Here is a 66,587-nt window from a genome sequence, read left to right on the forward strand (position 1 = left end):
TGTCTCACATGGAATTTGAGACCATTAACATAGTAACCCGAATAGACCATTATTTGGCGTAGGGGTCCAGATGCAAGATTCAATATTCTATCATCTTGTACATTAGATATTCTTCGGTCTTTCACCTATCAAAATAGTAATACGAAAAATTATGACCAAATTTTTATAAATAAATAATTATGAAAATTTCTCTAACTCACATATATTTGAAACCATAATGCAAATTCGGTCTCTAACTTTTCAGCAACCTCACTTGCAGTTATTGATGGATTTTGAAGATGTAATTGTTGCTCATACAAACTTTGAAAAAAGATAATTATAAGAAAATTAGGATATCAAGCAATTAACTACAACGAAATAAAAGCTTGATTAGAGAAGTTAACTTACTTTATGTAGGGTTTGACCTCATCACAGTTTAAGAGTATGTATGTTCTTGCAGCATGGTATTCTTGTTGAGTTAACCATCTAGAAACAGATGCACCCATTGGTTTACCAGAAAATTTGAAAATAGAAAGCATCGATGGATCTATATTCTGAGTATCATCGGAATTTCTAGGACATTTGCGGTGTCTGGTTTTAACATTATCAGCAAAATAATAAGAGCAGAACGAAGATGCTTCCTCCACCAGATAAGCATTACATATTGACCCTTCAACTCTTGCTTTATTACGAACATTATTTTTTAATTTTCTTAAAAAACCTTTCAAATGGGTACATCCATCTGTACTGCACAGGACCAGCTATTCGTGCCTCATATGGTAAATGTACCGGTAGATGTTCCATTGAATCAAAAAAACTTGGTGGAAATATACGCTCCAACTTACAAAGTATGAGAGGAATGTCAGTCTCTAGCTGAATCATATCAACCGTCATAATACACCTCGCTGTCAAATCTCTGAAAAAAAGACTCAACTCTGTAAGTGCTTGCCAAACATTATTGGGAAGTAAATCATGAAAAGCTATTGGAATAAGTCTTTGCATGAACACATGACAGTCATGACTCTTCATTCCAAACATCTTTAATTTGTTCATGTCAACGCATCGAGCCATATTCGAAGCATATCCATCTGGAAATTTAATTTCTTTTAACCAACTACATAAAGCTTGTTTACCATCTTTGTCCAATGTATAACAAGCTTTTGGAAACTTATTGGTTGTTTCATTCTGATGCAATTCTGGTCTGTTGACTAGTTCTTTTAATTCTTCACGTGATTTTGCAGTGTCCTTAGTTCTTCCAGGTACATTCATCACAGTGTTGAAGATATTATCAAAGAAATTTTTCTCGACATGCATCACATCTATATTGTGTCGAATGAGTAGATACTTCCAATAAGGCAACTCCCAGAATATGCTCCTTTTCTTCCAACCACACTTGCTCATCCTCACAAGATACTTATTTATCTCATCAGAATTAGGCTAAGATACTGGGAGGAATCCATAACTATCTATTTGTTCAATGATTTCTTCACCTGAAGCATGGACTGCTGGGGGAGGTTTTCTGACTACAACATTCTTTAGAAAATTTTTCTTATTTCGCCTAAAAGGGTGATCCAGTGGTAGAAATTTACGATGATTATCAAACCAAGATATCTTCCCACTGCAAGGTAATGAAAATGCATCGGACTCTGTCATGCAATGTGGGCATGCTAATTTACCAGCCGTGCTCCATCCCGACAACATTGAGTATGCTGGAAAATCACTGATCGTCCATAATAAGGCCGCATGCAATGTAAAATTAGTTTTACTTGCAATATCATAAGTAACCGAGCCTACATTCCATAATTCATTAAGCTCGGCAATTAGAGGTTGCAAGAAAACATCTATCTTATCTTTTGGATTGGCTGGACCAGGAATAAGCACGGTAAGAAACATAAATTCATCTTTCATGCACATCCATGGTGGTAAATTGTACGGTGTTAATATAACTGGCCAAGATGAATATTGTTGTCCCGACTGACCAAATGGTTGAAATCCATCTGCAGAAAGTCCCAATCTCACATTTCGTGGTTCCATTGCAAAGGAGGGAAACACATTATCAAGATGTTTCCATGCAGGAGAATCGCAAGGATGACACATTATACCTTCTTCATGCTCATGCTCATGATGCCACACCATGTGGTTAGCTGTAGCAGCAGATGCATACAAGCGTTGAAGTCTAGCAGTTAACGGAAAATAATACATTACTTTCCAAGCAATATTTTTCTTCTTCTTCCCCGGTATGCGATTACGATGCTTAAAACGAGGGTGAGTACAGATTTTACATTCATTCAAATCACCGTCTTCATTCCAAAATATCATGCAGTTGTTTATACAATAATCAATTTTCTCTAAGCAAACCTAAACCTCTAATCAATTTCTTTGTTTCATAGAAGCTATCAGTCATTATGTTATCAGTAGGAGCAACTCGACATCAATTGACAAATGTCATCGTAACATCTTTCTGAGAAATGATGTTACCTTTATATTCAATAACCTTCAGAAGTGATAGTTGTGAATGACCGAAGGAATGCCTTCCCACACTTCTCTTTCACTAGCCTTTAACATTTCATATAGTTGCTGATATTCAGGGGTTGGTATTTCATCTATATTCGAATAATCAACTGCATTCATTGCATCTTGAACCATTGATTGCATTGAAATATCAATATTATTTGATGCTTCAGGAGCTGTAACAGTAGTCCCAGAATACGAACCACCAGATGACCCAATTGGTTCATATATATAAGGCTCTCCGTGGCAATACCAATTGTAGTAATTTGGCACAAATCCATTTCTACATATGTGCATTTTTACGGTATCCTCATCACGAAATGCTCTATTTTGACATTTTTTATGATTACATGGACACCGTAACTCAGAACCATTCATACATTCTGGATGACTTTTAGCAAAAATCACAAACTGTTCAACTTCAGCAATAAAATCATCTCTGATAAAACCATTGTCTAATCGATTGTACATCCAAGCTTTGTTCATATACATTGGTATAACCTAAAGAGAATATAAATTGAAACATTATTAAACTTGTTGTATCACTTGAAATAAGTTTAAATAAAGAATTATGTGCACAATTTCATCTCACAATCATCATATCATATTACCATAAATCACCTCTACACTAGAACAATTAAATGAAACTATTATAAACATGTTGTTCCTTATAGCATTATCAAATGAAATAATCATACATATATGAGAAGCATCGATCAAACTACATTTTATGCAAGTACAATAGCGAAATTGATCAAAATATGTCACAACACTTAAATTTTCTAGGGTTTACATTGTGCTCAGCTACGAACAGTAACAAAGCACCGCTACAATTGCGAGCAGGTTGCAGGCCGCGAGTAGCGAGCCGTGAGCAGGCCGCTGCCCGCTGGCCGGCGGCCGCGAGCAGGCCGCTGCCCGCGAGTAGTGTTAGGACCAAAAGTAGCTAGAGGAGGGGGGGGTGAATAGCTCGTCGCGTGCTCGTCGCTTGGCGTTGCTTGTTTCTTCAAGGATATGCAGCGGAAAATACAGAAACAAATACAACCACGCTAACACTAGGATTTTACTTGGTATCCACCTCCAAAGGAGGTGACTAATCCAAGGATCCACACCACGCACGCACCCTCCACTATGAATAACACTCCTTTATGGTAACTACCAAAGGCGGAGAAGCCCTACAACACTCTCAATACAAGAAGAAGAAAGGGAAATACAAGTTAAGCAAAAGCTTACAAGATGTGCAGTAAAAACCCTAACCCTAACTTCTTCCTCTTGCAATGGATCCGCCTCTTGACTTGGAAAGCCTCCAAGAACCTTCAAGAACTGGCGATCACGTGCTTGTAGAGAGCTGTGGAGAAGCTGGTGAAGAGCTGGAATGAATCGGTTGAGAGATGCTCGCAGCCATCGCACGCCTGCAGCTATAAACGACGCCAACGGTCGGATCCCGATCGATTCAAATGTTCCGAATCGATCGGGGAGGCTTTGGATCGATCCACGGATCGATCCAGAGCGCCTCTGTGCTCTGGAAACGCGCCTGGATCGATCCACGGATCGATCCAGCGCTTATCGCGCGAAGCAGCATCGTCCCGATCGATCGGCTGATCGATCAGGACCTCTGGATCGATCCACGGATCGATCCAGAAGCTCTCTGTTCGCTGGGAAGAATCTGGATCGATCCACTGATCGATCCAGAGCCTGGATCGATCCACGGATCGATCCAGCACTTGGTTTTTGCCCAAAACCAAGTCCCAAAACTCCCTAACCAACATCCGGTCAACCTTGACCTATTGGTACATCATGCCTAGCATCTAGTCACTCCCTTGACCTGCCAGGACTCCCCACCAAGTGTCCGGTCAATTCCTTTGACCCACTTGGACTTTTACTCGTCGTGCCAAGTATCCGGTCACTCCCTTGACCTACTTGGACTTCCCAACACCAGATGTCCGATCATCCTTGATCCATCTGGATTTCCTTCCTTGCCAAGTATCCAGCCAATCCTTTGACCTACTTGGACTTCCACCAGATGTCTGGTCAACCTTGACCCATCTGGATTTCCTTCCTTGCCAAGTATCCAGTCAATCCTTTGACCTACTCGGACTTCCCAACACCAGATGTCCGATCATCCTTGATCCATCTGGATTTCCTTTGTCTGGCTTCACTCACCAGGACTTTCACCTACCTAGCTTCACTCACTAGGACTTTCACCTGGCTTCACTCACCAGGATTTCCTTCTGCCTAGCTTCACTCACTAGGACTTTCACCTGGCTTCACTCACCAGGATTTTCACCTGCCTAACATGCCAGTTAGGACTTCCCAGTCAAGTATCCGGTCAACCTTGACCTACTTGACTCTTCTTCGATCAATATCTTATTGTCAAACATCTAAACCCAAACCAAGACTCAGCTTGGTTAACCAGGTCAACCTTGACCTGAGGGATGTTGCACCAACAATCTCCCCCTTTTTGATGTTTGACAATACTACAATCACACTTACAATACCACATGTAAGTTAGGCTAATCCCATAGCCTCATTCTTCATGCCACTAGGTAATGAAAGCATAAGTTAAGCTCTTCATTCTCCCCCTAAGAGGGCAAACTCCCTCTAGGTAATGAAAGCCTAACTTACTCCCTTTCACAAGCCCTTTCATTCTCCCCCTATTGTCACACATCAACCCCTTACTAATAAAACACATCAACCCATCTTTGGACACACATCAACCGATGCTCCAATTTTGGGCACACTTCAACAAATCCATTGTTGAAAAACTCTCCCCCTGAAGAGTTGCTCATCGTTGTTCACAACATCACTTATTGTGATCAACACGATACTGAAGGTCCCATACCCTTCATTATCCTTACCCTACATTCTCCCCCAATGTAGGTAAATGTCCATTCTTGAGCATTATCCTTTGAAAACACTTGAACAATGAGGATATCCACTCCCCATTAAAGTTCAATCGCTCAACCTTGAGCATTTTCAAACAGAAGGTTAACCACCTTCCAAGGTTCATAAAAAAATTTTCATGTCTTTAAAGAGTCCCTCCCTAAAGACATGGTGGTAACTTCTGTCATTGCACCAACAATGACTTGGAATCCTAAACCTTTAGGAAACCCAGATTTAGAAGTTTTGAGGTTCAAATGTTCAAAATTTGAAACAAACCTCAACCTAAACTTCAATGAAGTCTTCCTTAACCATTCCATCCTTGTTTTCAACACGAAAACACCCTTTTATGTATACAAATGTATTTTAAGGGTTTGGAATGGTTACCTAGACTAAAATAGGTTCAAAGTGTTGAAATCAGCTTTCCAACCAAACTCAGAATTGGATCGATTGAGTTGGGTTCCAATCGATTGAACCTTTCGGAATCGATCCACCGATCGATTCAGACTACTGGATCGATCGATCGATCGATCCGAGCTACTACTCGCGAGATTTGCCTTCCGAATCGATCCATGGATCGATTCAGCACTCCAATCGATCCATGGATCGATCGAGACTCGATAGTTGCTGAAATTCCATTTCATTCAACTCAGAAACCCCTAGAAAATTCTACAAAAATCCAAAAATAATGAAATTTCGTGTAGACATTGTTTAGGGCATATATTATCAAGGAAAAATAGTTTTTTATGAAAATACATCATATTTTCAAAGATTGACACAAACTTGAAAACTTGCAAAAACTTTAGTGTTTTCTTCAAGTTTGTGTCTAACTATTCAATGGTGATTACTATCAAAAGATAGCCTTCACCAAGGTTTTCCAAAATCATTTTGAAAACTTTTTCAAACCAATATCCCACCATATTCCTTGGGCTTAATGCACATGACTTGTACATTAGCTTTCCCAATGATGGGAAAACACATATCTATGTGTTTTGATGAAACTAAAACTCAAAAGAATGCACTAAATCAACATATTGAGTTTTGTTCATCATCCTAACATCTCACTTGTATCTAATGTGCACTAAAACACATACAAGTCATCTTATAGGTCTTTGTGAGATGTAGAGATTGGTTTTGCCCTAATCTAGGGATCATGCATACTCTCTAGGCATTTTGGAGATATTAGACACCCACCTAGGATGTCACTTGTTAATAAGTGTTGTTAAATGCCTTTTGTCCTTGATTACAAGGAATTAAACTTAATGCATGATAATGTTATGGCATACATCAAAAGGAAATAATTTTCAAAAGAAAATATCCTATAACTACATGATGTATGAATGTCATGACATGGTATTTTTGGTATTTTTCATAATAAGTCATGAATGCAAAAGTAGATATGATGTCATGGCATATGATGGGCAAACAATCATGGCAAGATTTAGCATAAATAAAATATACCTAGATTAACTACCTAAGTATCCTTAAAACCTTAGCTAAACTTACAACTTAAACCTAGATTGCCCTTAAGTGCGTCAAGAAAACGCCAAAACCTAAATTGGCATTTCTAATTTCCTTGATTAATTTATGCCAATTGAAATTGAGCATATTCCTCAAATGTTGGCATATTTCATTTTTCCACAAGAGTAGCACTTTAAAGTTAAGGCCCGGATTGCCTTAAATTTCCTAAGAACATACCAAAATCCCAACTTGGTAGCTCTTATGAATTTCCCAATATGTGCCTTTTAAGATTAAAATCAACTTTTCACCACTAGGCACATTTTACTCTTTCAAGGAGTAAATAATAGTTCCATTTCATTTTCAAAGGTTAACAAAAACCTTGAAAATGCTCCTTGAGTGTCAATTTCCTCAAAGTTGGGTTAACTACCCTTCTAATTGGAGTTGACACTCTCTAACCCATTTATGGGGTAGAGAAGATGCTCCTAGGAACCCAACACCTATTGGTGCTCCTTGGATGCTCTAGGTATTCACTAGGGATAACTTCCCTAGATACCTTCCTAGTGACCTTGTTTGGCTTCTTAGAAGCCTTGGTCACATTTTCTAGGTCAACCCTAGGGATAGCCTCCCTTGTGACCTTGTTAGTGACTTTCTTAGACTTCTTAGAAGTCTTAGTCACTTTGGTTGCAGAAATACCCTTAGGGATGACTTCCCTAGTATTCTTGACTTGACCACTAAACCTAGGGTTTGTTCCATAACTATATGGAATCCTATGATAACTAGGCACATCCTTCTTAGCCTTTGGTTTGTATCCCAAACCTCTATGGCTATTTGATGGCTTTGACTTTCCTAGCCCTAGGTTTTGCTCATTTTACCCTTTTAGGATATTTTCCATCCTTTTTAGGGTCTTTTCCATTTTATCAAGTCTTGATCTCAAGACTTGATTTTCTATCATTAAATCCTTAGAATTTGGTTTTTCATTAAGTCCATGAGCATTTTTGTTTCTAGGCTTATAGCTACAATCCTTAGAGTTCTTGCCTAGACTTTTACCTACATTCCTAGCCTTAGGTGTAGTAGTTTTGGCATGTAGGGCCACATGCTTTTCCTTAAAGCCCTCATGCTTCCTATTCTTATGGTAAATCGCATTAAAATGATAAAAATTAGAACTATCATGCTTTTTACCATAATGTAAAGGAGTAGGCTCAATAAATGTTACCTTCTTCTTTACCTTGGAGGCTCCCCCTTGACTAATGCCTCCTTGAGCCTTGACCATCTTCTTCCCCTTGAGGCATTGACTCCGGTAATGCCCCTTTTGATTGCAAGAGAAGCATATAATATGCTCCTTGCTCTTCTTTGTGTTGGGGATGGTCTCCTTGGGCTTCACCTTGCCCTTTTGTGCCACTTGACCCTTCTTCTTGGCTAATTTAGGGCACTTGCTCTTGTAGTGCCCATGTTCCCTACATTCAAAGCATATAATATGATTTTTATTATTAATTGAAATATTTATACCTTTGCTTGTAGGGGTGGCATCTTTTTCTTTGGATCCGGAGGTAGAAGCTTCCTCTTGATCGGACCTTGATTCTCCTCCATTTGATTTTTCTTGACTTGTGGAGGTAGAAGCTTCTTCCTCCTCTTCTTCTCTTGACCCGGATGTAGAAACTTCTCCTTCTTCTTGATCCGGTGTCACCAAGGATTGCTCCCCCTCAATCCTAGAGGTGGAGGCTTCATCATCTTGAATATGAAACAAGGAGTATGCTCCCTCCTTGTTCCCTTCGTTGCATTCCCTTGAGGATGAAGCTTCTTGGATTTCCTCTTCTTCGGAGGTTGAGCATCTCTCAACCTCGAAATCCTCCTCTTGGTCTTGCTCCAAAGAGTCACCCTCTCTGGATTCTGCTTGCTCTTGTACAGTGGAGGGGATCTCTTCATGAAGCTTGGCCAATTTGCTCCATAAGTCCTTTGCATCTTCAAATTCTCCAATTTTGCAAAGGATGGTTCTTGGCAATAAATTGACCAAAAGCTTGGTCACTTTTTCATTGGCCTCGCACCTTTGGATTTTCTCCGAGCTCCATTTGCTTTTCTTGAGAAGCTTGCCCTTGGAGTTTGTTGGAGCTTCGAAGCCTTCCATTAGAGCAAACCATTGCTCTATCTCCATCATAAGAAAGTTTTCGATTCTTGATTTCCAAGAATCAAAACTCGTGGAAGTGTATGGTGGAGCCACCCTTGTGTCAAATCCAAGTCCATCTTGGAATTGCATCTTGAAGTTGAGCTTGATAAAATCTTGAACTTGAAGAATTTGCTCCAACTTCTTCACCCTCTAGCTTTTCTTGATATGCTTGACCCTTCCGGCGATGATTCCGGTGAAGAGCGGCCTCGCTCTGATACCACTTGTTAGGACCAAAAGTAGCTAGAGGGGGGGGGGGGGGGGAATAGCTCGTCGCGTGCTCGTCGCTTGGCGTTGCTTGTTTCTTCAAGGATATGCAGCGGAAAATACAGAAACAAATACAACCACGCTAACACTAGGATTTTACTTGGTATCCACCTCCAAAGGAGGTGACTAATCCAAGGATCCACACCACGCACGCACCCTCCACTATGAATAACACTCCTTTATGGTAACTACCAAAGGCGGAGAAGCCCTACAACACTCTCAATACAAGAAGAAGAAAGGGAAATACAAGTTAAGCAAAAGCTTACAAGATGTGCAGTAAAAACCCTAACCCTAACTTCTTCCTCTTGCAATGGATCCGCCTCTTGACTTGGAAAGCCTCCAAGAACCTTCAAGAACTGGCGATCACATGCTTGTAGAGAGCTGTGGAGAAGCTGGTGAAGAGCTGGAATGAATCGGTTGAGAGATGCTCGCAGCCATCGCACGCCTGCAGCTATAAACGACGCCAACGGTCGGATCCCGATCGATTCAAATGTTCCGAATCGATCGGGGAGGCTTTGGATCGATCCACGGATCGATCCAGAGCGCCTCTGTGCTCTGGAAACGCGCCTGGATCGATCCACGGATCGATCCAGCGCTTATCGCGCGAAGCAGCATCGTCCCGATCGATCGGCTGATCGATCAGGACCTCTGGATCGATCCACGGATCGATCCAGAAGCTCTCTGTTCGCTGGGAAGAATCTGGATCGATCCACTGATCGATCCAGAGCCTGGATCGATCCACGGATCGATCCAGCACTTGGTTTTTGCCCAAAACCAAGTCCCAAAACTCCCTAACCAACATCCGGTCAACCTTGACCTATTGGTACATCATGCCTAGCATCTAGTCACTCCCTTGACCTGCCAGGACTCCCCACCAAGTGTCCGGTCAATTCCTTTGACTCACTTGGACTTTTACTCGTCGTGCCAAGTATCCGGTCACTCCCTTGACCTACTTGGACTTCCCAACACCAGATGTCCGATCATCCTTGATCCATCTGGATTTCCTTCCTTGCCAAGTATCCAGCCAATCCTTTGACCTACTTGGACTTCCACCAGATGTCTGGTCAACCTTGACCCATCTGGATTTCCTTCCTTGCCAAGTATCCAGTCAATCCTTTGACCTACTCGGACTTCCCAACACCAGATGTCCGATCATCCTTGATCCATCTGGATTTCCTTTGTCTGGCTTCACTCACCAGGACTTTCACCTGCCTAGCTTCACTCACTAGGACTTTCACCTGGCTTCACTCACTAGGATTTCCTTCTGCCTAGCTTCACTCACTAGGACTTTCACCTGGCTTCACTCACCAGGATTTTCACCTGCCTAACATGCCAGTTAGGACTTCCCAGTCAAGTATCCGGTCAACCTTGACCTACTTGACTCTTCTTCGATCAATATCTTATTGTCAAACATCTAAACCCAAACCAAGACTCAGCTTGGTTAACCAGGTCAACCTTGACCTGAGGGATGTTGCACCAACAAGTAGCCCACTGGCCGCCGGCCTAGAGCACCCCATTGGCCGCCGGCCTAGAGCACCACAGGAACCCCCAAGCAGGCCGGCGGCCGCGAGCAGCCCGCCGGCCGCAGGGCCCCTGCCGGCCTCGAGCAGGCCGCCGGTCGCAAGCAATCTGCCGGCCGTGAACAGGCCGCCGGCAGCGATCAGCGAGCAGGGCGCGGCTGCCGGCGTGTGAAAACGCAAACGAGAGAGGAGAATAGAAGATCATACCTGAGAGATTGCCGGAACGGTGTGCACGGGAGGAAAGGGCGCCGTCGAGATCGCTCGAAGAGCCGCCGGAAAATCGCCGCCGCCGCTGAGGGAAAGATCGCGCGAAGAGGAAAGGGACTTCTGTGCCCTAAATCGAGATTTACCGACGGAAATATACTTCCGTCGGTAATCACCGATGGAATGATTATTTCCGTCGGTGATTTCGGCTAAGTTAGCGGGCGAAGTTTAGCGAACGCAGAGGAAACGGGTATGGGGAAATTTACCGACGGAATCATATATCCGTCGGTATAATATAACCCTAAACCCGTTAATTACCGACGGAATATTATTCCGTCGGTATTATTTACACCCGAACCCGCCTATTTACCGACGGAATAATAAGTCCGTCGGAAATAACCAAAATTCTAACGGCGATTTTATGCTACTCGCCGACGGAATTGTGACTCTGTCGGTAAACACCGACGGAATTAAGAATTCCGTCGGTGTTTACCGATGGAATTAAGAATTCCGTCGGTGTTTACCGACGGAATTATTAATTCCGTCGGCGTTTACCGACGGAATTCTTAATTCCGTCGGTGTTTACCGACGGACCCAAACCCGTCGGTACATACCGACAGAATTATATTCTGTCGGTATATGCCGACGGAGTTAAGATTCCGTCGGTAGTCCCGTCGTTAAACTCATGTATTTTTGTAGTGGTTTTCGAGTTCGGTGATTAGTTCTTTTACCTTTGCGTGTAGATCAGCTACCTTCTCACCTTTTTCCAGACGGATATTTATCAATTTGTTCCGAAGTATATCTCTCATTGCAAGTTTGGCTTCGGATGTGCCTTCGTGGAGTTCCAAGAATTTTTCCCAGAGTTCTTTGGCCGACGTGTAGCTTCCGATGCGGTTGACTTCTTGAGGCGGCAGCACGCTTAGCAAGTGTTATTCCGCCCAGTTATTTGCTACGGAATTATTTTGTTCTTTCTTCATCCAAAGACTTTCTTCTTTTTCCTCTCCATTTTGATTCGTAGGAGCTACAAAATCATATTTTATTATTAAATAAATTTCAAAATCTATTTTCAGAAATACCTCCATACGACGTTTCCAGTGTGGGAAGTCTCCCTCGAATTTTGGTGGAGCAATGCTTGGTCCGACCATTGGTTGCTTTGCTTCAGTTGACGGTTAATCCTTTTGAAGCGTCCTCGCTCTGATATCACTTGTTGATCCCTTTGGAGGCTGGTAAGAGGGGAGGGGTGAATTGCCCTGAAAAAAAAAATTAACCCTTTCTCGACTTATAACTAAATTAAGAATACTTGTAATCAAAAAATAAAGAGACTAATTTAACAGGAAATAGACACAAAGGAGTTACTTGATTTGCAATCAGAAGATTGCTAATCTAAGGAGAATGAAGCGCACTATCTAAAGATCTCCTTCGGGCGGAGTAGCCTCTTACAGCGTTAACAACACACAAAGAAAAGTAGAACAAACAGAAATGGATTACAAGTTGTTGTACAGCTTCTTGGACCAAGACTATATTTATAACCTTGGTCGGGGCACCTGGAAGGGTTCTAGGCGCCTGGGAGGGGATAAAACTTTATCCCTTTACGCATAGATCGTGTTTGACCGCGATCTAAATAAAACCCAGGTCCGAGTGCCCGGAAGGGTTCTAGGCGCCCCAGACTGGTCCGGGCACCCAGACCAAGAAAGTCAATAGTGTTGACTTTTTCAGTCCGGACCCTCTACTCCGGTTCAGCTCGCCTCGATCTGGGTCTTCCTCTTCGGCTCCACTTGCTTGGGTAATCTCGGCCATCCGGAAAAAGGGCTCACTCGAACCCAAGTTCCGGCCTTCTCCTCGAGCAGCCTTCCTCCCCGGTTTCTCATCCCTCGAGCGTCGCGTACGTTCTTCTCGTCCACCGGTGTACTCTTTTGTGGCACCTTGCCCCTCGGACATACTGAGTCTGTCAGCTCTCTCCCCATGCTGTCATTCTCGCTAACCGCGTCTTCCGCTCGACTTCTTGTGGTCCTAAGCTCCTGCACATTTAGACACAAAGATTAAAACAAACATGACATCACTTAACTTGTTTGATCACATCAAAATACTTTGGGGGTTCCAACAACAAGAACATCTAATTCCAATTGGGATCGCCAAATTGTTACTAGCAACCCTAGGTTTTGGATTTGAGAGCCAATAGTATCTTTTTCCTAGGACCCTGCAAGTGCAAGTGCAAGTGCAAGTACAGGAATAAGTTGAAGCACAAAGAAAGTTGTGATAGCACAATTTGCATGCGACTTTCTCAAAATCTTAAATCTAAACTTTTTTTTTTAAAAAAAAAAAGACTTGGAGGTAGTTAGTTGTTATTGTTCAACATGTGTTTTGATTATGAGAAAATCTGTAATTAATTATTCATGTCGCAGAAATTAAGAATGCTTCTATGTGGAAAAAACATGGGAACTGAATGATATGGCATATAAGGGTGGGGTCCGATAAAACTAGGTAGTCAGAAGTTAAGGGGACATGACAGTCAGAAGTCAAGAGGGCGTGGCAGTCAGAAGTTAAGAGGACGTGCCAGTCGAAAATCAAGAGGATGTGACAGTCAAAAGCCAAGGGGACATGACATTTCAGAAAATTAGGTAGGACCAGCGGAGGACATCAAGGACAGGGCACCCGATAGGGTTTTTCACAGACCAGGATTCCAGAGCTGCAATATCTAGGGCGGAAGTGCAAGGGCAATCGAGCTACTGCCTGACTCACTCCAACTGGTCGGGTTTTCTCTCAATTCAGCGTACATATCCCGGCTTGGTCCTCCCCGTAGGCCAATTCTTTCTAGTCCAAGCTTCCTTAATCACACCCAGGAGGGACAAAGGGCACTACACAACAACATAGACAGGAATCGTAACAGCTTGGTAGAGAGAATAACTATCGTATGCCAAGGAATATTCCAATGGTCGACAAACATCCGCAAGTGGAACTTTCTTTCCTTCCACAAAAATGTGTCACGCGTCTTCCCTTACTAGACTGGTCCTGACACTCGACATTCCCTGACATCAGTCAGGTTTCAAAGGTACTCACTGTCATATAAAAAGGGAGGTCCTCTCCCTTGTGCAGGTACGCTCTCTTACCTATTTGTACTTGTCTTCTATTTTTTTCTTTTTCGTACATTATTTTTTTGGGGAAAAAGTACCTGACTTGAGTATCGGAGGGCCTGCTCCGGGGACTTTTTCCTTAGTTTTTTGCCTCTAACGTTTCGTGTGCTCATCTGCGTGTGCGCAGAGCTCAAGTACCTCCAGTTAGGTCATCCTCGTCAGCTATTGTCACATGAGGGTCCGTGTTGGTAGGTGCATACAAGAAAAGTGTCCCAGTCACCCCTCCGTCAACTCCAGCGACAGCTCGTCCGACCTTCATCTAACTCAGATTCTGGATAGGATCAATTTGGCGTTGTCTGTGGAAACTTTCTTCACCTGTTCCGGAGCGTGAAGATGAAGGACATTGGAAGAATCAACGTTATCATGACGGTAGGGGAATATGAATTGTTCAAGGAAGCCAAGAGACGAGCAACTTCTGACAAATGAACCACCGCTTCATGACCGCACAAAATGCCTGAAGTTTCTAAGGATCGGATGACATTTCCGATAGAGGGTCTAAAAGAAAGCAACCTAAGGAGTTTCCCCTGGCCTTTTATAGAGAGCCCGACCTGAATTATTATCGTCGGGGCCCGGATTGCTATAACAAGAAAGAGCAACCGCATGCTTCCATAGCGAAAAGCTCCCCGCCCAAGGATTCCAAAAAAGGAAAGGCCATAGTCCAAAGGGAGGAGCCCCGAGTGGAGCTCGAGGAGCCAGTGCCCTTTTCGCTAAGGGTACTCGAGGAGAAATTGCCGAAGGGGTACAAGCCCCCAGCTATCGGAGAATATGACGGTAGCAAGGATCCGGAGGATCGCCTCCGGAAGTTTTGAAACGCGACGTTGTTGCACTAGTACAACGATGCCATCAAGTGTTGAGTGTTCTTGAACACTCTGTCTGGCTCGACACAAAATGGTTCGATGGATTGCCAAATAGATCCATCACTTGCTTCCAGGACTTCAAGACTGCTTTCCTGCGTCACTTCGCTAGCAACCGAAAGTATCAAAAGACAGACCACTGTCTTTTCGCCCTCAAGCAAGGGTCTACAGAGCCCTTGAGGAGCTATATCAAAGGCTATAACCAGGTGGCACAGGACGTTCCGTCCGCTACCTCAGAGATATTGATGAGCACCTTCTCCCATGGATTGGTAGAAGGGGAGTTCTTCCGAGATCTCATCCAAGACCCGGTGAAAAATTTTGATGAGATGCTAGTAAAGGCTGCCAATTATATTAATGTGTAAGAGGCTCAGGTGGTTTGAAGGAAAGCAGACAAGGCGTCTGCTTCTATTAATAAATCGAAGAAGAGGCCACCCCAACGACCAGCTCAACCTCTTCCCCGCGCCCGGGAGGCCCAACCACCTTTCCCGCCCGGTCAGGATGCCCGTCCAGCCCAATGTGTAGTAGCTGTCCAGGCGCCTAGGCCTGGTCAGTGGGGGCCCGTGTTGCTGCACTTACCATCAGTCCCACACCCATGCCACCAACGACTGCTTCCAATTCGCTCGTGACTCCCAGTGCGCAGCTGAGCTGGGCCTACCTACACCTGAGCTTGCTCCTCAACTCCAAAGGTTGGTAGATGACCAATGGGTCATAGCAGGTTAGGCAGGTGGACCTCGACCGGACCATGTCGGGTAGGGTATTCAGCAACCTGGTCGAGGCCAAAAACTAGGAGAAGCCCGGAAGGAGGAGAACAGGGGCAATGCTGGCATCTGAGAGATTGATATGATCTCCGGAGGGCCCACCGATGAAGATTCAGCTAGGGCCCGGAAATCTCATGAGCGTCATCTGAAGGTACACGCCATAGGATGCAGCCAGGAACAGGTTGTTGGGCCCATCATCAATTTCGGGCCGCAAGATTTGGAGGGGCTGGAGCTTCCCCACGATGATGCTTTAATAATTAAGGTCGTTATAGCTAACAGTCGCGTGGCCAGGATTTTCGTGGATACCAGGAGCTCTGTCAACGTGTTGTTAAAGACTCATTCGAAGGCATGCAGATCGACACTAATTAACTGCAGCCTAAGGCCACTTCATTGTATAGCTTCACCAGCAATGAAGTGAGGCCTATGGGTCAAATCAAGTTGGTCATATCTCTAAGAAGCGAACCCCTGGTAAGGATGCGGAGGAGCACTTAGATAGTGGTGGATTCTCCATCCTCATACAACGTCATCTTGGGTAGATCGGCGCTACACGAGTTCAAGGCGACAGTCTCCACTTCCCACCAGAATATTAAGTTTCCTGTGGGAGACCAAGTCGGGGAAGTCAGAGGTGAGCAATTGGTCTCCCGCAGGTGTTACATAGATATAGTGAGGGTGGAGGCCCACAAAGCGCAGAGAATCTAGGATGACGGTGTCCACGCTATTCAAGAAGAACCACTCCCCACAACAGAGGAGCTCATCCCTTGGGAAGAGGTTCAGGTATATCTCGAGCGTCCGGAGAGTATCACCTGCATATCTAGTGACCTACCTGTTGAGATCAAAACAGACCTAGTTCAATGCCTAACTCGTAATAGTGACGTCTTCGCTTGGTCCCCTGAAGAGCTACTTGGGGGACCAAGCGAAGTTCCATCAGCCATTTTTTTTAAACATATCAAATTTTTAATTTTTTGAATAGTGACGTTCCATCAGCCAGTTTCATCCAAAAGTAGCTGAAGGACCTAGAGAACTCAAAATAATTTCAAACGAAGACCTATGTACTCATCTAATACTCCTGAATATATTTATGCCTCAAACAACAATGTGATAAACTATATTGAAAGCGGTAATTTTTTGAACTCATCACGACAATCATACTCACTTGTTAAGATATTAATATTAACAAGTTGTTTGATAAAATCTCATCAATAATTCATTAGAGCATCTGCAATGGGAGGTTTATAACATGCAATTTATGCTATAACCCCCCCACTACATAGGTGGGGTTTATATTTTTTTTTATAAATCTGTACCAAAATCTTGGGACCGGGTTTACAAAAAAAAAATAATGGAGAGAGTATTTTAAAAGAAATGAGGTTTTTAAAAGAGAGAGGTTTTTAACTTATGAGAAGTTTTTAAAAGGAATAAGGTTTTTAACTTATGATGTGACAATAATGTGGCGGAGTATAAACCTCTTCAAGAGGTTTACGACTGCAAATGCCCTTACTAATATATATTAAGATAATAATATTTTCAAATACAAGTACAATATCATTTTATAACATACCAAATATCAATTTACAATATACAAACTATAATATTTCAACAATAATAATAATCTAATGAAAAACAACTATCATATTGTAAAGGATCAAATTACAACTATCTATCATAAAATTACAATAACAAAACCAATAGTTTTATTTAGTTTTAATAATAATACAATAGAATATCACAATAATTTAGATAAAACAATAGTTAGTAGTATATAATAAAATAATTATGTAGACAACAACAATAAATATTGTAAATGTTTCTCTTTAAGATTCATAGCAAACCAATCAAGCTTGCGATCATATTGGCTAGGAAGAGTAAAGTTCTCTATATCATCCAACAAAAAAAATTAAGTTCTCCAGTCTTTTTAAGTATCCCAGATGATTCCTTGTAGTAAGAAAGCTAACTCAAGTGGTCCTCCTTGGTATGCCTCTTGATTTAGATCTTTTCATTATCCTTAGTCTTTTGTCAGAAAAGAAAATTATTCTTCAAATAACAATTAAAGAGATTTCTGTTAATTCAGACGAAAAAGGAATAGAGCAAGCTTAATGCTATTTTAATTATAAGAAAAAATAATCTTTCAGTATTATTGTTTAAATCTAGTACAAGATTATAATGTTTCATAACATAATTTATTCCACAATCAAATCATTCTCCGCATTAATTTCAAAAGATAGAAGATTTGATGAACAACAACAATAAAATATAAGGATAAAAAAAAGCTAAAGTTGAACAATTGACATATTGTTAATCAGACTTTTGCATAAGTTAAGAAAATCAGTACAGGCCAAGTAACTAGTTACCAAAATATCAAATCAAAGTAATAATAAAAAGTCCAGCAAACCAATCATTATATGAAAAAAGTTAAGCCAACTTAAAACTATACTCTTAGAGTAAATAAGTTAGGAGGATATTTATAATTTACAGTCAACCTTAAGAGAATCATAAAATAAATAATGGAAGTTATCTTCCCTACGAAATCTTTGTAAATTCTAAATTGGTTTTATTAAAGCTATAGGTCATAATATATTATTGTAGTTCAAATAAGTAAAAATTACTGTAAGTACCCCGGATTAGTTTTGATGTGGTCAACCGGGTTAAATTAGGTCCTACGATTTTGATTCCTTGTGTCCGAGTGTGCAAGAACTTAGGAACACAAGAAGTCGAACCGAAGATGTAGCTAGCGAGAATAATAGCATAGGAAGCGAGTTGACGGACTCGGTACATCTCAGGGATGAGGTATATAGAAGAGTACACCAGCGGATGAGAAGGAAGCGCGTGACGCATCTGAGGGATGAGAAGCTGGGGAGGAAGCCTGCTTAAGGAGAAGGTCGGAGTTGAGTTCAGTGAACTCAACTCCGGATGATTAGAGCATCATCCAAGCGATTGGAGATGTTCATTCTCGGATGAACAGTGATGGAAGTGCTTCTAAGTGGATTGGAGGCACCCTCGCGCCTCAAGAAAGAGGTGCCTAGCTGTCAGAGTGAAGGCGCCTCCAAGGAGAATGGAGGCGCCCTCATGCCTCAAGAAGGAGGTGGCCTGCTGGAAGGAGGCGCCCTCACGCATCTATTGGAGGCACTCTTGGAGCTTCGATAGAGGTTCCTCCAATTAATAGTAGCTATTGTGTGACTGTTGTTTCGTGGATAAAATATTATCCACACGGGAGGCACCTTGGATGTCTTTGGAGGCGCCTCAGTTTAATGATAACTTTTTCCAGGAGATTATAAAAAGCCCCCTGGAGGTAGAAATTTAATAACAATAATGGTACTAATCTTCCTAGCTATTTTTGAACTCTTAAAGTGTGTAAGAGGATTCTTCGCCTTCAATGAAGAAGATCTTTAGTGAGTTTTCAACTGTCTTAGATTAATAACCACCTAGATTGTAACTAAGTAAATTCTTTAGTATTCTTACTTTTAGTTATTATTTTTATGTTAATTATTTGTGTGCTTAATTAATATTGTATCCTTGTTTAGTTAAAATAGTAAGAGATTTTTCTAACTTATTTTTAGAGCTATTCATCCCCCCTTTAGCCAGCCTAATACGGACCTACAATTACAAATCAAGATAATTTCATATGTAATAATACAAAACAAGAGAAAAATAAGCTAGTTGAAGATGTGAGTTGCAATAGCTAAAAATAGTCTTTAATCAATCTCAAGTAATCAGAATTGTGATACCAAATAATACCCTTCTTGTATTTTTTTTCAATGAACAACAATTGGAAGGACATGATTGTTGGTGCAGTTGGCACCAATGGTCAAACTCAAGTTTTGATTAATGACAAATTATTAAAATTATATTTTATGTTTTCTAACATATTTATGAAGTGTGCAGGACTGAAAGATTTAATAGGACCTGACACCAGGTTGAAGTTCAGTTAGGTTGATAACTGGCATAGGAAGACCAGATAGGTTGATATATGGCAGGAAGTCTATTTAAGTCTGTGAGACCTGACAACTAGCTAAAGTTTAGATGGGGCATCTGTCAAGAAGACCTAATGTGCCAAGAGTTGAGTAAGTCAGCAAATGGTAAGTAAGGTAAGCACTGGAGGAGGTGATCCAGTGAGGACAAGCCTAGTGGGGTTATAAGTGTTGGTCTAATTTAGATCTATTTTGGAAATCTCAATTGAGACCATAACTAGATCCTGGACTTGGTGAGACATGATCTAAGTTATAAATTGATCTTGTTTTTAATGTGTTAACTCTATTTTGCAGGATATTTTTATTGTTGTTTGGAGTAACGTGTCTTACAGGAAATCGAAGTTGTAAGTTGGCTAGGAAAAGGATTTTCAAGTGCCCTGGAAAGGTATAAGTACTTGGATTCGATTGAACCCAACCATATGTGCAGTTGAGGTGGCGCGTTCTGATTGGTTAGCACACGTCAGAGTCCAAGCACCCGGGGCTGATCCAGGAGCCCGATTGTTGATAAATGCTACTAGATAGAGCTTCGTTGAAGTGCAGCCATATTTGCGATCCAGGCGCCCAGAGTTGAATAACTCAGTGTCGAAGTAGGATCAGATAGGCTTCAGTGGAGATGCCTTGGGGTGGTCTAGGAGCCCAGAAAGGCTATAAAAGAAGCTTCGACCAATAACATCAATACAGGATTTGCTCCGACTTTTGTACTCACATGCTGCTCTTAGAAGCTCTCTATACGACATCAAAAAGCTGCTCTGACAACCAACGCTCAAGCTACTACTTTACTTGTGTCGGTATAATTTGCTTATTGTTTTGTACTTAAAATCTTTGTAACTATTCGAGCTAATAGTGAATTGCCCAACGAAAATACTCACCGAGTGCAGGCTTTGGAGTAGGAGTCATCGAAGACTCTGAACCAAGTAAAACCAACTTATATTAGTGATTGATTTTCTATCTTTAGTTTCCACTGCATTCTCTCGTTTTATGAAAAAGTAAAAAAGTGACTAGCGCTATTCATTCCCCTCTAGCGCTTTACGACCTTACAATGATGACTTGGTTATGTATAGTGTATATATATGAAAATTTAAGCACATATCTTTCATCACCAAAGATGTAAAATGAAAAAGAAGTCCAACACATCCAACAACTAAGTAATGTCAATTTGTAACACAAGATGCATAGCAATATTGAAAATTGTTAAGAGATCACCAACGATCATTATAAGTTTTCATTTGTCTTGATTCTTAAACACTTTTTATAACCTCATCAGAAGGAATGACAAAAAATAACTAAAATTGGATAATCCTTCACAATTCTCATGAAATCTAATATTCAATTAGATAAGAATACTGAAATATTTTTAACTTATCAAATTTAATGTGATTACCTTAAACAGGAATTACTACTACCATCTATCTAAGCATGAGATTAGACTACAATCATCTCATTCCTTTTAAAGGTAAATTATGAGGACGATGAGGGTGGTGGGGGCGTCGAGAATGGTCGACTGCTACATCTCCAACTTGTACGGCTGCAACTCATGGTCTATCTCGATGATAAAGGAAACTATGAGGATGAGAAAGATGGTGTTAGTGATTCATGCGGCTTTTCCAGTGCTAACATCTTCTTGGTCACGGTAGCATCCTCAACGATGACGGCTCTATCTCACATGATAATTGCACACTCTGAGATAGAGCTTGATATGTGAGAGAGTAAGTCATCAGTGTGCCCTGTAAGTGAACTTTTCAACGGAGACAAATAAGGAGATTTTTTTTTAAAAAAAATAAAGTGGTTAAAGTTTTTTTTCTTCAAAATGACCAGTGAGATAGGGGGTATTATGAAAAAGAAAATGGAAAAAATACATAAATGGTCAATATAAAAATATAAAAAATGAGTATGTTTTTTTTTATATAATACAACAAAACCAAGTACATGATTTGAGAAATCACCGTTTTAATTAAGTCTCACTCGTTTTAAATAAATTAAAGCAGTTTAATAAATATTTGAGTGAGTTTGACTAATTTGAAAGACTAGATTATTTCAATGTTTTTTAGCATATTGTAATAGTTTCAACTAAAATTAGGACAACAATGTTAGAATAATAATATTCTTGAGATATTAAAGAGTATTTTTGATATAACAGTATTTATATTAAAAATAAAGATATTTTTAGAATGAAAATTAAAATAGAATATATCCTTTTAATAATAAAAATTATTTATGACACCCTTTAGATTTTCCCTTAGGTCTTAGATAATTAAACTTTTATGTAAATTATAAATCATATAATATCGTTTAATTTGATACACAATGTGATATATTAAATTGGATTCCAGTATAACAATCTAAAACCAGCGTCTTATAGATAATTTTTTCAAGTAAAATAAAAAATTTGGGGCATTGATAGTTAGGGAAGGAATCCTTGTGCTTTCATATTTACTAGGGAGAAAATCGTCCATTTTTAGAATTAATTGGAGGTGTAAATATATATCTAAATTATAAAAATGAAAAATAAAACCATCCTCTTATAACTATTTAAAAATATATTTTTATAATTACTTAGAAATACAACATAAATAATTTTTTTATCTAAAAAGAAAACTATTTATAGAAAAAAATAAAGAAAATCATTTAGAGGCAAGCGGTTGATGCACATTGAATTTAGCCCACAATTAATTACTTCCAATAAAAAAAATATAACGAAAGTTGGCAACTCGACGCCAAATAAAAATTAACTCGCGTTTGGAAAGGCAAGTGATGGGTCGCTTTTTATCAATCTTTGAGCCATTGCTTTATAAAAAGATCTATCCCCTCTAAGATTCTTGTGAATCGACTTTGATTTTGATTCAATTGATTTGATCTACTAATTTGTTTGATTCTTTAAAAAGATATAAAAAGAAAAGTATTATGGTTGCACTACCTATAACCTTAGACTTCTGTGCCGTTAAATATTTTTTAATTTATTTTAACGGTCGATAAGAAATTTTTATGGACTTAAATTAATTGTCCCAAATTTAATTTTATATAGTTCAACATAAAAATAATATCATAATATCCTCAACTTATAATAAATATTTTTAAAAAATAATTTATTATATAATATATTTTTAATTGATAGTTAATAATAAAAATATAGTATTTATTGATTATCCTAGACAATAAAATACATACATAAAATATTAAAACTAATATGGTTAAAGTAATCGGTTTAGTTTGATTTTATGAGTTCCATCGGAATGTACGAAAATTAATTCAAGCCTAAAAACATTGTTTTTTTTAAAGTAAACTAAATTAAAAAGTAAAAAAAATGAATTTTAGATTTGGTTTACTAGTTTCCGACCCATAAAATCAAATTAATTATTATTCTAATAAACGTATATTAATCATTTACTATAGATAATAAATTAATAAAAAAGAAAAGGCAAAAAACAAAAAAGAGAAGAAAAGAAAACGCCTGCACTAGCAAAACCAAAAACCATTTTGTAGACCTTTATTTATTTATTTTAATTATGCCGTCATTAATGACGCACTCATCTCTTTCCTCCCTAAATTCTCGTGAACCTTCGAGTATCAAATCTTAATTTCACCTCCTCATATTTAGAATATAACACTTTGCCCTATGGAATTCTCAAATTTATTTTAGTTCACCACTCTTACGTATGTGTTTAATTATAGATATTAATATAAAAGCATGCTAGGAGGTGTAAACAAATAAGTTTTGAAAATTATAGAGGTAAAATGATGTTTTGTAAAGTATGTGGGGCTAAATGAAATGTTGTCTTCCTATTATATATACAACGCTTTAAAACCATTCAGACCAGGCATGCTCGTACCCGCACTTACACGCACGACGCACGTGACGATACGATGTACGGCGGCGTCGGCGACACCATTTCCTCGCCGGCGGACGTTCTGATTATCACCGCCAGCAAGCGCAGGATCCCGGCTCATTCACCAGTCCTGGTAAGACGCCTGGATCTGTCGTCGTTGTGCGCGGATTTTTTTTTTTTTTTTTGTATTAGCGAATCAGTTTAGGACTTTAGGGATTGTTGACGGATGCGCTTGATTTAAGGCGGCGGCGTCGCCGGTGCTTGAGAGGTTGCTGGATCAGACGGCGAAGCGCATCGACGGCAGCGGCGGAGCGATTAGTATCTCCATTCTTGGCGTCCCCCATGGGGCAGTCGATGCCTTCCTCCGCTTCCTCTCCTCTCCCTCCAGGTTACTCTTTTTCTTTATCTTTTTTATAAAGTTATTTTTTTTATTTAATCTTATACGATTTTTCCTCTCCGCCATTTCCGGAAAATGAAGGAAAAAAATAGGAAACATTCTTAAAAAAATTGGTAAAAAATTTTTTTGGTAGACGCGCAGTTGTTTGGATTCCTTTTCCATTAATTTAATTTGGTTTTCGTAAATTTATTTTGAATTCCAACTTTTTGGTCGATCTACTCGATTTTCTCGAAGATTATAACAAAAACATCGTTAAGGAATGCTCATTAATGACTGCTAAATTTGTCGTGTTTAAAATCAAATTTTGTTATTTTTTTTTTTCGATCGAGTGAAGGTGCGGTATGCTGGAGGCGAAGGTGGAGGAGGCGGCGGCGGAGATGGCGGAGCACGCGGTGCACTTGCTGGTGCTGTCGCACGTGTACCAAGTGGGATGGCTGAAGCGCGCGTGCGAGCGGGCGCTGGCGTCGCGCCTGGCTTCGGAGGCCGTGGTGGACGTGCTGGTCCTCGCGCGGCGGTGCGATGCGGCCTGGCTCCACCTCCGCTGTATGAAGCTCATCGCCAAGGACTTCGCCGCCGTCGAGTGCACCGAGGCGTGGCGCTTCCTCCAGGAGCACGACCCCTGCCTCGAGCTCGACATCCTCCAGTCTCTCCACGACGCGCACTTGGTAGGCGTACGTCCTCGCGCATCCCTCCTTCGCTTCGGCGTTTTATCAAACGACTAACGCGCCTCGCCTGATTCGTGCAGAGGCAGAAGCGGCGGCGGAGGAAGAGGGAGGAGCAGCGGGTTTACACGGAGCTGAGCGAGGCCATGGATTGCCTTCAACACATCTGCACGGAGGGCTGCGCCACCGGCCACTGCCCCGACTCTGCCACCTGCCGTGGCCTCCGGCAGCTCGTCAACCACCTCGCCCTCTGCGATCGCAAGAAGCGGCATTCCTGCGGCCGATGCAAGCGCCTGTGGCAGCTCCTCCGCCTCCACGCCTCCATTTGCGTCCAGCCTGATCACTGTCAGGTTCCCCTCTGCTCGTAAGCTCCCAAAAATCCAAGTTTCACTCTTTTTTTTTAACAATAAACACTCAAATCGTTACATCTCCGCTACAAAGATTGAATTTTTATTTTGTTTTTGCTCAATGAACACTCAAATCCTTGCTTCTCTGTGCATGAAAAGATTAAAATTTTCAAACTTATATCTTTTTTATAAATGAATGCTCAAATTTTATGTGGCTTAATCTGAAGGCAATTCAAGCAGAAGATGGATCAGAGGAATGGAAAAGACGAGGAAGAGGATGAGAAGTGGAGGCTGCTGGTGAAGAAGGTGGTCTCTGCAAGGATTATGTCCTGCTTGGCCAAGAGGAAGAGGCAAGAAGGGTTCCAAGACCAGGAGCAGCCATGGCTGAAGTACAATTTACTTGAGTGAGCAAAGAAGGGGGAAAAGTGTTCAATTTATAGTTGATAATGTGATGAGCAAAGAAGGGGGAAAAGTGTTCAATTTATAGTTGATAATGTGATGAGCAAAGAAGGGGGAAAAGTGTTCAATTTATAGTTGATAATGTAAAAAAAGAATTAGCTTCTGCTTGAGCTCTGTATACATGGATCTTTCTTCATATAAACAAGTGATTAATTATCAAATCTAGCATAATTTTTAAAAGTTATCAATTGTGGTTTATATGGTGTATAAAGTGCCTTCAAATTCAATTACTCATTACATATTTATTTAATTATCTTGGATTTGTATAATTATTGATAATCCACTAATCTTGAATTTGTATCATATTTCATTTATTATGTAATTTGAGATATTTATAGGGATGAAAATGTTAGCAATGTTCATAATGATTATGCTAATTATTATTGACCGAGTAAAATGACAAAAACTCAAAAAAAAAAAAAAAAATAGGAAGAATTTTTTAAAGAAAAGAATGTAAATAATTTTAATGAATAGTCAACATGATAGAAAATAAATTAAAATATTATGATAATAATGAAAGATGACTTATAAATTGTTAAGAATAATTAAGTCTCGTAATTTTTTTAAAAAAGATAATTTTTTAAAATGGCTCAATATCAAAGTGCTCTAAAAATTTTAATTTATTATTAAATTATTCTTTTTGTAATGAATAAATAATATAAATGGTAATATTAAACGGTAAATAGGTATTTTGCGTGAGATATTTTAAGAATAAATTAGATATCAAATCTTGGGAGCATTATGGAAATTTATAAATCTTGTGTGCCGTTTTGAGAAACTACCCATTTCTCGTTCTATTTTTCTTCCTTATCTCTTCCCTTCCTAATCCATGGCGGCGGCCGCGACGACCTTCCACTCCGTGTCGATGGCGGATGGCCTTCTTCCCTCACTTCACACCGTCGTCTTCTCTTCCAATCCGTCCTTCCCTCTCCTGTCACTACCTCTCTCCTCTAAGCCCTTCCTCCACCTCTCTCGCTCCGCTTCTTCTTTCTACCTCAAAAAGAACCCTCCTATTCTTCCACTCGTCTCGCAGACCTCCGACTGGGCTCTCCAAGATGAGGGTACCGCTGCTGGGATTGAGGAGTACGAGGGTGATGAGGACCAGGCGTTGGAGGGTGGGTTTGTCGCCGAAGGAGACGGAGGATTTGTCGAGGGGGAAGAAGAGGAGTATGTTGAGCCGCCTGAGGAGGCTAAGCTCTATGTCGGGAACCTCCCTTACGATGTGGACAGCGAGCGATTGGCTCAGCTCTTCGGGAAAGCTGGCGTTGTCGAGGTTGCCGAGGTGAGAAAGCAGAACTCTTCATGGTCTTCCAGGGATTACTGTAAACTAGATGGGATTTCTTTTTTTTTGGTTCCGTTCTAAGCTATTCATCTGGTATTGCAGGTGGTTTACAACCGGCAGACAGATCAAAGTCGTGGCTTTGGATTCGTGACAATGAGCACCATTCAAGAAGCAGAAAAAGCAGTAGAAACGTTCCACAGATATGTAAGTTCTATCCTGTTTATTTAGTTGTTGATTATTCTTTCTAGTTCAGTTGGGTAGAAGAATTCTCCGTGTGAATGCTGAAAAGCTATCCAAGTTAGTGAAAAAATTACCTATTTATGCTGTATGTTCTTTTGCATCCATCAAGTACCCTGCTTGTATTGATTGTGTTTGGTTCAGCACTTACCCCTTCATTTGCTATTTTGCATTGTTGACACATTACTATACAGAATGGAACTGGAAATTCTTGGACTATAGTTAGCGGCCAACTGGACATACATAGAAAGAAAATTTGCTTAAAGTTTCTAGCTTAAGGTACCAAAATTTTGGGCCTTCAAATTTTCTAAATGAGAAAGGTGTACAACAAACCAACCCGTATAGTAGGAACATATAGTTTGTTTGCGTTCTGTTGTGGAAAGGTAAATAAACAACAGGGCTGTGGTGTATGGTAACATTGTTGGATTGTTGGTGTGTACTTTGGTAGTAAATCTTGTTAAGCAATTCATGTGTTTTATCTTTATAATTGTTGTATGGGCATAAGGGTGCATTTGTATTTTATTTGGCTTGAAGTGATGCAGTGGATAGTTCGTCTTGTGAACATAGATGGATGTTTGTATGATTCACCATGTACTTGCGTCATAATACAAGCTTTGCATAAAGACAACAAGGACTGTTGAATAGTTTTTTCAGCAATTTTGAATAGTTCAATTTTAGTTTGTTTCAATAGTTATGATGATCAGCGAACCAATTAGGTTTGATTGCAGGAATCATGCCCAACATTTCAGTATCTTTTTCTTCTTTCTTCTGCATTTTTGGAATTTTAGTTTTCCTTCATTAGGACCTTATACAACTTTTCTTCCTCTGTCTTCGTTAGAATGTTGGGATTGTTATTTTTTGTCCGTGTTACTGAAGCACATTGCTTTGATGAATATTTCTCTTAATTCGAGAGGTCATCATGTTTATTACTTGTCTTATCTTTAATTAGACTTAATATGCCCTAGAGTGTCTCCTATGTCAAATATAAAATGTCATCATGTAATCAATGTGCTCACTGCAAACGTTTGAGGAGAATATTTTGGAGCTTCAAACTACTGGTTTTTACGGTCTCCCCTATTACATCTCCTTTTCCTGGTAAATTGAAATTGCAGATTAGTAAATTGATACAGTAACCGTTTGTCTACTTATCTAGAGTCACAATGCCCATTGCAATTCCTTTATTAGCATCAGTTGCTGCATCAGGGTTGAGTTTGGACCGTGCAGGGTGTGGTCTCTGATACATGTTTGTTAATTTTAGTTATTCATCAATTACACTGTATGTTTTCTAAAGCTGTCTGCACTATTTGTTCATTGCAGCAATTTGAATTATTTCACTAGAAGAGAGTTTTTTTAAGCTAGAGATGTGTAATGTAACTCACCTTTCAGTGTGGACATATGCTTTTTGATCCATGCTAGGAAAGTAACCATTCTTTGTTTGATCTTTGTTTGCAAGTGCTCTATGTAACCATTCTTTGTAACAATGAGTCTGGTAAACATGATCTTTGAGCGAGTAATAATAATCACCTTCTTCCTACAATCACACACGATCAAGTGAAGTTCCTATTTGCATGCTCAACTATCAAGGTCCCCACCTCCGCATAAGAGTCTTGGCATTTGGATTGGTTTGATCTTCATGTTGGATTTTTACATAATATCAAAGTTGCCTCCTTTTTTCCCCACATGGTTAAGTGAAATCATCTTGAAGTCTTGGGCGCGCCTAAATATGATTACATAAGTGCCTTGACATTTTAGCTTAGACTGAGCTTCCAATTGGGCTTCTATAGTCTTTATGCGGACTTTGCACAGTACACATACATTTAAATGCTAACTGGCACAGGAAACCAGATATGATGTGGTTAACATTGCCAAAGCACGGGAAACCTCTGATCCCTAGAGTCATATTCCTTCGTCTGATATCCAGTAGAACTCTGTTTCTAGCTTTTACTGAGTTTGCAATCCACAATGAAAAATTAAGCATTAAGTTGCTGCTTTCCTCTTTGTCAGCTTAACTTTTCACCACTGAAAGCAGAGAGTATACTGGTAATGCCATTCGATTACCTTATTGCAAGCCTGTGATGGTCTTTTTTCACATAGACTTGTTAACTCTAATTTTCAATCACCTTCATTATCTACAAGCCTTGTCCAAGTGTTCATTTTGTCGCTTGTTCAACTGGCCTACTTGGACTGAATAGAATGGGATGAGTTCAATGATTTACTGGTGGAAAAATGACAGTGAAGAACGGAGCACACCTCAATGTTCATGGGCTTGTACAACCCAACTCGACCGTAAAATAAATGGAATCTGATAACAAAGAGGAAGTAGCAAAACATTATTTATGCCTTAGCATCACAATGTGGCAAGGTTAGCAAAAAAGGTGTCTGATTGTTTAGGCCGAATTGGGCCAATCTCATAATGAACTACTTATTCTCTTACCTTTCGGACTGTTATTGGATGATTCATTTGGAACCATTCGATTTTTGTTGCATGTTTCAACCACTCATTTTGAAATTGTTTCATGCTTCCATACATTTGATGTTAGTTTTGCATGATGCAAGGTTGCTTGTCATACCCTTTTATTTCTTTGAATGCTATTTGTTTACTCTACATGTATATTTTTGAATGCATTTACTGGATTTGGAACTCTATGATATTTGTCTTCCTTACTGTCTAAAATCCCTACCTGCATCGTTTTTGTGCCGGCTAGTAGAGCTATCGTCTGACTTATATCTCAAGTTCCATTGGTACTTAGAGTAGCAACTGTTTCGTCATTATCGAATTATTTTGCCTAGCTTGTTTGCTTCTTTTGGGAACAGGAAGTTAATGGCAGGCTTTTAGCTGTGAACAAAGCAGCCCCCAGGGGCACTCGCGTAGAGAGAACTCCGCGTACTTTTGGGCCTTCCTTCAGAATCTATGTCGGGAACCTGTCCTGGCAAGTGGATGATGGTCGTCTGGAGCAAATATTTAGTGAGCACGGTAAGGTTGTGGAAGCAAGGGTGGTGTACGATAGAGAGACTGGACGCTCACGTGGATTTGGCTTTGTTAAGATGGAATCACAGACCGAAATGGATGATGCAATTGCTGCTCTTGATGGACAGGTGACAATACTTTGATCGCCCTACTTTATTTACTTGCATTATTATCTACTCGACTAGAGTTCATCTTGCAAAGATCTATGGTTATTAGCATAACGAAGATGATATTGTTAGGATCGATGTGTAGGATTACTAGAAATGATAAAAATAAGGAAAAAAAAAATGCTACTATTCAGGAACAACAAATGCAGCTGCCAAAGATGTGAACAGGTTCAATAGTTAAAGGTTGAATTGGACAAAAAAAATACTTTATTTATCGTAATGCAAAATGATTTAAGAGATTTGAATATTATAATATTATAACCTTACATATAGTTTAACTAAGAGATAAATTCATGTAGTTAACCTCAGATAATTGGGACGAACACAACTTATGACAATGCTACAATGATGATGAGAGCTGTACATTTTTCTCTATGAATGACGACTTTTTATAAAAGAGTTGTTTCCATGTGGATCTAACTTATTTGAAACTCTAAAAAGAGTTTTTGTCATCTAGTAACTATTTTTTTATTGGCAATTGGACAGAACTTGGACGGTCGAGCATTGCGAGTGAATGTCGCAGAGGAGAGGCCACGACGTGCTGCATTTTGATGTTCGTAGAACCAACCGATAAAAGAATATTTGTCGTAAGGATTTTGTCTACAAGACCTCATTACTTGTATGAATTTGTTTTTTTGTTGTTTACTTTGTAGAGCGATGAACAAAGATGCGATGAATTTAGGCTTGTTTCAACTTCCAATATGCCGGACATCAAGTGAATGTTGAGTCTATATGGTTACTAATTATTGTTTCAGTCAATATAGATTGCTTCTTGTTTAGCTGATGTGATTATTTTATTTACAATATCACATTTACAAAAATGAACAATAGAAATTCATTAATTTGAATATTAATCTTTATGGAATTATAATTTTTTTATTATCAGTCATATTTTTTTTTTAACAAATATTAATACTCTATTTCATACTTTTGAGATTGCAGAAGATATCATTTCTCCCTCAAATAGAAATTTCTCTAAAATGAAGTAAAGGAAAATGGCATACATTGAATCTGATGTGCCAAAACATTGACAATGAATCCATCAAAACCCCAATAATATTAACACTTTAGTAAAATAATTATTTGTATCCCTTCGACACATTATGATGCCCTTGAGAAAGGAATTCAATGTGGTCATCTCTCAGTTGGAATAAACATCTGCCCCAACAAAAATTTCATCCAACACTAAAAGGATCCAAATCATGACACGAATCATATGAACTATAAATGAGCGATAAATGCGGAGGATCATCACACTTAGCTCTTAATTTACAGGTTCTGTCTTTCGACTGGTCATAATGTACCCTGCATTAGGGGTTCTGACAATTCCATCTCGTTGTTACCCTGTGGTACATCGGGTTGATGGTATCTTACAGCATTCAAGCCCAGCCATTGCCAGGGCCAGCACACGTATCGATAATTGTTTCTGCTCCGGAAATCATCTAGGTTTTCGGATTCCTCGAGCTGCCGAGTTAACTCCTCAAGTCTCTCCCGCAGCCTTGAGGATCTCATGTCGGCCAATTTCAAGGATTTTTCAGCTGCGTCTCTAGCAACCATGGCTGCGGCAGCAGTCTCTTCTTTGAACTTGAGCTTATTCTCAGATTCTAGGGTTGCTTGCTTTGTCTCTTCCAGTTCCTTTCTAAGAGTTGACAACTGCAATTCAGTTGGAAATTCAAGAAAACAAATAAGTTAATGCCAGAAAAAAAAGGCAATAAAACTATGAAACACACCACAAATTTTCATCAGTTTATCAAATTGCAAAATCATTGCATCAATTGGTAATGTCATCATAAGTTATATTACTAAGCTTCATAAGAAACAAGGGCTAAAAGTTTGACAGATGGGATTATGTAGGGATTAGCTACAACAGAAGGTAGACAACAATCAAGGTCCCACAGTCCCATGAATTTAGGTGTCAGTTGAACGATTGCATCTTTTTAGGTTGTCAAGCTCTATTGCTGAATTCTTGAAAATATATCGTCTACGAGTGGTAAGATCTGTGTGGACTGTTGAGATTTATCTTTTTTCTCAACTAACAACTATTAATAACTAAATAATTATTTTTTGTTAAAACACCATGAAGGGTATAACTCCTCGCGGAACAAAAAGGTAACTGTGTTAATGATGAGAACAAGAAAATTTCTCAAATAGGAATGATGGTAGGTTATTCCTGGATACATTGCCTGCTGTTGATTCTGCAAGTAACACTACATCAAATTCTCATTCTACCAATTGAGCCTGAAAATTAATAGTGAACTACATATCTTAGGGCTAAATCATGGTTGGCCCCTACTGAAATCATTATTATGATAACAAGGACTCTGTCAATCTGATATAAACAGGGCTAAAAGTTCACAAAAATTACAGATGCTACTCCCTCCATTTAATCTCTATAGTTTTCTTTATCTCTGACATCTAATGTTCTGCTGTGATCATGTGATTTTACAAACCCATATCTACCATGTTAATATTGCTAATGTGGCAATATTAGCCATCTAAGTTCTATAGATTGTTAAAAATTTTGAATTTACAAGTACTGATGCTTCTGGTGGTTAAAAAGTAGAACTTGTAAAAAAAAGAGTCTATATATATATATATATACCAAAAACCTAAAAGTTAAGCTATATTCAGTGGTTTATCCAGAAGAACGAGAAGATTTCTCAGAGCTGTAATGTCAAGAGTTGAATTACTTTCTATAATATTAGCAAGTTGTGGACCAAATATTCTACTATGCCTAAGAAAAGGTAAATGTACAACTTCACTATCATGATTAAAAAAAAGTGTATCTTAGAAGCATCTTGCACTGCACCTGTAACTGAAACTCCTGTTCAACAGCTCTGCCAGCTGCTGCTTCTTGTTCTGCAGCAGCTTTCCATCTTGAAATTTCTTCGTCTGCTGCTGTGATGTCCATCATGAGTCCTTCAACCTTTCAATGACGTGTATTTTCATTTACTACTTCATGTTAAAAAAATATCTAATAATTAAATAAATACACTTGTCCGAGTCATGTCCAACTTTCAACACTAAAACTGTATAAACTGGAAATAGGAGTGAAAGATTACATTTTCGTTTGCCATTAGTTCCTTCGCCTCAAGCTCCTTTATATGATGCTTTAGCTGGGCAATCTCTTTTGTTTGTGTTTCCAAACGGTTTTTAGTAGACCAGACTCTGCCCTTTCTCCAAGGAAAAAAAAAGTAGATGCATATAATATGAATCGATTTAGGATTTTAAGACAAGCTCATAAATCACAGGAGCTGCAGAACTAGACTGGACAATAACTGCTCGATGCATATATTCAAGTGCAAGATTAATGCTGGATGTAATTGCACAGTATCAAAATATTTAATCATGCCACAAGTGGCACTCACAGTATCAAATTTGACCAAAAAACTCATCCATTTTGATATGGCAGAATGGCTGGTTGTGAGTCCTACTACATGACAAACTAAAATCTACAAGTTTAAAGTTCATCAATTGTTTTGACTCAAACCCAAGGAGAACAACTTGGAAAGCCAAGTTATGGTACATTAGTGCAAAGCACCTTGATCTTTGACTAGGCCAGCTCTTACAGCAGGAGCTCTGTTTGTGAGTTATTTGGATCTCATCTCATCACTGAATTGTATATTCTCTACCACTAGTAATCCTCAGACTATTTAAATCATATTTTAATTATTCTAAGAAGAGATTTCTTTGATCTTCTTTGCCCCTAAAACCTTCAACTCTACTTAATTCAAGCCATCTTAGAAATTTATCAATATTCATAAATATTCATATTTTGTTAACTTATTTATAATCTATCAAGATTGCAAATAGTAACCTTACAAATGACTACGATGTAAGGTATACCAGCAATTAGACAAGGTTAAATGCTCAATTCTAGAAATGAAAATTTATGTTTTTCAGTTCAGGGTTCATAGTGTCTTCTGTGTTTAATAGAATTCTTCATATCATTATTAAGGTAACATGACAAGTACCTGAGTGCTTCTACCAAATACTACAGCTCAATGATCTTATTTTGTGATTCCTTTACAGTAGTTCCCAATGCACCTGCCTGCAAGATAATGTGCATTTCATTTTAAGGGTTTTACGTGGTTTTATAAAAGCTAATAGTTTTTGGCTAGGAAAAACCTCAAAAACAAGATTAGGGTAGCGAGATTACCAAGATATACACTTCATTTTTTTCATTCTGATCAGACTCGTTCCCATCAAAATGGTCCAATCTCAAATCTATCCCAGCTTCTCTAAGACCCTCCTCTGCCACATGTCGCACTTCATTTGTCTTTGACGACAACATACTCCTGAGCAAAGTCGCAATATGTTGCTTCTCTGCTAAGAGTTCTGAGACCTTCTCAATCAAATTATTAATTTCACTGCTACTTTCCTCCAACCGACCCCTTACTTCATCAGCTGCGACCTTAGCCAGTTCATAAACAGACTTAGTCCCATCCAACAAAGTGCGCAAATTATCATCAACATTCATTTCATTCCAAATAAGCATAGAATCGTTATCATTCTTAACAACACTCTTAACAATCTCACAAATCTGTTCATAGGCCTTTGATGTGTGATTTAACTGGTCGATGGTCAACGGTCTCTGCGATTCTAATTTCATTTCCAAATTCTTGATTTTGGCATCACGATCCTCACCTAGCTGTGTCAGTCTGGACATTTCACTCTCGATCTCTGAGATCCGTGTCCCCCTCTCAGCGGCTACATGCTCCAGGTTTTGCAGCTCCGAGCTCTTCTTGGAGACTTCTTCTTTGAGACTCACAATTGCAGCCTCAAGCTGCGAAATTTCAATTGCGATTTCGTAATTCCGTTGCTCAACCTGTTCCCTGGCTTGATCCCTAGCCTTCGAGGCGGCGTCAATCTGCTTCATAAGCTCCTCGGAGATCTCATGCGCTCGCTTGATAACGCCATAGGCCACGGAGGGGAGACCGGTGTACTTCTGGGAAGTCGGTAGACCACCGGAGGCGGAGAAGTTCTTGTACCCCGACCTTGCTGGAGATCTTGCCGATGCCGGAAAGGAGCATCTGCGCGGCAGTCTCCATCTCGGACCGTAGCGAGTCCTTGTGCTTCATGGACTCGTCTCTGAGTCGGATCGCATCGGCGAGCTCCGCTGCGGTGCGTTCGGCGGATCGCGATGCCTCGTCCCTTTCGCGGAGGGCCTCGTCGCGCCTCCTGACTGCTTCGTCCCTTTCGCGGAGCGCATCATCGCGCTGACGGATTGCGTCATGAGCCATGGACTTGAGGCGGCTGAAGGTGCCCTCGGCGGCCTTCCTGGCACTGCGTTCCTTCTCGAGCTCGGCGAGGAGGTCGCGGATGCGCTGCTCCGAGGCCGAGGAAGAACTGGCGGAGGAAGAAGGGAGGACAATAGGGAGGGGATCATCGTCGCCCTCGACGTCGTTGAGGACTGCGGATTTGTCATCTTCGTCGGCCATGGCGAGAGATAGAGGGAGAAGGAGCCTTTGACAACTACCGGCCCTCTAGTCTCTTGCAATTATTATTATTATTATTATTATTATATCCGAAAATATAAATGGTTTATTTATTTGAATAAAAAATAAAATAATTAAATTTATAATTAAATTATTTTATAGTTTAGTCATAAATTATGTAATAACAAATTAAGTTTAACCAGGTTAAATTTATTCAATTTATACATATATTTTAGAATTGATAAATGTAAATGAACTTGAAAATTAAGGGGGTGTTTGGTTAATGGATTTGGGAATGAAGGAATGGAATGATAATAAAAGATAGTGTTTGAATTGTGGGTTTGGGAATGACATTTTGGGAATGATTATTAGATTTATGGGAATTAACCAAACCCATATAACTTGATGAGTTTCATTTCCATTCCTATTCTCATTTCACCCTATTATCAAACCTATACCCATAGTCATTCCCATCATTTAACCAAACGCCCCCTAAGTTTACTTATTAATATCAATAAATCATTTTTTTTTTTTTTGCAAAACTCATCTATAAATTAATATTTAAAATTATATAGTTAATTTATTTTTAGGTATCCGATAATTCACAACCCAACATCTGTTAACATTGCGGGTGCCTAATTTGATTCTTACAAAACAAAGGTATGAGGCACAAATTCAGCCCTCATTATCTAATATAAGGATGCATAAATTAGAGAGTGACAAATTTGTTATAATGAGACATATTCTCGGAAAAAAAAAAAAAACTCAATCTAGAAAATAGAATAGTCCTAAATTCCAGTGTTTTCGAACTGAGTAGGTCAGATCAGCCCATTGGTTTATGGGTTTCGATTCAACCGACCAAACTTGGGTCAATACACTAGGCAATACACAATTGATAATGGCACAAGGTGGTTGTTCGAAAAGACTGGCATAATAAGTTGAAAAACTTTCGGTAGAATTCAAAAATAAAAAAAGGAAAAAGGAATATAGTGTCTCAAGACAATTATGAATGACGAATTGCAAGATAATGATCATTAGTTGGTTTTGATCAACAACAACGGGTACTCCTAATGCATATCCAAAGTGATCAAATTCACAAGTATATAATAAATGTGACGCAACTTAAAAATTAGTAGTTATTTCTGTCTACTTCATTGATTTTAAGAGGGATAAACCATGAGGATCAAGCACTCTGTAGCATCTGGGATAGATATGATCATGAAAAAATGGGGCAAGAGAAGCTTTTACTTTACACATTCCCATAGATCTAGCTTTGTGTTCCCACAAAAAAAGTTCTGTTTTGTTTTATCAAAGAGCTTATTCTTCAACAATCAGGAAACATCAAACTCCTTAGCAAGTTCTTTCCTGACTCAATTTGTTTGTTAAAAAAATTGAAATGCCATAAAATTTGATTTCTCTCCAAATGTTTCAGCTGTTACAATTATGAAAGCTTTTTTAAGGTGAAATGGGTTTAGTCTTGTTTGTAGGTATGGTTAATTATATTGTTAGGCCTGGGATTTGGCAGCATTTTATCAAAGATACGGCAACAATATGTCTGGTTACCTAATTGTTTATAAGATCCCAGAAAATCTTCCTGGACTTGAGGGGGATCCTATGCTATCTACTTGTCTGGTTTTTGTCAAAATTTCCCACTGATAAGCTGCCAAATAAGAATCTAATCCTTACTAAACAGAAAAGCAAACTCTGATTATTGGCATTGGTAAGAAATGTCATGCGCTGATAACAAACTTCTGAATTGTTCATTTTTTTTCTTCTATCTTTTTTGGTCCTTACCACGAGGTATCTTAACATCACATTGGATGTCAGATTATTTTCTGTTCCAAGAAGAAACGACAAGGTTAAACCCTGCCAACATTGGCGAATATGGTTTTGCATTTAACATGCTTACCAGTAGACCAAACAAGTATTGGTTCTGAATTTTTCTCTAGGAAGCTAGAGGGTAACAAACTAAAACTACCTTTGTAACCTTACAATTTTAGAAGCTTTACCTTTGCAGCCTTACAATTTTATCTACTAATTACTCGTCTTTCACAAGAAAAGTCTACACAATGCAATTAGAGCTTAAGTTTGGACAAACGACCATAAGCATGTGATATGTCTTGACTATTTGGCTAACGACATGGATATTTTTCTGCCATTGAGCTATATCTCATGTCACCATACTCAAAGACCCCTTTGAAATAGATAAGCACAGTACATTATTGAAATTTTTTATAAACAAAACAAGCTACTACTGAATTAAGAGCCATGTGGTTCCAAAGGCATATATAGTAAGCTTGTTGTAAATCAGAGTAAACAACAACATGAAATATGTGTACTTAAGCCTTCTCAAGCAACTGCATGACTTCAGCTACATTTGGCAATGAAGGGATTGCCCCCTTTTTGGTAGCAGTGATCGCCCCACATGCATTGGCGAATTTTAGTACTTCCCTCAGTTTCTTCTCATCCTACGTTCAGTGCAATAATTCCATGAGCATAAGTGTCAGCAATGACAAGCAAATTCTTGAGCAACAATAGCTTTCACATTCACTTGCCTGCAAAGCTGATCGGTCTTCTTCGATTCCTCGGAGCATCCCACCTACAAATGCATCGCCTGAACCTGTTGAATCCACCTGCCTGACTGGAAAGGATCCAATTAGTCCTCGAAAATCCTGCCCAAGATAGCCAATTGATCAACTTGGTGCATTTGACTAAAAGATGTTCTCCTCAGTGACAACAATGTAGACAGTGTACCTTGGTGTAGTACTTGCATCCCTTATCTCCGAGGGTTACTAGCATCAGCTTCAGGTTCGGGTGCCAGAGCCGCATGGCAACTTCATCTTCCACAGAGTCATGACCAGTCAAGAATGCAAGCTCGACTTCGCTGACCTTGACAATATCGGCCTGGTTCCAGATGCTGAGGATCTGCTTGCGAGCCTCCTCAGGTGATGGCCAGAGCAGCAACCGGAGGTTTGGATCAAAGGACAGAAGAGCACCAGCCTCCTTGGCCAACTCCATGGCCTTGAGATGAGCAGATCGGCATGGCTCCGAAATCAAACTTATGGATCCATAGTGAAATATTGAAGCCTGGAGAAGCATCCATTCCAGAACAATAAACTCAAGATTCAATTTGTGGTGATTTATATGATTGAATAATGTAAACACAAACGCACAAAGACAATACGCATCAGAAAAGATCTGGAAATTAATTAAAAATTGAAAGTTTATGGTATTAGATCAACAGGTTTGAAGAATAGTGCTTTTGGATCAGTTTGGGACCAATCATGGGCCTTGATCTGTCGATTCAAGAGGTATTGCGAGATTTGGCAAGGTACACGAGAAAATTTACAGATCAGACGATTAATTTCTCGAAGAGGGGAAGGGGCGTGTACTTTTCTGATGAGATCCACATTAAGCTCGGCCTTCGTGAGAAGCATGTCGGCGCTGGGGTTGCGATAGAACATGAACTCCCGTTCGCCGTCGGCCCGGAGGGTAACGAATGCTAAGGCGGTGCGTGCGCCGGAGTCGAAGACGACACCCGCGTCGGAGACGCCATTGTCGCGGAGGATGGATACGAGCATGTGGCCGAACTCGTCGTCGCCGAGCTTTCCCACGAAGGCGCTCCGCCTTCCGAGGCGCTTGACGGCGATGGCAACGTTGGCCGGCGCGCCGCCGGGGGCCTTCAAGAACGCTGTGGCTTCTGCCAGCGAGACGCCGGACTCGGTCGGCACGAAATCGATGAGCATCTCTCCAAAACTCACTACGATCCCGGCGTCGCCGGCGCTATTGACGTTGGCCATCTCTGCGGTGGGGGTGGAAGGAGATGGGATGAACCAAGAGAAGGGAGACCAATTTTCAAAAAAAAAATTAAAATAAAATAAAAAAAAAATTATTAAGCGGTGGAAGTTTAACAGCTTTTTAAAAATACCTCTTAAAATTACAATACACTACTTCAATAACAAGGACTCGTTTTCATTTACAAAAGTAGGAGTTCCTATCAAGTCAAAATAGAAAATTTGATATTCAATTAAACGGAGGAGAATATTGAAGGAATTTTTAGATTTGATTGAATAATCAGATATTCTGATATGAAAGTAGATGTGATAAAATTTTATTTATACTTATACTTATTTGATATCCCCTTTATATATATATATATATATATTAAAAAAATTTAGGCCGCTTAATATTAAGCGCTGAATACACCCTGTGTTTAAGAAAAGATCCAGTAACTCCTTTCCCTACGGATTTTATTTTCTTTTAAGAATTTAGTAACTATTCATAAATAAATAATTCTTAGAAAAAAATAGAAAAAATTATGACTACATTTGGTTGAGTGTAATGTAATTTAGTTTGTAATATAATTAAATTTATAATGTAATATAATTTTAATTACATTACTACATTTAATAATGTAATATATGTAATCTTTGATTACAAAGATGATTATTTATTTTAAGAATTTTTGTCTATTTTGAAATTTGATAAAAAATTTATGGATGAATATGATTTATAAATTATATTCATGAATATTATTAACAAATAGTTTATAATTTTTGTTCATATATACGTTTAAATTTTATTTACTTTAATTAATTATTCCAATTTATTTAAGGAAAATTAAATTCATAATTTGATTTGGAGCTATAACGAATAAAGAGACATGAGAAGTATTTTAAAGAATAAATGTATAGACGTGCATTTTGAATATTTCTTAAATACGTGATTTAATTAGTTTTAAAAATATTATTCTAAAAATTGTACTTTTATTCAAATAACTTATAGGTTTACTATTAAAATATTGATTTTGCAAAGAAAATATATGCATAAATATATTTACTAATATAACTTTTAGGTTAATTAAAGATATGGCAAATATACTGCTAAGTCATAATCATTAATTTTTAACATTTTAATTAAGAACAATCAATTTCACTTATATATTTAGTAATTAGATTTAGTTTTATGTTAAATTTTTTTATATAATAGAATCTTAATGACATGGTATATACCCTACATATATATTATTTGGTAAATATATAAATTTGGAAATTACTTCAAATATTTCTTATAGATATTTTAAATTTACTAGAAAAAGTTTTTAAAAAAGAGGGAAGATTTAAAACTGAAGTAATTGAATAATATTTAAAATTTTCAGGTAGAAATAATCCTCATATTTAAATAAGATTTTTTACAAATTGAAATTCAAAAATCAAATTTAATAAATCGATTAATTTGAAAATCGTATATTCGGCAAGTTATGCTATGCCTTTATCGTTTAATAGATTTGACCTTTTCCAGCTAAATTATTAATTATGCCACGTAGGATGCCATGTATGCCCCACATAACATATCATTCCATCGGCCACCGAAGCGTAACCCTATAAGTACCGAAATTGGCGGGCCGAGACGCTTGAGATTTCCAAACCCTTTTCTTCTCTCGATGGAGACGACGGCGAAGGCCTGCAAAGTGCCAGCGGTGGCGGCGGCGGCTCGGGAGAGGCGGGGAAGAGGCCGGATAGGCGGCACAGAGGAGAGGACGCTGGAGCGGAAGCCAAGCAAGGTGATGCTCGAGGGCTACGTTGGGGTCGGCGACGGTCGATTGGGGCGGTCGACGAGTCTCACGTCCGATGACCTCGAGGATCTCAAGGGGTGCGTCGATCTAGGGTTCGAGTTCAGCTACGAGGACATCCCGAAGCTGAGCACTACGCTCCCGGCGCTGGAGCTCTGCTACCCGAGGGGCCAGCCGGCGGCATCGGGGTCGCAGCGGGATGGTAGGACGGATGGAGATTCGCCTGTGGCTTCGCCCCTAGTCGCCGATTGGAAGTTCCTTGCTCCTGGTATAGTCGCCGCCTTTTGGTTCTCTGTCTGCGATTTAGGGTTCTTGGTCGGTTTCATGATAAAAATCCCATCTTTTCGATGATTTTGCCATAAACTCGGAATCAATGTTTGAAAAATCGACTTATTTTCTCTTTTCAATCAAGATTTTTTTCTTCTCGACCTTGAAATTGGTGGAAAACATTCGTTTCTTCCGATCTCTGTCCTGGTTGATAAAAGCCTCTAAGCCTTTTAATTTCGTCTTCCTCCTGTTTCAACTTCCTTTTCAATCAAAATTTCTTCTTCTTGGACATAAAATCTGAGAAAAGTACTCAATTCTGCTAATGTTTTTCTTCATATAATTCTTATTCGCATTTTGATTCAAAAATTCCTTCATGTTATCAGATCTTTTTGGTTTTCCAACTTCCAGATCAATCATTATTAGCATGGAAATCAGAATTTGGTTGGAAATCTTAAAACAAAAATCAACTTTTATGATGTTTTTTGCTTCCGTTTATTTGAATTTATTTCTAGTTGTTTAACTGAAATCTAACTCTAAATTTGTTTGTGTAACTTACAGGAGATGATCCAAAGGAAGTTAAAGCAAGGATCAAGTATTGGGCTAAAGCAGTAGCGTGCATTGTTAAACTATGCAAAGATTAATCTTTCAATTTAATTTCAATATGCAAAACCTCCATGAAGAAGATCTTCTTCTCTAATCAAATATCAATGATTTAATAGGAATTTAGACCTTAAATTTAGTTATTGCTCAATTAATTTTTCAGTTGTACATAACATTGATAGAAGATGTGAGATTTTTAGCTCCACTTCCATGTATTAATTAATGCATTATTTTATTCAAAAATAACTCAATTATTTTGCTAAGCTTATTTATACCTTATTTTTTTTCTCAATTTCTGAATATTTTTACAACCTATAAAAAGTTAATTTAGTGAAGATTTTTCAAACTAATTAAATAAAACAGAAAATATAAAGCGGTAAATTACTAAATAATAATGCAGCTAAAATTGTGGAATACTTAAATCACGTCCATAAATTTTAAAATTATCTGATCATGTACTCAAATTTCATTTTTACTCCTTCAAATCGATTGCTATAATCTATTCAGACTCACGCTTCATATTTAAAAAATCTGATTCATATTAAAAAAAAATTATTATGACGTATGAAAATGATGTTTGAGAATATGAATATAATTAGTCGAAAACACTTTAAATAGTTTGTAATGAGAGCAACAATTTTTACATGAAATTGTTTGTAAAACATTATTATACATTCGATCAACTTTTCTGATTATATTTATTATCTTAATGAAAGCAACAATTAAATCGTACAATTTTTTAAAATAATAATCGAATTCATAGTTTTCATATACATTCGTATTTAACAAACTGTTGCACTCAATATGATATATATAAAAAAATGTTTGAGGACATAAATATAATCATTAAAATTAGACTATCATATTTGGACTTAATTCTATACCACGTATTCAGACCAATGTTGAACATAAATATGATTTCTTTTAATTGATTGTTATAGTGTAACAATAAATTGTATTGATAAACAATATCTAAATCGATTAGTGTAGCAATCTATTAGGGTAGGCAAGAGTGAATACGGAGGGACAAAAGTAAGTTTGATATGTGAGTTAGTAATTTGAAATTTACCTACATAATATGTGTATTCGACAATTTTAGCTAAGTGGTTTAGTAATTAACTAAATATATAATGTAGTGGAAAATGATTAAACTGATATTCAAATAACTAAAATATCTTAATATATCTTACTATTTTATTAAGAATCTTATTCTTTAATAATTAATTTTGATGAAACCTAAAATGAAATTATGTTAATGCCCTTCCTTCTATGGTTGTTTTATATAAATATGCAATGTCATAATTCTCTTTAGTCTCATATCTTAGGATTGACATCATCATAAGAGGAGAAATTTCTATAAACACCTTGGGTCAGCAACATTAGAAGCATATCTTTCTTGACTTGTTGGCTAAGATCAAATGTGATTAAAATTTTATATTATCGGTTAAAATTAATTTTTGTCGAAAAATAATTATAATTACCGACCAAAGTTAAGTTTGCCTAGAATATTTAATTTTTTTTTGGGCAAAGTTGGATTTGGCTGATAATTTTAATTTTTTTGTGGCCATGGTTAGATTTGGCAAGTAATTTTAATTTATTATAGGTCAAACTTATATTTGGAAGATAATTTAAAAATTTTATTGTCCAAAGTTAAATTTTGCTGGAAAATGTAAATTTTTTTATTGTCCAAATTAGATTTGGACAATAATTTTAATTTTTTTTTTGTCAAGGGTCATGAGATACTAATTACACGTATTTATCTACTATAATACACATACGTTGTGCATGATGACTAATATATATATATTATTAAGAATCTGAACTATTTACTAACTAATTTTAGTAAGCTCAAAATAAAATTATATTAATATATTTTTTTAAATAAAAAAAATATATATAGTCATGATTTTCTTTAGTTATATATCTTACAATTGGTAACACTACTAGGAGAAGGTTAGGGTGACAATGTTAGAAAGTATATCTTTTTTTGACCTTTTGGCTAAGATTAGTATATGTTCTTTTAAGTTTAATATCTGATATAAAAATTAAATTATTTTTTTACGAGGTAAAAAGCACATTGCAATAGATTGTTACGGGGGTTTTTGAGCGTCATACTTGTATTTCACTATTGTATAAGCCTAATGCATCCTTACTAAGTCTAATTTATGGGTGCGTAATAACTAGTAATTTATTAAAAATAACAAATTATTTTATTAATGTAATAAATATATGAAGTATTGAGAGGATTAAGGTCAAACTTAATACTTTTAGGAAAGCAGAAGAATTTTTAAAAATAATAATAAAATTTAAAGAAAATTATTAGTTGATATTGCAATTTTTTAAATATATGAAAAATTTATAGCTTGCTAAATATAAATTAAAGCTTGCTATATATATAATATAATTTTCAAATTTCGAAATATATGAAAATTTAAAGCTTGATACATATATAAACATGATTGGAACATTTAAAATATTTGTTAAACAGGAAACAAATGTAATTATTTACTATATTTCATAATAAAAAAATTATAATCTTATTAATTAATGAACGCAGATAATTTTTTTCGAAAAAAGAGATACTTTTAACTTTTAAGTATTTATACAAAAAATAAATGCAATTAATTAATAAAAATCCAATTTTATCAAACACGGGTATAATTATAAGTAGGAATATTTTTAAAAATAAAACCGAATTTTTATCAAACTACAACTTGACAATTAAAATTGATTGCTAAAAATACAATTAGTGATCCTATTTCACCTTTAATGGAAAGAAATTAATCAAAATTTCCCTAATTAGTATGGATAAATTCTCAATCGTTATTACCAAACAATTTGGATTTCAATTTATCCTTAAAAAATGTTGCTCTTTCTAGTTTTTTTTTTAAGAAAGAAATTTATATTATTTTTCCTTGTAAAAATAATATAAATTGGAGATGGCAATCTCTTCCCTTCCTAATTGATGCCCTTTCTCTTCCATCCTCCGGCGCACAATAGCACTGTCCGCCGTTTTTTCCCCCTCTTTGAGGCGCACGAAAACTCTCCTCTCCTCTCCTCATCGAAACCCTAGAATCGTTCTTGATCCGATCGCCGGAAGCATGTCCAATCCGTGGGGCGGCGTCGGCGCATGGGCGCTGGATGCCGAGCGGGAGGAGGCGGAGGAGCGCGAGCGAGAGGCGGTCGCCGGCAGTCTTGCGCAGAGCTTCCCCAGCCTGAAGGAGTCGGCCTCCTCCGCCTCTACCAAGCAGAAGAAAAAGAAGAAGAACGCGGCCATACCCTTGGCCCAGTTCGTCGCCACCGGCGGCGCCTCGGTCGCTTTTGAATCGTCTAAGGGACTGACCCCTGAGGAGATGCTCCGCCTCCCCACTGGCCCGAGGGAGCGATCCCACGATGAGCTCGAGCACGGCCGCCTCGGCGGCGGCTTCCGGTCGTTTGGGGCTGGCGAGAGAGACGGCGCGTGGGGTGGAGGGAGAAGGGGTAACAGTGGTTTTGACGAGGGACGGAGAGGCCCGCCTGCTAGGGATAGGGATTTGGACCTGCAATCGAGAGCTGACGAGGTGGATAGTTGGGGAGCCGGAAAGAAGGCGTTTGTTCCTCTGCGGAGTGATGGTGGTCGCCGAGATACATATGGTTTTGGCGATGGAAATTCATCTAAGGCTGACGAGGTAGATAACTGGGCATCTATGAAGAAACCTCTCCCTTCCAAATCTTCAAGTTTTGGATCGGAGTTTAGGGATACTCACACATCATCTGATTCCAATCGATGGGGGAGGGACAGAGAAGGATCTATTCCAAGCGAAATAGGGAGGCCAAGGCTCGTTTTGAATCCTCCAAAGAAGAGGGATGTTGACTCACCACCACCAACAAGCGAACCTGCTAAGACTCGCCCGAGCCCCTTCGGCGCTGCACGTCCAAGAGAAGAGGTTTTGGCTGAGAAAGGGGTGGATTGGAAGCAGATGAACTCTGAGTATGAGATGAAGAACACCAGCAGACCAACTAGCTCTCATTCCAGCAGACCTTCCAGTTCACAGTCAAGCAGGCAGGGGAGTCTGAGCTTGGAAGAGGTGGTCATTAAATCTAAGCCAAAAGTGAACCCTTTTGGCAATGCAAAGCCGCGCGAGGTTATCTTGGAAGAAAAGGGAGTCGATTGGAAGAAAATTGACCTTGACTTGGAGCACAATAGGGTTGAAAGGTATATGTTCTCCATGTCTCATAGATAAATTTCTGAAGTTGCCATATTTTGCCTTGTTGAGATTGATTGCTTTCTGTAATCACTGTAGCTCTTAGGGCTGCTACTGGATTGCTACTCTTGATTTTTTTTTTAAAAAAAAAATTAGTATCTCTTAGTTTAACCTAGAATTTTTTATATTTACACAAATACAAATTGAAGATGGGTTTCCTATTTGCTTCTAATGCGCTTCATATTATGAAGCTTAATTAATAGGTGAAGTCAAAATGTTGCTTCAACATGATCAAGTGATGATGCTTACCGTGCTATTTCTAGATGATGGGAAATCCCAAGAAGCTTAGTGAAACAATTTAAAAGTTTCATATCGTGTTATCTAATTCTATTGATGTTCTTGTGGCCTTAATGACTATATTTTATTTGTCATCTGTTATTAATTTATGGGTTATATGATTGCACAACTACTAATATTTGTTCATATGATATAAAATTAGTGATAGACTTAATGGAATCGTATGTCTCCTTTACTTCCTTGCATCAAGCAAATGTTTGTTGATCCCTCATTCTTGCTCTTAATTAATCATCAACTTATGCCCAACCATATTTAGTATTGTTGGATTTGTTGGACCTTTTTTGTGTTGAAATAGTTAGGTTTAGATTTGGGGACTGGAAGAGTATCTTCTAAGAGGGACCTGTCAATATAATTGTTTGATGACTAGTGGATCAAGAATTAGAAACAATGAATCAAGTAGGAGAGGACTCAAATGTGATTGGACTTTGTTCAACTGTTACATGGATATAGTTATAAAATTATATGAATCTAGGATATCAAGGATACTTGTCAGAAAGAAACTATTGCAATTGAAATGAGCTTATAAAATTATGGAAACTGAAGAAATCAATTATATGGAATGAGTTTTTTGGGAGTTCAATATAGTTAAAATAGATTTGGATTTCAGACATTTGGAATTGTATCCATGTCTTTGATTCTGTTTACCCCTTTGGAAGATACAAATAGAAATGTGAATATGGTTATGTGCAAATTGTCAAAGTACATATCCTTGGTTGATATTATGTTTGTTTTTGACATATCCTTTTGAATGCAAGCATGTAGATTTCATTACGTACTGTATATTAATATCAGTATGATATATTTCTTAATAAAATAGTATTTCTACTTGTAAGAAAGGTATAGTTTTCTTATATTTCACCATGTATAGGACCACAAGCGCATATGATGATTGAGCGGTCTTGTCTAATCTCAATTGAAGGTGCAACAAAACATTTGCAACTTCTAGTCTTTTCAAAGAACCAAATTTATTCCACGTACACATTTGTTACATTATTTGAACTTGTACTCGGTATCCAACATGGGTGCAAGTTCATGTGTATCCACTTGGAGTGTTTGTGCCCTAGTTTTGGGCATCTGATAGAGATATGGAAAGGGTAGATAAAGAGTCCGATTATTGGAGATGTTTGTTTGTGGATTATATATATCCAAATTTCTACGTAAACTATTTATTCGGATTCAAAGTATGTTGTTCATTGTTTGAAAATAAAAAATAATGACATAGAAGTCTTTTTCCATTTGGTTTGATACATCTTCTTGTGTAATGATTTTTCTTATAGTTGTCCTGCTCAGTCAGTCTTGTATTTCTTATTGGCAAAACATCATTAAAGTCCCTATGTTTGTGTTATTATTTCTTATTTTATTCACCTGAGACTTTTACAATTGGATTGTAGATCTGAAACCAACGAAGAAAGGCTTCTAAAAGAAGAGATAAATCATCTGAAGTCACTGGCTATTGAAACTGATGGGGGTTCAAACCTACCTGCTGAACAACTTTCTATGCTTCACAATGAGATTGCAAGCAAAGAAAAAGATCTGGAGCTTCTGGCTTACCAGTTGGACAATGCTGTTCGATTTAGTCAAAGATACACAACCACCAACAGTAGACCAGGATCTGCAGCTGGTAGGAGTGATACCTCATCTACAAGGTCGCCATCTCAATCTGGCATGTCAGAGAGATCTAGGAGCACTGAATTTGTTGACAGACCACGATCAAGGGGTGCGGCTGGAGACGAAGGGGGGAAAATGGCAAACAACAGAAGAGGATTTCAGAGGGGGAGTGATAAAGGCTTCTTTCATGGTACAAATAGTGACAGGTACATCTCTAATTTCCATTTTTACTTTTATTACTGATCACCATTCACCAGGGAAGTTTCTTTCACAATTATCTTAGTTATATGCTTGATTATAATCAAAATTTGGTACAGATGTAGTTTTTTTAGTTTTTATGCAAACATTTTCTTCTATCCGGGCTATAAACTCTCAACTCCAAACTTGTACTTTTTAAGGTTTGATTCAGTTTCTAATCTGCTTGATTTTGCCATTTCTCAATGTCCAGGTCGAGTTCCAGGGAGCGTTGGTGAATTCTGTCGACATGGATTCACATCGATTTCTCCCAACAACAGTAAAGCGATAAAAGAAAAGGGAGACTGCCCATTTATCCATCCGTCCATCTATCCATTCAGCAATCGTTCAATTTTGTTTTGCAGAACAAAAGTGTAGGCCATAGACCTCCTTTCATGGATCTGTTTATTGCAGTGGGTGGCGACCTGCGCCTTGCCTTGTTGATCTCTTCTTCTTTGTTTTTGTTTTGGCCCCTCTTTGTACTCGAGGAAGGGCTCTAATTTTGAGGTGGAGAGATTTTGAAACTCAATTGTAGCTATTGTTGTTGCATGTAATCGTTCTGCTATATCAAGTTGCACGAATTCTATATAGTGTGTTTCCTTCTTCATTTCGTCATTTATGATTACCACGCGATTGATTTAGCTGCCAACCAGTTTTATAAACATTATACTACTTTTCAAGAAATTGACGACGACAGGTTAAATATTTTTTGTTTTACTTTTCCATATATATATGTGTGTGTTATAGTGTTTAGTGTCAAAAATACATGAATATGCGTGTAAAATAATGCGAATGAACTTTCCGATGGATAATTTTTAAAATGAATTATGTTATCACGTAAAATACTATAAATTCTTACTTGCGGTTGCTGAAGCTAGGGTTAGGGTTCGGGTTGTAAATTAGTTGAGTTTTAGGATATTTAAATTTGTTTGATAAGGTAAGTGAATCAAATTAAGTTGAGTTTTAAATGAATCAAATTTTTGAAATGATTATTTAAGCTTAGCTTGGTTTATTTTTTATGAGCTTAAATTTATTTGAAACTTAACTTGAGTTTGATTCGTTTAAATGTTATGAAGATTTCAATTTAAGTTTGGCTTGAGTTTGGTTCGAGCTTGATTCGTTTAGCGGTCATAGAGCTCTTAATTCAATCTTATTTGATTATTTGAAACATTTAGTTGTTTCATTGGTTATTGAACTTGATAATTCAAATTTATTTGTTTATTTTATTATTTATTTAACATATTAATAAGAGTTTTATTAATCAATATGGTTCGTGAATATTGTTCATAAATGTTAATGAGCTAAACACATATGCGTACGCGTTCAAGATTATTTATTTAGTTTATCAAGTTGTTCAAGCTTGTTTGCTTAATTAATCTTGTGTATATTGAATGAACATAAACAATCTCTTACAAAGCCAAACATCAAGATGAACATTTAGTTCGTTTACAATCCTAGTTGAAACAACATGAAGATTAAGAAAAAAAATGCAGTGGGATTTGATCTTCCATAAGAATTAGAGTGACGACTGTTGTATCCTTTTCAGATGAAATGAAAAGAAGAATTAATTGTCATAATCTTATGGGGATCATTTTTATTATTAACTCATCAATAATAACAAAAAAAAAAAGAGTTAATGAGTTTCTATATACATAATTCATATCCATTCAATAATTAAATCATCTCCAAAATTAATCAGATTTAAGAGAGGGATACCTAGATTATAAAAAAATAATAATAATTAAATATTTATTTATCGCTTTATTGAGTTTAATATTTAAGGACAAATTCATGTGTTATAAATTTATATTATACAAAAAGATGAAATCTGTCATTCTGATGGCCCCCCACGACTGCCTCGCACCATTGGGAGGGAGTAAATTAGGAAATTGAAGCTAACCATCACATACGGTGTTATAAATTTACATGTAAGCTCATCAAACAGAGAAATAAAATTAAATAATCTCTCATTTGGACTACCTATGATTCCAAAGATAATGTACAATCAAATTCCTTAGTTGAAACTCAATAGTCATCATTTATTTTTTTTCATATATTTTGTATTGAAATCTCTCAACCGATACTAATTCACCCACCGGTTCACAGACTGTCTATTTTATTTATTATTATTTGTTTTTGTTTGTATTTTTCAAACCTGATCTACGCGATCTGGCAAGCAAACACCGACCTCGCCGTGCTGGCCACTGGTAGTTGCCCTAGCACTAGAATCTAGAAGATGACGATGAAGGTGAAAAAGGAGTGCCAAGCGACAAAGAGGGTGATGATAATAACAAATGACCAAATTGATTGGTATCACGATGGTAGATCTAGAGGAAATCAGAAGACGTTATGTGGATAAGGAGATTAATAATTCTACTGAGGTGGTGAGCAAAATAGGAAGAGCCTAGTCATTCTCCAAGTCCGTACGACCTCAAATACCAGTAGCCCTTGACCCCATGGGGCTCTCGATCGTAGGTTGTTCATCCCTGAGTTGCTCCTCGATTTGAAGATTTCTCGACTTCATGACGATCCCAATCCTAGGTCGAGTGTCTCCGAGTAGCCTCTAGACTCGACGACACCCCCAACTCCATGGCATTCTCAGTCGAAGATAATGCCACCATTTATGTCAAGAAGATAACGATCGTATGGATATCGATATTATAGAAGAAGATAATGATCACGTGGATCTCGAGATTTCTAACTATTTTAAGAAGAAGATACTCATCGTATGGATCTTGGGATTTTAGGCTATTTCAGGAAGTAATAATAAATTGCACAAATTTCAGGACATACTGAGAAAGTAGGAATCAACCATCGCTCTATAAAAGGCAGCCCACCCCTATGGGCTCAGGTACGCACACACACACATCTAAAACCCTAAGCATCTATTTGTTTTGTTTCTTGTTCCTCTATTAAAAACTTACTTGAGCGTCGGAGTGGCAACCCCTTGTTGTCATTTTAACCTCTTTCTTTCACATTCTTCTATCTAGGCTCTAGCAATCTCTCCGTCAATCCTCGTTGTCTCTAGGCGATTGGCGATCAAGTTAGCTTCCCCGCCAACTCACCAATGGTTCGTTCATCAGCGTTCTCAGAAAAGATCAAATTAACATCGCCTATGGAACAATCAGTTAAGACCTGAACTTAGACATTAGGATGAAGGCACCAAAAGACCTAATGTTATCGCCATCGCAACGAAGAATTTCGACATGTTGGTAGCCGCAACAGTGCAAGCGGTATTGTAATGGTAGTCCCAACAACCCCTCCTGTCGGGGATCAGTCCTCCAATTGAGACAACGTTGGCGTCTCATCAAAAGATGCCTTGGCCTACAGAAACACCGTTGGCTATGTTTCCCATGCAAGTCAGTACGTCGGTTGCTAAAAAGTCTTTTGTAGAATCTTCAAAGGAAAACCCCCATCAAGTTCCTTGAAGAGAAAGACTCTCATATCTAGCGAGATGAAGGCCACTAAGGGCCCTCCGTTCTTAGGGAGCATTCTCAAAGATGGATTGCTAAGACACTTTCGGGCACTATATATCGGGGAATATAATGGTAGTACCAACCCTAAAGATCATATCTACAAATTTGAAAATGTCTCCCTATTACATCAATATACAGATGGCGTAAAATGTCAAATTTTCTTAACTACGCTCACGGGTTCGACACAAAGGTGGTTCAGTCGTCTTTCCACCTCCTTCATTCGAACTTTCGAGGAGTTTAAGACCCTATTTCATGCAACACTTCAACCCCGTCAAAGGAATCAAAAAACTCCTCATGATCTATTTACCCTCAAGAAAAAACTTAAGGAACCTTTGAAGGAGTATCTACAACGGTTTAATTGAGTGACCTAGATGCTCCTCTGGTCACCCTTGAGATGCAGGTCAGTACTTTCTCGCAGGACCTGATCGATGGAGACTTTTATAGATCTCTAGTGAAGAAGTCTCCAACTGACTTTAATGGCTTTCAAGCCCGGACGATTAAATATGTTCAAGTCAAGGAAGCTCAGCTGTAAAAAGAAAAAAAGTGTCAACTCCTACTCCTATCTCTACATAGCTAGATCGTAGACTCCCTGCTCCAGCCTTACGGAATCGAAAGTTCACAAATTGAAGAAGAAAAAGGTGGTGCAGGCAGTGGAAGTGTTCCTGACTCTTGCTCTCAAATATAGTCAAGGGGCTTCTAAGATAATTCAATATTGTATCCACCATCAATCATACATCCATTATACTCGGGATTGCCAATAAGATTTGAGAGAATTTTGACGGGTAGTTGATGAGCGAAAGGAAGGCCAATCAGAATTGTCCTGACAAAAGATTCCCAGAGCCTTACAAGCGTTGTCATCATTCTGATCACAATACTGATACCAATCATTTATTGAGTTGACAATATCGTCCATGCAAGTCGGTACATCGATTGCTAAAGAGTCTTTTGTAGAATCTTCAAGGGAAAACCCCCATCAAGTTCCTTGAAGAGAAAGACTCTCATATCTAGCGAGATGAAGGCCACTCAGGGCCCTCCGTTCTCAGGGAGCATTCTCAAAGATGGATTGCTAAGACACTTTCGGGCTCTATATATCGGGGAATATAATGGTAATACCGACCCTGAAAATTATATCTATAAATTTGAAAATGTCTCCCCATTACATCAATATACATATGGCGTAAAATGTCAAGTTTTCTTGACTACGCTCACGGGTTCGACACAAAGGTGGTTCAATCGTCTTTCCACCTCCTTCATTTGAACTTTCGAGGAGTTTAAGACCCTATTCATGCAATACTTCACCCCTGTCGAAGGAATCAAAAAACTCCTCATGATTTATTTGCCCTCAAGAAAAAACTTAAGGAACCTTTGAAGGAGTATCTACAACGGTTTAATCGAGTGACCTAGATGCTCCCCTAGTCACCTCCAAGATGTAGGTCAGTACTTTCTCGTAGGGCCTAATCAATGGAGACTTTTACAGATCTCTAGTGAAGAAGTCTCCAACTGACTTTAATGGCTTACAAGCCTGGACGATTAAATATGTTCAAGTCTATGAAGCTCAGCTGTAAAAATGAAAAAAAAGTGTCAACTCCTACTCCTGTCTCTACTCAGCCAGCACACATGGCCATGCCTCTCCTCCATAGAAGAACCAGGGGGTTGTGCCAAAAGGCACGACCATGGAGGAGAAAACAAGAGGGTTGTGTGGCATTATCTTTAGTTTGGAGCTCTGTTCCCTTCCTTCCGGAAGGGTTTTTCCCTCTAGGGAAAACCCTAGAACCTCCTACTTTGTTAATCTGCACCATCCCTCCTCCAAAGTAAGAAAACATCTCAAAGGCACTGACAATCTCCTCGATAAGCATTTCTTTTTCTCTATCTCATGTTTTGAATGTAAGAATGATTCATTTTATATCTTTGGTATGTATATCCTTCGCAATGGAGTAGATTCTCCAATTCTTAAGATATAGAGAGTATTTATAATGTGATGTTGATGTATAAACTATGTATATGTTATTTTTTTGTTTAATAAAGTATTTATGCTATGTTCTATGTATATTTTGCCTTGTAGATGTTTGATAAAATGTGTGTATGATGTATGGATATGGATTATGGTGGATTCAATTTACAGAGGAGAAGTGCTAGATTGTATAACCGTGGAGCCCTGTGATAGGGGTAACCTTTTAAGTGGACTTTCTAGAACGATCCTCTTGTCAGGAGACCAATTCTCTACAAAGGAATATCTACTTAGAGTTTAGAAGGGGTTTCCCAAATTAATGCTAGAAAGTGACTTGTGTAATCTAGAAATGTATAACCGGGGGCCCTATAATAGAGGATAACTCTTGAGTTGGACTTTCTAAGTTACCTTTTCTATTTAGTTGCATTAATCTATCATTAGGAAGTAAATCAGATAACTCTAAAATTGTATACCCAGGGAGCCTTAGGATAATTTTTTAACCGGACTTTCTAAAATTACTTCTTTATTTAATGGTGTTAGAACTTGGGTAAAATCTTCAATGCAATCTTCACAGGGTTGGACTGAACTTTAGTTAGAAATTCTACAAAGTGCAGGTATAGAGGTAAGGATATAAACAATGCATAGGGACATTAACTGGTATCATAATGAAACTGAATTCCTAGAATCATTTCCCTAAACCAACTCGTCTCTCTTGATCACTTTCTTTCCTCTCTCTTTTTCCTCTCTCTCTCTCTAGCTCTCTTCTCTATCTCAATCTCTAGCTTACAAGCTCTTAACCAACCTCTAATTGTTTAGATAATTAGTTGTGCAAACTCAACTAGTGCTTAATCAATAGTCCTTCTGGGATTAATATTTGTATTATTAGACAATGTAATCATGCACTTATGGTAGCATAATAAAGCCCTTGTAGGGCATCACCTTGAGTGGACTAGAAGCTGAGGGCCGGGTGGGGGTGTGATGAACTGGCCCTAATACGTAAGCCTTCTAAACTGGCTAAAGAAGTCAGGGTCTCGCCCTTAAGTGGCGATGTCAAACCATGCTAGTGTGAGGAACTAGCTTCAGCTTGGTAGGTTTCGGACTCGGCGTGAGATGTTGGAAGTTGAACAGGCACGGGAGAAGGGCCACTAGGGGTCCTGGCCTTGGTGCGGGAACATCTCGATCCAGTAGGAGAGGATGGAAGTTGATTTCTTGCGGGAGACTAGAACTTGGGCTAGTCGAGGAGAAGGCAGGCAAGGAGGAGTCCTTGATGAATGATGCCTCTTGCTTGTTAGCTTTAGGAGTTTCTTTGATTCCCTTGAGAGCGTAGACTCTGCATTCGCAGGTTGTGGAGCCAAGGGCATCCTTAGTCTTCCTGGTGTTGACTTTGTAATGGCTATTCGAGGTACTGCCTTAGTTGAAGTCGGGACCAAGGTGAGGGATGCCCCTTCATCAGACCTCGTTTCCACAGTTAAGTCGACGATCTCAGTGACACATGCCTTTAACTCGACCCTTGTTATCTTCACCACTTGGTTCATTGACACTCTCATCATGGTGTTATCTACATGGATCAGTAAAAATATTCAGTTAGAAATCAAGATTGATGCAAACGACAAGTCTTACCAAATGAAGTTGAAGAGGAGTTAAGACAAGGTTTAACCCAAAGTACTAGAGTAGTCCTTCCTTGAGTAGAAGATTTCTATCAAATTACAAATCTTGCAGCTTCTCGAAGGCGCCAAAGTAACCACACTCCAAGTGGTAATTTTTCAGAGTCAGAGGTGCGGATAACTCGAGGTGCCACTGAGTCGACCAAGACACAGGGCTCGGGGGTTTGATAAAGAAAAACTGGGATATTATCCCTTGTGCAAGCACGAGCAACTTTTTATAAGGCTAAGCCCAACCCTCAATGAAAAGAAGAAAATCTCATCCTCCATTTGCTTTGGATAAAAAAGAAATGAAATATGCGAGAAGAAAGGGGAATTTTATACCTCCGGATTAGAATGACTACCCCAATTAGAATCTAGAACGAATATGGACCTAGTTGAGATAAGGGAATGTAAAAATACCGAGACACTCTAGACAAGAATGTCGAGATAGGGAAACACAACCTACTCAAGACATGACTCCTGAAGAAGGTCACAAACCAGGGGAGGACGATCTGGCTAGTCGTTACCATTTGGTAACCTTATCAGATGGTTGGCTGGGATCCTATGGGTGATTCTTAATTAATCCAAGGCTACATTAGTAAAGCTTGACTCAATAAACCTATATCGAGCAAAGGAGGATTCCCCCATTAGTGAGATGGACACTACTGGGTTATAGAGGTTATAACCAGAGAATACTTAGTTGATGTTAGTGTAAGTTGCACTAATAATCAATCTCATATTTTGATGTATGACAAAAGTTAATATTAGATTATGTCGTAATCTAATCCTTTTACCAAGTGTATAAGATATGAACTTGATGGATCTAGAAGACCAAAACACCAGGCTGAAGTCCAGCTAAGTTGATAGCTGGTATGAAATTCAAATTGGTTGAGATCTAGCAGGAGGAAGACTAGTTGGGTTAATAATTGGCTAAAGTCTAGATTGATTGAGATTTGGTAAGAAGTCCTAGTGGTTAAAGAAACCTAATATCAAGGAAGTCTGCGATTGATAAGTGGAAGGAAGCAATTGGAGGAGAGATCTAGTGAGGACACGCTCCCAGTTGAGGGAACAATAGACATTGGTCCGATCTAGCATTTCAGCGAAACTCAAAATCAGGATAGGACAATTCAAAGACTGTCAAATATATTACTCATTTTCATATTATTTCTTGTTATGCTATTTTATAATATAGGAAAACAAAAGGTTGAAAAAAGGGTTCCAGGTGCCCGGAATTGGTCTAGCCACCCGGAGGTGATCCGAGTGACTAGAGGTGATCCGGGCACCCGGGCAAGGAGTGAAGGTATCAGGCGACCAACTAACGTGGCAAACATTGAGTAGACAACACACATCAGGGTCCAAGCACCAGATCGATCTAGGTGCCTGGAGATGGATAAAAGTTTCAGAGATAAACTTTCAACGAGGTGTAACCACATCAGCACTCCAAGCGCCCAGGGGTGGTCTAGGCGCCCGAAGATGGCCTAAAAAAATGACTTAGACCAGCAACTCTATAATATTACTCACTCCGCCTTTCGTACTCACGCATTACTTCGAGAAGACTTCAATGATATCGAAAGACTACTCTGACAACTAGCACTTAATCAATTTCTTCTTCTGTTGTTGATATTTTTGAATTTAACAGTTCTTATACTTAAAGTTTGTAAACATTTTAAATTGATAATGATTGCCCAAGGCAAGCACTCCATGAGTGCAGGACTCGGAGGAGTCGCCGAAGACTCCAAACCAAGTAAAAAGACTTATGTTAGTGATTGTCTTTCTGTTTCTCTCTTATTTCTTTTTTTTTTTCTGATGCGTTATTTTAACTCATTATTCTATAAAAGGTGATGAATGATATTCACTTTCCCTTTAGTGTCTTTTCAATCCTATAGTTGATACCTAGCAGAAACAAAAAGCGACCAAAAAGAGCAAAGTAACTTATAAAACGAGAGGACACAAACAACTTGAAGATGATAAAGATAAAGAACGACGAACTTAGAAGTAGCGATTGCATGATGAAGGGTAAGGACATTGTTCTTCAACCCTATATGTATCTTAGCAGGTTCAATTGGGGCAATCGGATTGCTGTTATCAAGGGAGCAAGATGAAATTTCGACCGTAGGATCAAGCACATGGAATAAGTCAAATCCAAGTAATCATGGTCTGGTGGAGGACGCTTAGTCTTCTCTATGGCATTTCACATCACATTAAAGTGATGTTAACTTGGAGACACACTAGCATATTTTGGGCTAGGAGATCTAAGTAAATGACACATGCGGGGTGTGGGGTGTTTAAAAGGAGTGTCTACATTTAAAGTGTAATGATGGAGGCGTGTTAGCATTAAATGCATAATCTCTTTAGAAATACGCAAGGGATTTGCCACATAACTTAGGAAATTGAGATAATTAATAAGAATTATTCTGTCTAGACACATCACAGTTTAGTTAGTCGGACTCTTACCTCCTTTAACTAGATTTGAAGGAGAGACTTATGATCTAGGAGGTAATCAAAAGGTGCCACATGGATAAGGAGGTCAACAATCCTGCTAAGATAACGAGCAGAGTAGAGGAAGAGCCGAGTTGTTCCTCAAATCTGTACGACCTCAAATACTAGTAGTCCCCAACTCTATAGCGCCCCCAACCCTGGGTTGTTCGTCCCTGAGTTGCCCCCCAACTTGGCGACATCTTGACTTCATGATGTTCCCAATCCTAGGTTGAGTGTCTTAGAGTCACCTCTCCACTCAATGGCGCCCCCTGACTCCATGACGTTCTTAGTCGAAGACAATGTCGTTGTTTATTTCAAGAAGATAATGATCGTGTGGATCTCGAGATTATAGAAGAAGATAACGATCATGTGGATCTCAGAATTTTAAACTATTTTAGGAAGTAAATAATAAATCGCATGAATTTCAGGACAGGCAAAGAACGTAGGAATCAACCATCGCTCTATAAAAGGTAGCTCACCCCTATGGGCTCAGTTACGAGCACACACGCATTTAAAACTCTAAACACCTCTTTGTTCTGCTTCTTATTCTTTCGTTGAAAATGTACTTGAGCGTAAGAATGACTGTGTCGAAAAACCCTTGGCTATCATTTTAATCCTCTTTCTTTCATTTTCTTTTGTTCAGACTCCAATAAATCTCCTTGCCAATCCTCATTATCGCTAAGCAATTGACGACCAAGTTAACATCCCCACCAACTCACTGGTGGTTCGTTCATCAACATTCTCGGACAAGATCAATGGCAATGCAAAGCGTAGGGCTTCTTCCTTAGAGTCATCATCTGGTTGAAGCTCGAGGATAATCTTAGTGGTGACCACGACATATGCAAAACAACTCTGCCATTGAGTACCAACTCGACGCCAACAAGATCTAAGCTTATGTTTCCATTGAGTACCAACCCGACACCTACAAGATCTAAGCTTATGTTTACTTGAGAGGGAGGATTGAAATAAAAATTATAGAAAATATTTTAACTGTAAAAAAAATATCCTCTTTACTTTAAAAAAAAATGAACTATATTTTTTCTCACGTTTACTTAATATGCAAATTATATTTTTAATAGTTTTTTCATCCAACTAAATTGGACAAAAAGTAACTTTCTTTCCTCCCTTCTGACAAGAGCTACAGTCTAATTTTTCCCTCAAAGAGCTCATGGTACATCTCGTAACCACGAACACACCTCGTACGACCACGAGGCCGCCTCATGTTGCCACCGACAATGGCCACGTTACATACAACGAACCTTGCGTGACTACAAGCGGTGGCCTTGCACACGAGGTCGCCTTGTGTGGCTACGACAGCAGACCTCACATAGCCATGAGTGATGGATCCATCGTTCATGTTTTTTTCCATCTTTTTCTCTCTTTTGAATTTTTTTCTCTCTCTTGATTTTTTTTTTCTCTATCCTTTACCTAGGATTATTTTTCTAGTGTTACAAAGGTGACCATGGCCGTCCCACACAACTGATCACATAGTCATAGATATATAGAAAGGTAAATAAATAAACTGAGCCGGCCATCATATGAGAACGTATTTTCATTGACTTTGATGTTTTAGGAATACAATCAAAGTCTCACATTTTAAATATATGAAAAAGACCATTAGTTTAAAAGATGAAAGATATTTCTATTAGGATGACTCTTTTTGGGTAGAATCCAAAAATAAATTTATAAGGATTTAAATTTAAAATAGATAATATTATATTATTATGGAGATATATGAATTCTTTTGATCCTAATAAATTATATTAGAGTCATGATCTAGATCGAATATCATATATAGTAGCCTTCAACGATGTTGAGCACATCTATGAGGATTTAATTATAAAGTAGATAATAATATATATATATATATATATATATATATATATATATATATATATATATATATATATATATATATATATATATATATATATATATATATAAAAAGATATATGAATACTTTTCATCTTAACCTATCAAAAATTAACTCTTATATCAAATAAACCAATTGATCTTCTAATGCCTAAAGAATTTAATTAATTTCTTTTATTGTAAATTTATTTAATGTTTTATTTTTGATATTTTTTTAATCTAATATTTCCACCTTTGTCGATGTTGCAGATTATATTAATCCGACTAATTTTTAATCCGGGAGATGATTAATTTGAAAATTAATGAAAGTTTTTGTGCACGATGAATTCTTACATGGTAAAAAGATAAAGATGATTCACTTATCTTTAACACTTTTATTAATCTATTTCTAGGTTAACATAAAAGAAATAAATTATAGATAATTACTAACTATTAATACAGATAATTAAGATATAGAAAGAGATATGTTCAACGATTGAGATGAATTATTGAACTAATTTATGATCGACAAAAATAATTTATTGTAAACAACAGAAAACAAACAAGTGTGATAAAAAGATGAATATATTTATCCATGCGTCTTTGTCAATCCATTCCAAAATGGAGAAGATAAATTATAATATATATATAACTGGGAATGTGACAAGTTAAACAACAGAAAACAAGGATTCCACAGCACAGGGTTTTGTGCTAAACCACCCATTTGAACCATTCCATCACATGGTGGCAAAATCAAGAACCATTCCATCACATGCACTTGCATTCTACTACACAATAATTAAGAAGTTCTATTAAGTTATTCATCGCTTCCACTAAATTATTTTAGTATAAAAATTTAAAACTATTAGTCAATAATTAACATATTAAATAAAAAATATAACTCCAATTTTAAAAGAATTTTTATAAAACAACAGGTGGGCTATGACTTAGCACAAATGATAATCATTAAAATGAATATATCTAAACATACGAGGATAAATAAAAATAAAAATATTAAAAGGAAAGTTGGATGTGTATTTATTAGAGAAAATTTTGAAAGATATATTTACGAGAGTCCAGATCCTCTGGGTCGTAATTCCTGATCTTTTCCTAATTTCTTCTGTAATTTACACATCGGATCATAGTCGGAATCAGATTAAAATTGACTGCAATCTCTTCTCGGTTTACCTTTCCACCTAGATTATAATTTTAGGTCGAGTCAAGCGACTAGAGGTCGGTAATATAAACATCTATTTATATGATTAATAAATATTCTAGTTAGATGATTTAAAATTATGATAAATATAATATACACATTAAATTAAATGAGAAAGAGAAAGAAATTTATTTAAATATAATAATAATATAATATGAGATTCATATAGTCAGAGTTTACTATCATATAAAACTTGATTGTTATTGTAATCTAACAACTTCTAAATATTTAGAAAAATAATAATAAATCTAATTAGTCTTGGGGTGATTGATTCGATCTCATAAAATTTTTTCATCAATTATCTTGGTAAATCGGGAAGCGCTCGCTGTGGACAGTCCAAAAACCAAGCATCCGTTAGTTGTGCGCCCCATTTGAAGAAAAAATTTATATAAATTTGTCATAACTGAGAATCAAACCGTAGATATCTGATGATAACTTGGATATCCTATTACTATAACACCCCGGAATTCTAAATATTCGGAAGTAAGTATGTTTGGTGGATGGAGGTCACTAATTATAAGATATGAATAGAGCGTTGAAGAGGAAGTATAGTACCGATTGAAAAACTAGAGAAACATATTGGTAATAATAAAACCTTTACAATCTTATTTATGATCCAGCTAATCCAAATAATTCTAAAGGTGGGTCGTCTTTCTCTTCACTCATCCTCTGAGTAAATCTGAAAGCCAATGTCTCAGATTTTTTATCCAATCAAAAGAAATTAAATATCTTATAGTACGTCATAACTAAAATTTGAGTGTCTAATTTGATTAATCTGTTGAACACCTACTGCACCAAGCCCGGGGATGAAAACCTTTACAAGTACTTTGTAAATGGACGAAAATTAAAGGTTGATTATCAAAGTGAGGAGGCGATTTAAATTTCTAAACTTAGGGCGAATGCTCGACATAGTAGTGCAATTTGCCAAAGGAAGTAAAGTTTAGGGTAATAGATTAAGGAGTTGGAATGGTTTGGAACAAACAGCGTGTGGCAAGCACACGGAATTTGACCTAAAAAGACACAAAATTCAAACCAAGGGAATCTATCAAGGACCACCTTCCCCCACTTGAATTTATTTACTTCTTATTTTCTAATCACCTCAAGTCACCAACAACTGAAATAAATTATCAATAAAATGTTGCCTATTTCTTCTAATAATGAACTAAACTAAAATAAAAATTTATATTCTTTCTTATGATCCACAAAAGTCAGTTTCCATGAGAAAAAGAAAGGCAAGAACAAACAACTCCATCAACGTATCAAATTTTTAGACCTTGAATTCATCGCACCTGATCAAGGAAGACCAAGGCGCGTGGAATCCACACTTCCATTAATTATTTCAATAAAATAAATCAATAACTCAAACCATGACAAAAGTGCTTCCTTCTGAAGAAAGCAAATGGGAGAGCAAGGCAAAGAAGATAAGAAAAACATTATTGTTTTTTTTTTATAAAAAATATCAAATTATAACGCCATTTATCTTAAAAGTGTATGGTTTATTGAATTTAATTGACCTAAAAGAAGGTTGCTTCATAAGTAACAATGAAGTATGATTGGTTGAGGTAAATAATTCATATCACAAATAATCTGGGGTCGATTTCTAATAGATGCGAAAATCCCGCGGATTACCTCATCCCCTTAGCATGTGTTATTATTACTAGAGGAAATCTTCCGTAATTTATATGTTTGTATCTAGTTGAGGGACCGACGATACTAGACCATATGAGATAAACATTATCATATGTAACAAAGTATGATTGCAGAGTTGATCACTAATTCAAAAATAATAGCATTTGGCCAATGCCTTTACATGACTTCTAGACTAATCTATCATGAATAATTAATTACTATGCTATTGGTAAAATTTGATGGTTAATACTAAGAAAAAAATGCATTGAGGTTGGCATCATCTCCCAAGGCCAGAGATTAAGAAATTGTTAGAAGTTTCTTTTTTGTATTTTTTTTAATACAATTACTATTTTATTGGCTCATCCTCTTCTTCTTCTTGGCCTTAAAAACACATCACCAAGAGAGAACCTCCATTGCAAGCCAAAGGGAGAGAGAGGGATGGAGAACAAGATGAATAGCATCACCATCTCCTTTGTTCTCCTTTTTTGTTTCTCCTCCTCCCTTGTTAGGACTCAATCAGATTCTTGCTCTTCGCGGCTTAAAGTTAGCAACCTCATCCCGTTCGACACCACTACCTTCCACTGCATCTCTGCTTGGAATGCACAAGGCTTCATCCTCAGGGTAGAACCTTTGATGTCTTTAAAATTCAAATACTTCAAGTTGATAAAGACTTAGTTATTGTTATTTTAAATATGAACAGTATGCTCAGACTGGCCAGAACCTTTGGAGTTTCATCCTTTCAGCCCCTGATCCGAATTCCTACATATCAATTGGATTCTCGAGCAACGGGAACATGGATGGGAGCAGTGCTATGGCTGGATGGACTACGCCGACGGGTGGTTCAGGGATTGCAAAGCAATACTATTTGGGGGGAAAGAGCTCGAGCCAGTGTCCACCTGACCAAGGGAACTTACAGTTGGTGCCAAACAAGACAGTGGTTGTGTCACAATCATCACAGCTTTACCTAGCATTTCAAATAGATGCCTCACAACCTAAGTCGCACCTCATTTATGCGGTTGGTCCGCAAGGGACTGTCCCTTCGTCGAGCTACTATCTTCCAACTCACCAGAGCCAAACTTCTACTTCCATTAACTATGCCACAGGTGAGTTTGAGAAACACTTGTCTTATTAACCCATGTAACATTCTAGATTCCTGTTCATTCAGTCAAGTCATTATTAACATGGTATATAGTTCAAGTGTTTGTAGTCATTATCATGTTATGGATTCAAAATAAGGTTTTGAATCCATAATTACACAACTAGCAATTTTTTTTCAATGTAACAAATCCATCTTAAAGTTTAAAAGCTTCATCTTTGTTGAATGAAACAGGGGTGGCTACTAGTGCAGGAAGTGGATTCTCAACTAAAAGATGGCATGGACTGTTGACAATTTTAGGGTGGGGATTACTGATGCCTGTGGGAATAATTATGGCCAGATACTTCAAGCACTATGATCCTCTTTGGTTCTACTCCCACATCTCGATCCAAGGTGTCGGATTTGTGCTTGGTTTGGCAGGCATCATAGCGGGATTCAGCCTCGATGACAATGGTGTATCGAATGTCGACACCCACAAAGCCATTGGATACTGCATCTTGGTTGGTGGCATCCTCCAGGTACATAAATCCATTAAAATTTTAAAATTTTGAATTTGACTTGAGCATGTAATGAGGTCTGGTTACTTGGGCTCCACTATTGTTATACAGGTAATGGCATTTCTTATCAGGCCTGACAAATCTTCAAAGATCAGAAGGTATTGGAATTGGTATCATCACTATGTTGGCAGGGGAGCCATAGTTTTAGCAGTGGCTAACATCTTCCTCGGCATATCCATAGCTCATGAATCAGGTTCATGGACAGTGGCTTATGTGATCTGTCTTATCATCTTGGTGATCTGTAATATTGTTCTTGAGGTGAAAAAGTACTTGGCCAAAGATGATGATCTGTAGAGAGGGATAGATCTGGTTCTTTGCATTCTTATCAGTTGTTGCTAGTGTTGCAGAGAGATGTGCTATTCTCTATACTACACATTTCACCTTTAGATTCATTATACATATAGTTATATAAATTGATTTGTTTTGGTAGTGTTCATACTTGCTGATTCCTTCAGGAAAAGTCATCTACTTCTGGGCATGGTTTATATTACTGAAACATGGCATCAGACAAATGAACAAATAAAGAGTTTGGATACAAAAGCTATCATCTAGAATTCAGCAAAAGAAGAACAAGAAGACAAAAAAAACAGAGAGTGAACTTGCTAAACTAAATTCAAAAAATATCTAAGGATAAAAACCTGATCAAAAGAGGAAGGATGCCTGAAGAGATGCTTTCTCCAATGAAATTATATCTTTGTGAAATTTCTTTCTTGAGATCTAGATCTTTGTCGGCTTATATACTCTTCAAGTCAGGTCAAAAAATGTAGAATTCTGGTTTCTTACTTTGTATTCATGATTGTAGAATTCTGGTTTCTTACTTTGTATTCATGATTTCAGCACGCTTTGTTCGTGAGATCTTCTAAATGTGAACTTTTGTTTAAGATATATCATTTTAAACGAGGTTTATCGATAGCCGAAAGCAAATAGTTTGAGCAAGTTATTCTCATGACTGCTGCTTCAAAAGAGAGGATTATTCTCAGTTTGTCAGAAAGATTACAAACCAACTTTAAGAAATGTTATAGCTCGTCAAAACAATTGCAGGACGTTGGAATAATCGATGAAGATCATGTTGTCCGCTGTAATTGTCCTAGATAAAAAAGAGCAGGGTTGAACTCATAAAACAAAACCGGTATCAATCATACACGATCAAAGTGAAAGTATCTCTCCGGTTTGTCAGATAGATTATAAACGTAAATTTTCAGAGATGTTATAGCTTTTAGAAATGATTTAACTTACATCGTTGAGATGTTTATCGTCAACAAGTAGCAGTTGTAGAACTGGAACAGATACTATCAACAAAAGCTCCAATATACCAATACATTTTTTGTTCCCTATTCTAGTGACTCTCATTCGAACAATAAATAAGTCAAAATCAACACAGAAAAGTAGAGGGACAAAAGTAGATGAAAACATAGAAAGGCTCTCAACTATTATTTTTGCAACAAAACCACTAGACATTAACCTGCGGAGAAACTTCTGAAAGTGATCTTGGTAATTTAAAAAAAAACATGTAAAAACAAGAATAATGAGGACAGAATAAGTTATTTTTTCGGGGTTTTTTTCGTGTCATTATACACAGAACTTTTTTCACCATAGATAGACATGGAAAGAATCCATTAGCTGTAGAGAAGATAAATCTTCGATGAATAGGTCTACATAGATCATCAAACTTACTATATGATAATACAAATTGCAGTCATTGTGTTTAGGCACACATCTAGAAATCATGGAGTTCAGATGCATAATCAGGTTTCTCCACCTTTTGCAAAAGCTCAAGAGCTCCGCAACGTGAATGTCAAATTGCATCAAAAATTTCCAATGCAATTGTCTCATAAAGATGGCAATTTTAAACATTCTTCTTTTCTTAAGGCTAAAGATGTTTCTACATTTGACAGAATTTGACCAAAATCAGGAAAGGTAAACAAAGTTCAAAGCGAAAACTATGCCATGTCAATAAAACTCTGTTTTCTTCCAAGTAGACAAGATAAATCAACAACTTATTTCTCCCTTCTTATTTATGACCAAAGGAAAAGGATAAAAACCTCTTCATGGATCAAAAGAGGACACTTTAGGAATGACGCAAAGGATGCCTGAAGAGATGCTTTCTCCAATGAAATTACAAGCGTCTTTACTTCCAGTCTTTCTCTACTTAACTTGTCAGATTGATTCCTGCTATTAGATTTCAGTTAAATGATGAAGTTTAGAAGATTTTCATCAAGCAAAATCAGAATTTGGATGCAAAATTTTATAGATGTAATACTGATGTGTAAATTTAGTTATATGCTACCTTTATAACAGGAGAACCTCCATTGCAAGCCAAAGGGAGAGAGAGGGATGGAGAACAAGATGAATAGCATCACCATCTCCTTTGTTCTCCTTTTTTGTTTCTCCTCCTCCCTTGTTAG

The 66,587-nt window shown here is 37.9% G+C and overlaps 7 protein-coding genes and 1 pseudogene across 11 annotated transcripts; 6 read left to right on the forward strand and 2 right to left on the reverse strand.

Moving 5' to 3' along the window:
- The first annotated feature begins 23,497 nt into the window (after positions 1-23,497).
- On the forward strand, positions 23,498-25,412 carry LOC121988593 (BTB/POZ and TAZ domain-containing protein 2-like). Of its 3 annotated transcripts, none has more exons than XM_042542091.1 (5): positions 23,498-23,642; positions 23,752-23,897; positions 24,241-24,577; positions 24,652-24,932; positions 25,143-25,412. In XM_042542091.1, the coding sequence occupies exons 1-5, from the start codon at positions 23,547-23,549 to the stop codon at positions 25,321-25,323; spliced, it is 1,041 nt and encodes a 346-aa protein (XP_042398025.1). In that variant the 5' UTR covers positions 23,498-23,546; the 3' UTR covers positions 25,324-25,412. The 3 variants fall into 3 exon arrangements, with proteins under 3 accessions (XP_042398025.1, XP_042398027.1, XP_042398026.1); XM_042542093.1 differs by having other exon boundaries at positions 24,652-24,918; XM_042542092.1 differs by having other exon boundaries at positions 24,241-24,571.
- A 760-nt stretch (positions 25,413-26,172) lies between these two features.
- LOC121988594 (28 kDa ribonucleoprotein, chloroplastic-like) lies at positions 26,173-30,807 on the forward strand. The gene is made up of 4 exons (XM_042542094.1): positions 26,173-26,656; positions 26,759-26,860; positions 29,708-29,989; positions 30,515-30,807. The coding sequence occupies exons 1-4, from the start codon at positions 26,204-26,206 to the stop codon at positions 30,578-30,580; spliced, it is 903 nt and encodes a 300-aa protein (XP_042398028.1). The 5' UTR covers positions 26,173-26,203; the 3' UTR covers positions 30,581-30,807.
- Positions 30,808-31,093: 286 nt separating this feature from the next.
- On the reverse strand, positions 31,094-39,325 carry LOC121988595 (fructokinase-1-like). Of its 3 annotated transcripts, none has more exons than XM_042542097.1 (7): positions 38,859-39,325; positions 38,221-38,553; positions 38,022-38,138; positions 37,806-37,934; positions 33,091-33,196; positions 32,838-32,954; positions 31,094-31,681 (listed from the first exon to the last, which is right to left on the reverse strand). In XM_042542097.1, exons 1-4 carry the CDS (start codon positions 39,264-39,266, stop codon positions 37,806-37,808), a joined length of 987 nt encoding a protein of 328 aa, XP_042398031.1. In that variant the 5' UTR covers positions 39,267-39,325; the 3' UTR covers positions 31,094-31,681; positions 32,838-32,954; positions 33,091-33,196. The 3 variants fall into 3 exon arrangements, with proteins under 3 accessions (XP_042398031.1, XP_042398030.1, XP_042398029.1); XM_042542096.1 differs by having other exon boundaries at positions 33,091-33,201; XM_042542095.1 differs by lacking the exons at positions 31,094-31,681; positions 32,838-32,954; positions 33,091-33,196 and having other exon boundaries at positions 37,670-37,934.
- LOC121991309 (uncharacterized protein At3g49055-like) lies at positions 31,322-34,907 on the reverse strand. Its single transcript, XM_042545322.1, has 6 exons — positions 34,188-34,907; positions 34,027-34,079; positions 33,278-33,341; positions 33,091-33,201; positions 32,838-32,954; positions 31,322-31,681 (listed from the first exon to the last, which is right to left on the reverse strand). The coding sequence occupies exons 1-6, from the start codon at positions 34,905-34,907 to the stop codon at positions 31,322-31,324; spliced, it is 1,425 nt and encodes a 474-aa protein (XP_042401256.1).
- A 1,584-nt stretch (positions 39,326-40,909) lies between the features above and the next one.
- Positions 40,910-41,946, forward strand: LOC121991311. Its single transcript, XM_042545323.1, has 2 exons — positions 40,910-41,306; positions 41,864-41,946. Exons 1-2 carry the CDS (start codon positions 40,910-40,912, stop codon positions 41,944-41,946), a joined length of 480 nt encoding a protein of 159 aa, XP_042401257.1.
- A 1,938-nt stretch (positions 41,947-43,884) lies between these two features.
- Positions 43,885-44,057, forward strand: LOC121993282 (annotated as a pseudogene).
- Positions 44,058-44,851: 794 nt separating this feature from the next.
- On the forward strand, positions 44,852-48,895 carry LOC121988597 (eukaryotic translation initiation factor 4B2-like). The gene is made up of 3 exons (XM_042542098.1): positions 44,852-46,100; positions 47,838-48,260; positions 48,503-48,895. Exons 1-3 carry the CDS (start codon positions 45,007-45,009, stop codon positions 48,525-48,527), a joined length of 1,542 nt encoding a protein of 513 aa, XP_042398032.1. The 5' UTR covers positions 44,852-45,006; the 3' UTR covers positions 48,528-48,895.
- Positions 48,896-62,929: 14,034 nt separating this feature from the next.
- LOC121990493 (cytochrome b561 and DOMON domain-containing protein At3g07570-like) lies at positions 62,930-64,945 on the forward strand. Its single transcript, XM_042544613.1, has 4 exons — positions 62,930-63,150; positions 63,230-63,632; positions 63,860-64,143; positions 64,234-64,945. Exons 1-4 carry the CDS (start codon positions 62,968-62,970, stop codon positions 64,474-64,476), a joined length of 1,113 nt encoding a protein of 370 aa, XP_042400547.1. The 5' UTR covers positions 62,930-62,967; the 3' UTR covers positions 64,477-64,945.
- The last annotated feature ends 1,642 nt before the right edge of the window (positions 64,946-66,587 follow it).

Source organism: Zingiber officinale, chromosome 6B (genome assembly GCF_018446385.1).
Source record: "Zingiber officinale cultivar Zhangliang chromosome 6B, Zo_v1.1, whole genome shotgun sequence".
Classification (NCBI taxonomy): Eukaryota; Viridiplantae; Streptophyta; class Magnoliopsida; order Zingiberales; family Zingiberaceae; genus Zingiber; species Zingiber officinale.

What these genes read in the sequence shown, in the direction of transcription:
- LOC121988593 (XM_042542091.1), top strand. Translation starts at nt 23,547, where the DNA reads ATGTACGGCGGCGTCGGCGACACCATTTCCTCGCCGGCGGACGTTCTG. An exon ending in CGGCTCATTCACCAGTCCTG is followed by an intron (nt 23,643 to 23,751) that starts GTAAGACGCCTG and finishes GCTTGATTTAAG; the next exon opens with GCGGCGGCGTCGCCGGTGCT. An exon ending in TGTCAGGTTCCCCTCTGCTC is followed by an intron (nt 24,933 to 25,142) that starts GTAAGCTCCCAA and finishes CTTAATCTGAAG; the next exon opens with GCAATTCAAGCAGAAGATGG.
- LOC121988594 (XM_042542094.1), top strand. Translation starts at nt 26,204, where the DNA reads ATGGCGGCGGCCGCGACGACCTTCCACTCCGTGTCGATGGCGGATGGC. An exon ending in TAGAAACGTTCCACAGATAT is followed by an intron (nt 26,861 to 29,707) that starts GTAAGTTCTATC and finishes TTTTGGGAACAG; the next exon opens with GAAGTTAATGGCAGGCTTTT. An exon ending in TTGCTGCTCTTGATGGACAG is followed by an intron (nt 29,990 to 30,514) that starts GTGACAATACTT and finishes GCAATTGGACAG; the next exon opens with AACTTGGACGGTCGAGCATT.
- LOC121991309 (XM_042545322.1), bottom strand. Translation starts at nt 34,907, where the DNA reads ATGAAGCAGATTGACGCCGCCTCGAAGGCTAGGGATCAAGCCAGGGAA. An exon ending in AGTCTAGTTCTGCAGCTCCT is followed by an intron (nt 33,202 to 33,277) that starts GTGATTTATGAG and finishes CCTTGGAGAAAG; the next exon opens with GGCAGAGTCTGGTCTACTAA. An exon ending in AACTAATGGCAAACGAAAAT is followed by an intron (nt 32,955 to 33,090) that starts GTAATCTTTCAC and finishes CGTCATTGAAAG; the next exon opens with GTTGAAGGACTCATGATGGA.
- LOC121988595 (XM_042542097.1), bottom strand. Translation starts at nt 39,266, where the DNA reads ATGGCCAACGTCAATAGCGCCGGCGACGCCGGGATCGTAGTGAGTTTT. An exon ending in ATGTGGATCTCATCAGAAAA is followed by an intron (nt 38,554 to 38,858) that starts GTACACGCCCCT and finishes ATGCTTCTCCAG; the next exon opens with GCTTCAATATTTCACTATGG. An exon ending in GATGCAAGTACTACACCAAG is followed by an intron (nt 38,139 to 38,220) that starts GTACACTGTCTA and finishes TATCTTGGGCAG; the next exon opens with GATTTTCGAGGACTAATTGG.
- LOC121991311 (XM_042545323.1), top strand. Translation starts at nt 40,910, where the DNA reads ATGGAGACGACGGCGAAGGCCTGCAAAGTGCCAGCGGTGGCGGCGGCG. An exon ending in TTGGAAGTTCCTTGCTCCTG is followed by an intron (nt 41,307 to 41,863) that starts GTATAGTCGCCG and finishes TGTAACTTACAG; the next exon opens with GAGATGATCCAAAGGAAGTT.
- LOC121988597 (XM_042542098.1), top strand. Translation starts at nt 45,007, where the DNA reads ATGTCCAATCCGTGGGGCGGCGTCGGCGCATGGGCGCTGGATGCCGAG. An exon ending in GAGCACAATAGGGTTGAAAG is followed by an intron (nt 46,101 to 47,837) that starts GTATATGTTCTC and finishes ATTGGATTGTAG; the next exon opens with ATCTGAAACCAACGAAGAAA. An exon ending in CATGGTACAAATAGTGACAG is followed by an intron (nt 48,261 to 48,502) that starts GTACATCTCTAA and finishes CTCAATGTCCAG; the next exon opens with GTCGAGTTCCAGGGAGCGTT.
- LOC121990493 (XM_042544613.1), top strand. Translation starts at nt 62,968, where the DNA reads ATGGAGAACAAGATGAATAGCATCACCATCTCCTTTGTTCTCCTTTTT. An exon ending in CACAAGGCTTCATCCTCAGG is followed by an intron (nt 63,151 to 63,229) that starts GTAGAACCTTTG and finishes AAATATGAACAG; the next exon opens with TATGCTCAGACTGGCCAGAA. An exon ending in TGGTTGGTGGCATCCTCCAG is followed by an intron (nt 64,144 to 64,233) that starts GTACATAAATCC and finishes ATTGTTATACAG; the next exon opens with GTAATGGCATTTCTTATCAG.